At 36.9% G+C, this 72,089-nt stretch overlaps 1 protein-coding gene across 1 annotated transcript; it reads left to right on the plus strand.

Annotated features, from left to right (window-relative positions):
• Window positions 1–22,097: 22,097 nt before the first annotated feature.
• Window positions 22,098–59,944, plus strand: LOC114459753 (leucine-rich repeat and immunoglobulin-like domain-containing nogo receptor-interacting protein 3). The gene is made up of 4 exons (XM_028441914.1): window positions 22,098–22,191; window positions 55,506–56,115; window positions 56,555–57,298; window positions 59,116–59,944. The coding sequence occupies exons 2-4, from the start codon at window positions 55,561–55,563 to the stop codon at window positions 59,683–59,685; spliced, it is 1,869 nt and encodes a 622-aa protein (XP_028297715.1). The 5' UTR covers window positions 22,098–22,191; window positions 55,506–55,560; the 3' UTR covers window positions 59,686–59,944.
• The last annotated feature ends 12,145 nt before the right edge of the window (window positions 59,945–72,089 follow it).

The raw sequence follows: 72,089 nt of genomic DNA on the forward strand, positions 1-72,089 counted from the left end.
GGATGATGTGACAAAAAAAAGAACATTTAGTTGCAATGTCTGACTCAAAGATTGAACTTTTTTTTAACTTTATATGAGATATAAAACCCCCCCAAACTTTACCTCCCTGACATTGTTGGTAAAGTTTGATGCATAGAAGTGTTTTTACTCCATTCTTACTGTGATTTCTGCTGTTTTCACTGAAAGTTGGAGTAAAACAATGTTGGATGTTTATTTTGAGGTTTACACAGAAACATCTGAATTCAGCTGAAATAGAATGTGTGATGGAGCGAGGTGATTTCACTGGGAACAAACCAGAACAAAAATGGAATCAACCAATTACTGTCCACCTTCTCTGGTGAAGAAACATAAGAACACACAGGACGGGTGTAATGGCAAATCCTGTGACTCAGCACAATGGTGGTTACACAAGTCTGCGTTTACAAGTATATATATATAAAAGTTTATATCTATTTATGTCAAGGTATTTGGGAATATACTGTATATGTTAAAGTCTCTCTCTCTCTCTCTCTCTCTCTCTCTCTCTCTCTATATATATATATATATATATATATATATATATATATATATATATGAGTGTGTGTGTGAGATAGTATCACATATATGTATGAGAACCTTTTGAAGATATATATATAATATGAAAGTTTTAATATTGATATGAATATGAACGTTTAAAAATATATAAATGTTTGAATATATATGAAAGTTTTAATATATATAAGAAAATTTGAATTTCTATATAAAAGTTTGAATATATAAGAAAAGTTTGCGTATATATGTATGAGAAATGTTTGAGTAGATATAAGAATTTCAATATATATAACAAAAGTTTGAATATATATATATACTGTATATATATATATATATCCCCCATGACTCTGACACGCAACAGTGTTCCTCTGAAAGGGCTTTTTAAGGAAATGATCCAGAAAAACCTCTGGTATTTTATATATTACTATATATTTAATTTTATTTTTTTTGCCGTTATACAATGTATTGATATCGTCCAACAGGAAACTTCTCGTGTTAACCAATGCTGATCTATACATACAACTCCTCCCTAGTTTTAATGTGATCCACCAATAGATGTATTTCACAGATATTTCACATTGTCTGTGCAAAATAAGAATATTTATTCAACTTCAGTTATGGAAAAAGCTTAATATTAATTTTTATTGGTGGAAAAACTGGCACTGATGTCAATTAATATTAGATTATGTCTAAAATCGACCAATAATATTGTCCATCTCCAATTATGTCATCTTTTCAGTACACAATACAGGTACTATTTATGTATAAAGAGCATGGGTTCCTTGTTAATTTTGCAGCAATAAACTGAGTTAATAGTGGTTATTATTATGATTTTGTGACGTGCGTAACGTTTTTAAATTATCATGTCATATTTTAGTTGGAAAGCATTTCATGTTCAGATAAGATCAAAACAAACAAACCAACCAAATGGTCATATTTTGAGGCGGATGTGGCAACACAAGCCTGTAAAGCAGCTGTTGTTTCAGCTGTCATCATCATCATCATCATCGTCATCATCATCATCGTCATACTCAACTTCATCATCATCATCATCGTCGTCATCTTCATCTTCTCCTTTTCCTCAGTCACAGCTGCTCAGTCTCTCTCTCTCATTTTGTCCTTTTTAATTAGAGTGAAACATTGCTGCCATTTTATCTTTTCTTTCCCCATCATCAGGATCAGGAGTGGGTTTCTCCATCCATCCATCCATCCATCCATCCATCCATCCATCCATCCAGTGTGTGTGTGTATGTTTATGAGTGTGTGTGTGTGTGTGTGTAGCTCTCAGCCGGCCCCCGCTTGTCCACTGATTGCAGATAATTACAGAGATGTGACTGCAGCAGCTTTCACAGCTTTTTACTCCTGATACTCACAGAGCACAAAGCAGAAACAGAAGCCCCGCCCCTCACTGCCTTCACAGAATAAAAGCACACGTCCAAACCAATCACATGTGACATCACGACGTTAGAGCAAAATATATACAATATCTATAAAGATGATTCTTATTCATTCATCCTTAATGCCAGTATATACATGTATCTGTAGACCAGAGATGGGCCATAAATATGTGACTGTTTGATCTGATGGTCACATGATCAACATTCATGTCAACATTAGAATAATGACCAACCAGAGCATTAATAGTGTGTTTTTGTGTATTTTTCTTTTGTTTTGTGTGTCTTTGTTGTTATTTTGTGTATTTTCTTGTTGTTTTGTATGTTTTTCTGTACTTTTGTGTATTTTTGTTGCTGTCTTGTCTGTATGTGTTGTTGCTTTGTATATATTTGTATTTGGCAATTGAAAAATCTTTTTATAATTTTTCTTCCGCAACTCCTCCACAACTCCTTTGTCCTGGCACTCCTCCTAGGCTATTAATGCAGCACTAATGACACCTGTGTCATCTCATAGGGGCAATGCTAAAGATAAGCAGTTCACCTTTTTTGGAGTCAAGGTCGCGTCAAGTGTCAAAAAAAAAAGTTCCATATCTCTACAAATATTTATCGTACAAGTTTGATATTTACATTTATGAAAAGCTCATCTTAAATGGAGTATTTTATTTAATTGGACCGAGGCTGTATGACCTACCAGTAAAAATATTGGTAGGGGTCAAAGTTCATGATGTCACACAAATTGGACACAAATTGGGATACAGTGCTCAGACTGGTACCATTGAACAAAATTTCCTTTTAATATGTGACCTTGACCTTTGCTGAAGGTCATATTTAAGGTCAAGGTCAGTCTTCTGTTTTTCCTGCATTATTACTTTCCATTGAATTACTATCTGAGAGAGCACAGGTCACCAAAACAAATTCCTCGTGTGTATTCATACACGCTTGGTCAATGAAGTTGATTCTGATTCTGATTCTGAAAAAGAACAAACTTGTCAATAAATCCAGTTACAGGTTGTCTTTTTTGCAAATTTTTCCAATTTTCAGTTGCTAAATACGTGTTCACCTTACTCAAAAAACAGATGACAGTATACAGAATGACTCCAAAAACACACAAAACAAAAACTGAAATGCACAAAATGACTAAAAAAAAAACACAAAACAAGAAAAATACACTAAAATTACTCCAAAAGCAGAAAACCGTGACAACACTACACAAAACTTCTAAAAAACCCAAAACAAACACTAAAGTACAGAAAATCACACAAAAACACAAAAGAAAAACACAACACACAAAATGAAAACACGCAAAGCAAACACTGAAATGCACAAAATCACTCACGAAAAACACAAAAAAACCAACTAAAATACACAAAAACTCCTAAATTCTTATCTTATCACAGATCTTCCTCCAGATCGGATACTGATTGCATATTTCATGGTAATTTTTTAAATAAAATATAGAGGTGTCTATACATTGTGACCTACTGTATGGTTATTAATGGGGATAAAATTGTGTCCTAATGCTTTAAAGTGTGAATGATCATTATTCCGTGTTCAGGATCATTGATCCAGATAACTTACAATATCTGTGGGTCATTTATACATTTTTAACCTTTGAGTTGTTTCATTGTGTGATTGGGTGTGAACTTTAGACGTCTCTTTCCTTTCCTCTCCCCTCAGTGACTGAGTGTGACTCTTTCTTTTTCTGACGACCGTTCCTCTCTTCCTCTTCCTCTTCCTGCTCTCTTCTCTTCCTCTGCCCTGTGCTTACATAATATGTGAGAGCTCAGTGAACAGGAACAGTCCTTCTGTCTTCTCCGTGTGGCGTTTGAGGCCCTGGCAGCTGCACACTTGACCCTGAGGCCAAAGTCACTAATAACATTAGCATTAGCGATGGACGCAGATAAAATGTGATAACTAACACATTTGTTCACTTTGTACAGCTGTGAACGTGAAGTCTTTGGCCCATGCACACATTGTTCCTTCAACTTCAATCACTGTAGCTACCTCAGACATGGGCCACTGGAGGCCCAGGGGCCGCACACAGGGGCCCTCTACCTTGTTTTGAACTTAAAGTAAATGTACAACATGACGCCAAAAACATACAATGTCTACAAAAATACACAAAGTAACAGAAAAACGTACGAAATAAAAACCAATATACACTAAAAAAATACTGTAGATGACAAAAAAAAAACACAAAACCACATAAAAATATTCAAAATGAAGAAATCTACAAAACAACCACAAAAACTACACAAAAATTTTACCAAATGACCACAAAATGACTTAAAATAACTTCAAAATATGCAAACAAATTTTCACCAAAAAACACACTAGACAGCAAACACAGTCAATGACTATGACAAAATATACAAAATGACAACAAATAATAGATATACACAAAAGGACAACAAAAAGACTAAAAATGACAAAGATATACAAAATGACCACAAAAACAACCTAAGAAGACAGAAAAATTATAACAAATGACCACAAAAATACCTTAAAACATCAGAAAAATCAACATGACGACCGAAGAATATACAGCATCACAATATAAATACAAAATATGACGGAAATATAAAAAACATAACTAAAATATACACAACAAAAATACACAAAATGACAGAAAATTATACAAAACAACCACAAAAACAACACAAAGACAGAAAAATAATACCAAATGAACACAAAAATACATAAAACATCCCAAAAATTGCAAAACCACAACAAAAATACACAGTGACAGAAAAATAAACACAATGACACAGTTCCTTTGTTGTTTCCTTTGTTAATGCTCTGATTGATCGTTATTCCAATGCTGACATGAGTGTTGATCATGTGACCCTCAGATCAGATACAATCACATGATTGTGGCTCCGCCCACTGTGATAAAAGTGATCCATCTCTGGCCAGTTATTCATCTGCTTTGTCTGATATCAAACTTTTTTTGAGGATCTGAAATGCGGAAGAAATCCGAAAAGTTTTCGTCTTTATTCCACTTTCACGTCTTTAATCTGAAATTGTGGCAAATGAAGCAAAAGTTCAATGCAAAAATGTATTTTTCCAAAGAGGGAAACACTGCGATCACGGTTCTTAAAGACCAAGTATTCTATATGTACAGTATGTATGTGCAACACTAAATACAATCCTCGTGTTGACTCCATCTAATAATATAAATGAAAAGCAAACAGTGTTAAAGCAGCTCACTTGATATTCACACCCAGTCTGTCAAAATTTCAGTTGTTAAGCAACAGGGTTCCCATCACGACAAGAAATTGAAATGATGTGGTGTGATGGGCTGTGTGTGTTCCTTTCTCTCTCTGTGTGTGTGTGTGTGTGTGTTTGTTTGTGTGTGTGTGTTCTTTCGCTCTGTGTGTCTCTGCCACCGCTCTTTTTGGATGTAATGTCTGTGAAATGAGGCGGTGGACAGCAGAGGAAGGCAGCATGTGAACTATTACTGATCTGATCATGTGGCCCTGGTTCCCTTTGGGCCACACACACATGCACGCACGCACGCACGCACGCATTGCTCTGGGTTTGTCTCCACTCTGCTCCCAGACAAACCGTCTGCTTTATTCATGGTTGTGTGCACACGTTGTGCTAGTTGTGCTAGTTAGCTGGTTATTAGCTCCTGACCACTCGTTCCTCATTGGCTGCTTTTTCTGAATTGTTCTCATTAGAAAATCTGTGCAGAAATTAAAGATGAGCCTTATTAACAGTTAAAGAGCTGGTGTAAGTACCAAATGTGTCCAGGCTGGCAGATTAATCCGGGGTCTGGCGAGCATGCGTGAAACCGTCTCCATTCGGTCGGCCTAATTAACGGCATTTTATGTACTATTTAAAAGGTTGAAACTATTTAAAAAGAATTAGAAATGTATGTTTTGAGTGAATTCCGATTTATTTAGTTTTTTATCCTATTTTCTGTTTGGTTTTTGATTGTCATTGTTGTATAATATTTAGTTTTTTACATATTTAAATGTGTTGTATTAAAATATTTAACAAATGTTGTATGTAGGTTTACATTCAAATATCACGTCCCAGCAGCTTTGTCGTAAGGATTGCGAGTAAAGGAAGTGACGTAGTCTACGCGCATGACACGCGTGACAATGCATTGAAAAGCAAAAATATGACAAGAAATAGTGATGAAAATAGGTAAACATATGGAAAGTTTGGTGTAGTTTCAGAAGAACTGTAAGATTAATTCAGAAAATATTCTTTGTTTCCTAAAGGCATCTGGTGACCCCCTCCCGGTGTCTTGCGACCTCAAATGGCATCTCCACCCCAAGGTTGAGAACCCTTGATCTAAAGAACCACATTTGACCCTCGGGCCTTGAGTTTCAGACACGTGTGTGCTTCAAAAAGCCAATGGCAGCTTGATTAATTTGTTAAGAGGAATTTTCCATCTCTTCTGAGCTGTTTGTATGAGTGTGACTCTTTAACGCCATCACACGTCTGCATTTTGTAGAGATTATTTCAGTCATTCTTTCCTTTTTTCTTCATTCTTTTCGTTCTTTGTAGATTTTAGTCAGTGATTTGTCACAATACGCTTCTAAACACGCAGGAATAGCTGCAGCTCAGGCTGTGCTTAACAGGGACTCTGACTGATCAGATAAGTGTGTGTGTGCGTGTGTGCGTGTGTGTGTGTGTGTGTGTGTGTGTGTGTGTGTGTGTGTGTGTGTGTGTGTGTGTGGCGCTGAGATAAAACATCGATCAATAAGTGAGTGTTTGTAATGCCTGCAGAGGGAGAAATGAAATCCCATTATCACAGATTCTCTGCAGACACCACATCACCAATCCTGCCCCATTTCACTCATTTATCAACAACGTTTGTTCCTCCATGGCCCAAAAATAATCTTGCTCAGGCTAATTCTTCACACAGCTAATGCTAATGCTAATGTGAAACTGAGTAAATCAGCAGCTTGTGATTCAGCTGTGAATCACTCACTCAGTGCATGGGTGAGATTTAAAATAAATTAAAATGCTCTGATTAACAGATTTATTTTCATACCACTTCAGGCCGTGTTAAAACATCTGAATATATATATTTTTTAAATTACACTGACTTTTGCTTTTTACATTTTGTTTGAATGTTCTATCATTTCTACATATTTCTCATTAATTAGATTATTTTTCAATTTAACTGCATTACGTTTTTTAAAAAAAAATACACGTTATACCTTTTAATTCTAGAAATAATTTGATAGATAATAGAAATAATTTATAATATTGTGAATTATTTCTACTATCTTTTCCCACATTTATAAAAAAGAAAACAAAAGGATTTATATTACAAACTAATTGTGCTTGGAAATAATAATAATAATAATAATAATAATAATAATAATAATAATTATAATTATACTTATAATAATTAAAATTAAAATTATAATAATTATAATAATAATAATAGCAATATTAAGAAAAATAAATACATATAGAAAATAATATTTATATTAAGACAATGAATATTAATAATAATAAAAATGATAATAGTAATACTTTTAGAATGTATAATAATAGTAATATTAAATGTATACTAAAAGAAACATTAAAATGTATAATAATAGTAATAATAAGATAATTAATAATGATAGTAATAATATTGAAAGGATCAATAATAATGATAATGTCAATAATAATAGACATGTTTTTGCCTTTGCTTCTAAAATAAGCCTCCATGTTTATTTGTTTGTTTTATTCTGTTAAATGACACTGTATTTATATAACACACACATTTAAATATATTGAATATTATATTTATTAATGATTGTTTAAATAAAATAAATTGTAGATGTGATGCTTCAGTGTGTTCATACAAGTGAATATTAAACTGATCATAGGAGGAACAAAAAGCAGCTCTGCATCCACACATATCATCCAGCCCTCATCCATCCCTCATCCATCCCTCATCCATCCTCTCAGCCTCGTTTTCCTCTAAGAGATGGAACTCTCATCATTCTCCATCATCCCCAGTGATTGGCTTATTATGAGACGACGTGCACAGGGGGAGCACGAGCCATGCTTCACTACACACACACACACACACACACACACACACACGCACACACACACACACACACACCGCATCACATGACACAGTCCTGTTGGTCTCTGTTGGTTCTCACGCTCTGATTGGGCCCGTTGGGAACGCAATTACACACAGACTGACGTGTATTAGAGACAAGATGACGACAATCGGACACACAACAGACGACACAACAGTGCAACGTGTAACACAATATGTTAGTGTGCATTAGGTCAACACTGCACATTTAAAGAGACCAACCTTGTGTCACTAAGTCATTCTGTCATTTCTGATCCTGCAGAAGGACAGTGTTTACAGCAGATTTACCCCAAAGGAAATACGCTAAATGACTCAAAAAATACACTATCACTCTGAAAACACACAAAAGGAAAGCAAAAATATACAAAAAGACCACACAATACACAAAAAGTCAACAAAAATATACAATACCACTCCAAAAACACATAAAAGAAAAGCAAAAATAGACAAAAAGACACAAAATGTCAATAAAAATGTACAATACGACTCCAAAAGCACACAAAAGGAGAGCAAAAATATACACTTTATGACAACATGAAATAAATTTTAGTACACAAAAACAACATACACAGGTTTAAGTGTTTTTCTGCTATTGTGTTGTCTTTTTCTATAATTTGTGTACTTTTCTTCAATTTTCTGTCAGTTTTTTTGTTCTTTTGTGTATTTGTGTTGTCATTTTGAGAATTTTTCAGTAATTGTGTGTTTTTAGAGTAATTTTGTGTATTTATGTTGTCCTATTGTGTAATCGTATGTTTTATAGTAATTTTGTGTGTTTACTTTGGGGCCAGCACAACATTAGATTGTGGATTTGTGCTTTGATGAGCACAAAGATTCCCGTGCACGCTCTTATGTCTCATACAGTACATGTTGTCCACTGTTCTGACACTATAAGGTCACATGACGTCACATCAGTGAGTTTATACCGACCACTAGCATAAGTACAGAGGGTCTACTGTCAACTGTTTATGTTCCTCACTAGCTCCTCCCCCTCCTCGTGGCCACAGCAGACACATCAGTCTCCTTATTACGCCTTTGAAAACCACTGAGATCAAAGTAAATGACACTGTGTTGGATCAGCTCATCAAATATTTAGATCAGAGTAAAAAACTGACTGTTACACACACTGAGTGTGTTGGAACAGCAGTACTGACAAATACTGACTCTGAGGAAGTCTAAGGAATGATTTACATCTTAGCGTTGAGCTGACAGAGAAATGAAATGCACAATAAGGCACCAAAACATCAAAGTTTAAAATTAAATTAAAGAAATATACTCAAAAATAACAACAAAAATCAACAAAATTACAATAAAAGCACACAAAAGCAACCAAAAAACACACAAGACAACTACACACAAATACTTTATTGCAGAATTATACAAAAATACAGCAGAAATAAACAAAATGAACCCCAAAAATACACACAAATAACAAAAATACACACAAATAACAAAAATTGTTAAAAAGTTATAACAGAAATACACAAAACTAAACAAAAAATACACAAAGAACAACTAAAATAGACACAATTAACAGAAACTTAGAAATAACAATTTTAAGAATTACTCAAAAACATACAAAATTGCAGAAAAATACACAAGCACAATAAAAAAATACTGATGAAATAACATTTAGAAAATGACAACAAAAACACACAAAAATTAAAAAAAATACCTGCAAAACTTTGGATTACAGAAAAATACACACAATTTAAAGATATGAATGCATGAAATAACAGAACATTTTTGAAAACAAAAACAACACTCTACTCCAAAAATAACAGAAAAGGATTAAAAACGCAACAAATCAACACAAAGATTACCCCACAAAATGAACAAAAACACACATAGTTCCTTTAGTTTCCTGTGTTAACACTCTGATTGGTCATTATTGTGGCGTGTTTTTGTGGCCCCGCCCCCTGTAATAAAAGTTGCTCGTCCTATAGGATGTTATTTTCCACTCTGAGGTGAAACGAGGTAACCATATAAAGCTTCAACAGTTCCTGATTTTGCTTCTTCTTCATCCCCTTTGCTCCTCCATCACTACATTTTCCAATAATCACGTCTGCCAAAGCCTCTCGTTTCCTGTCACTACTTCACACTGACTAGTCAATCCTCACAGATTCATTTTACACCAAAATACTCCAGACATACACAACAAATGGACAATAAAAATGGACAAAGACTCCTAAGACACACAAAATTAAAAAAAAAAAAAACACAAATTGACAAAAAGTAACATATGAAAGAACAAAACACACACAAAATGACTGCAAAAACATAAAATAAAAGAACACACACTACAAAAATAAAGAAAACAACTACAAAAATGCACAAAATGACTACAAAACGAACAAAAGGAAAAGAATATTACACAAGACTGCAAAAACACACAAAATTACTCAAACAATGCACATAATGACAAAAAATATACCAAAGGACTCTAAAAACACAAAATAACTACAAAAACAAACAAAAGGACAGGAAGGATACACAATATTATTCCAAAAAACACACAAAATGACACCAAACATACAAAAGAACACAAAAACACAAAATGACTAAAAAAATCAAACAAAATGGCAACAGAAATACACAAGACTCCAGAGACACACAAAATACCTAAAGAACACACAAAATTACAGAGAAATTACACAAAATGACTCAAAACGTACAAAAGTACAACAAAGATCTATACAAATCAAAACGGAAACACACAAAAAGACAAGATTTCAGAAACACAAAGAATTACTCAAAAACACACAAAATAACAGGAAACATATACAAAGTTACTCCAAAACACACAGGAAATGACAGAAAACTACACGAAAAGACCCCAGACAAACAAAAAACCAAAATAAAAATGCATCAAAAAGACTAAAAAATCACACAAACGTTCTCAGATAAACACACAACATGACTCGTCAAAATTAAATTGTAGTTATCTCAAAATGGAATCACGTATATCTATAATTCATTTACACATATTAGATGTAGATCTCTGTAATTAGAACCACATACACGTGAATGGCTAAAGTGATGTGTTTTCTCCTGCAGTCAGAACAACGTTGTAGATATCTCCATCTTGTTTTATTGTCTGGGTTTAAATGGTCAGTTACAGAAATGGAAAATCTAACCATGTGTGTGTGTGTGTGTGTGTGTGTGTTATAATTGATGGCTTCACGCCGCTGACTCTGATTAGAATGCAGCCTGAGCTCCAGAACCAGAAGCAAAAACAACAACAACAACCTGCTGTAAAAACAGATAATGGTTTGACTCCCACTTGCTAGAAGGAACCTTCTTTTTCTCTTTCTTTTCTCCTTCTGTGCTGGTATTTAATCAATGCGTATGGTGAGATTGAGTCTTGAAGATGATGGAAAAGCTCCATGAGGTGTTTCTCCTCATGTGGAAAAACAGGGAACAGGTGAAGCTAGTATGAGGAGCTGTGATTCACCCACATGTCATTTTCAAACACTAACAGATGTGATGCACACAGATAAACACAGAGTGCATTGTGGGAAACAAGCAGTGATAATTGTTTTTGTTCCACATGTTGGAGGACGTCGTCTTCCTCGTTTCTCTTTAATCGACTCATTTCTTCCTCATCTCCAAGATGGGATTTTGTTTATTAGACACGTTATGATTCAGCAGCAGAAACGTTGGCTACGATGAACACGGGTACAGATACAGAATCAGAACATCAGGAAACAAGCAATAAAAAACCGTCTTTTATTTCAAATATGTTGTTTTAAAGCAGGTGTTCTCAAACTTGGGGTCACGAGACACTGGGAGAGCGTGCCAGATGTCTTTAAGAAACTACAATCTTTTTTTTTTGAACAATTTGAGCCCATTTTTGCTTATTTTTACCTTTTTTCCGCAACTGCATCAAACCTTTCATATTTTAACCTATTTTCCATTACTCTTTGCTCTTTTTAATTCATCTTTGCTACATTATCCCCATTTCTGACACTTCTCCGATAAATTTCAATGCATTGCAGTTCCACTTTACATAGACCACAACTGTGTGATTTATATCTAAAAAGGAAGGATTTAAAAGCGTGATATGTCTCCTTTAACTTCTTTTCACCACATTTCATGCTTATTTTTTTGTTGTTGCCAATTTAACCACATTCATGATTAATCATACCTATTTTTTGCCAGTTTAAACTTATTTTTACAATATTGACAATTTCAACCCGTTTTTACCAAGTTTTTGTCTATTTTTGCCCACTCTAATTTGCAACTTTTAACCCATTTCTGTGTTTTTTAAAATCCCATTTCACAGATTCATAGAACAATAAACCATCATGTTGATGCCTTTATGGATGGACCTCAAAAAGCTCTCCCCTTTATTCCCCCTTAAAGATGTCTGTGTTCAACCACCTTCAGGTACAGTGGGGGTCCCTGGTCTCTGGAACCTTTGTTTTGTGGGTTGTGACCTGAAAAGTTTAAGAACCACTAGTTTAAAGGGATCCTCCACTGTTTCGACAAATGTGGCCTAAAACCTTCTAAATGTCCTTCTAAATGTTAGTAGATCTATGTTTAACAAAACACATTATTTTGCATGCCATATTCATTTAATTTCCTTTTAAAAATGCAACTATGTTACAGTTTTAGAGCATGTGTTCCTCCATCTTGAAATCACATGACTGATGATGTCAAAAGGCCCCACTGCCTGTAAACATCCCATTTTAGATCATTTATTGCTTTTTAGATCATTTAATAGCTTTTTCTGTCAAAATAACATGTGCTGCCTTTGTTTGCTTTGAAAAACCCGGAAAAGTTAAAGATGTCGATGTAAACCTCTTGTTTACTGAAAGAGGATAAAAACAAATCTGTGACCGCAGGGGGCGACAGTTCCAACTTTATGGTTTTGTTGTAGAAAATGAAGCAGAGAAGAAGAGCTCACCTAAAGGGCCTTTACTCTGCCTTAAACAGTGTGTTGACATGCTCTGGTTGCTGAAGTTAGCGAGTAATCACAAACTGTTCATGGACTCCCACCAAAAATGACTTTTATCCTCCTCCTTCCATCCTCTTTTGGTTAAAAAGATCTGAAGTTAAAAAATAAATTCTATTCAACATTTTTATGACGTTTTGGTACCGAAGCTCAAAGAGTTTTTTTTAAAGGTGCCTCGGGGATTAATAACACATTATCTGACTTTGACAATAACGTAAACCGCATGAAAATTGGTTGAGAAATGACTAAGTTATGATTTATTTTTAATGTACATGCATCGCATTTAATGGGAACGATGCCCCGACAAAGATGGCCACCACGTAGACATGTCGCTTAGTATATACAAGTATATCCAACTGCAGCTGTGGGTACAGTACAAGCAACGCCCCCTACAAACCACGCCCACGCAAGCAATTTTCAATGCATTGAACCGGTAAAAAACGCCCACATGTGTGCAACAGTGGCCAGTGAAGCAATTTTTCAATGTATCCTCCAATTTAGCCAGGAAGTGGAGGAGGTAGTGGTTCGGGTTAGTAAAAAAGAAAGGTAAGTATTGCAAAGTTCCTCATATTTGCCAGAAAAGTGGAGGTGGTAGTGGCTGAGGTTAGTCGAAAAGTTCATGTCCAGGCATTGGCTCAGGTGGATCAATAGCGCGTATTTTCTAGGGGCGTGGTTTGTAGCAGCTGCGGCTGCAGCTAGACCCTTCTCAGTATATCTATTCTTCTATAAGGTATAGATGGCTAAAAGCACAAAGGAAATGTTCCATCATGCAACAGTACATAATGGTCAACATTTTCACTCAGGTCAGAAGTTTCAGAGTTCTAGGTTAGTGAGACATAGAAGAAGATTTAAACATTGATTTATCCTCCTATTTCTACCTGTAATATCTGCTGAAATATAAACACTGTCTCTGCTGTGTCCTCCACAAGTTTCTGCTTTGATAGAGAAAATTAATTAGTGAGTGAAAGACCTCAGAGGGTCGACTCACCGTGAGATTAAATTACCGTACTGTGTCGCTGCTGTTTCGTTGTTTCATAGCACAGACTCCCTGTGGGAGAACTCACCGCTCAAAGTCAACATTAGAACCACAAAGCAGCAGCAGCAGCAGCAGCAGCAGAAGAAGCAGCAGCAGCAGAAGAAGCAGCAGCAGCAGCAGCAGCAGCAGCAGCAGCAGCAGCAGCAGCAGCAGCAGCAGCAGCAGAAGCAGCAGCAGCAGCAGCAGCAGCAGCAGCAGCAGCACAGGCATCAGCAGCAGCAGCAGCATCAGCATCAGCATCAGCAGCAGCAGCAGCAGCAGCAGCAGCAGCAGCAGCAGCAGCAGCAGCAGCAGCAGCAGCAGCAGCAGCAGCAGCACAGGCATCAGCAGCAGCAGCAGAAGCAGCAGCAGCAGCAGCAGCAGCAGCAGCAGCATCAGCAGCAGCAGCAGCAGCAGCAGCAGCAGCAGCAGCAGCAGCAGCACAGGCATCAGCAGCAGCAGCAGAAGCAGCAGCAGCAGCAGCAGCAGCAGCACAGGCATCAGCAGCAGCAGCAGAAGCAGCAGCAGCAGCAGCAGCAGCAGCACAGGCATCAGCAGCAGCAGCAGAAGCAGCAGCAGCAGCAGCAGCAGCAGCAGCAGCATCAGCAGCAGCAGCAGCAGCAGCATCAGCATCAGCAGCAGCAGCAGCAGCATCAGCATCAGCAGCAGCAGCAGCACATGTATCAGCAGAAGCAGCAGCAGCAGCACATGTATCAGCAGAAGCAGCAGCAGCAGCAGCAGCACATGCAGAAGCAGCAGCAGCACATGCATCAGCAGCAGCAGCAGCAGCACATGCATCAGCAGAAGCAGCAGCAGCACATGCATCAGCAGCAGCAGCAGCAGCAGCAGCAGCACATGCTGTGGTTTAGGAAAGAAAAACCCACAGAGGATGAATCTCTCTGTTTTTGAGGAAGAAAGTAATCCTACAGCAGTAAAACATCGATTCATCTTTACGCAACTATTTACCTTAATCACTTGATTGATGAACTACAAACCATTGAGCTGAACTGATTAAACACAACTTTAACACACTACGAACATGGATCACATGATCAGCATTCATATTACCATTGAAATAAAGACCAATCAGAGCATTAGCACAGGAAACAAATACGAGTTACTGTGTTTTTGTTGTAGTTTTAGACATTACTTTGTGTATTTTTCTGTTATTTTGTGTATTTTTCAGTTTTCCTGTGCAACTTTTCATAATTTTTGTTGTCCTTTTGTGTATTCTTAGTCATTTTGTGCACTTTTGTACTCATTTTATGTTTTTGTTATCATTGTTGTCCTTTTGTGTATATATTTGTGTAATTTTATGTTGTCGTTACTTTGGGGGGCCGCACAAATTTTTGGACTGAGGGCTGCATGTGGCAGAAATACACTAAAGAACAACAAAAATAAACAAAAGAACAGTTAAAAGACACAAAATTACAGAAAAACGCATGAAGCAACAAAACTGACAGTAAAACATAGAAAATGTGGCTTTCAGATCAGTTGATTCCTGAGGTGATAAATGTTATTCATGTGTGAAATAAACAGAAAACTGAAGCTGTTCATGTTCCTTTACTTTACCTGATGAATGTTTATTTATGTGATGTTTCATGTCAACCTTCAAACCGTACATCTTTTACTATAATCACACACACACTCGTCAGATTTACAGTTCACACACACACACACGCACACACACACACACACACTTCCAGGATTAGGCTGTAAATGTAAGGTAGAGGATTTGATTAATGCGTCAGTTCATCACACGAGATATTTCAAAGTAAACCTGTTGAGGAAACGTAATAAACATAAAATATAGTTCATATTTTACCAATAAACAAAAAAGACACGTGCACATTTATTAACATTCGGTCCACCCGATTTCCATTTTTATTCAGATTTTGAAACTATTAAATTACCATTAAAAAGCAGTAAACTTGAGATGCACATTAAAAGATCTGTTGGGGATTTAGAAGAGGCTGCTACAAAAATACATGCTTAGAGATATATTTCATTAAATGTTTAGGAGCAAAAAAACAGTGCTATATGAATAAATACAGTTTAGTTTTATTATAAAATAATATATTGGAGTATTTTTCTTTAGGGAATGATGTACATTGATGTGAGTGTGAGACAGTGTTCTGAATGTGAGCAGTGAGGAAGTGTTTTTGTTCTCATGCCTACCGCGCACACACACACACACGCACACGCACACACACGTACAACACAAGGTTGTGAGTTAGAGAATTTTTGCCGATGGGTTCGGCTTCTGAGAGATGAAGGTATTTTGGGGGTTTGATGGACAGAAGATCAGAGCGTCCCAAACCTCCAACGCGTGTCTGGATGCTGAGCTTTAGAAGAAGATAAAGAGGATCAATGAGGTAGCGAGGGAGAAATCTGGGGCTTAAAAGCTCATTTACATCACTTTTCCCTCCATTCCACAGCTAAACTGGGCCCAGTGTGGCCTGAATACCAGTTACTCACCTGTTCTCTGTCCTCACGGTGTTCAACGTGTCCTTATTGTGCCTTTATACACAGGCTTTCTGTGGGATTACGTGACCTAAACTAGAACAATGAAAACGTGGGTCATTTTATGTAATTTCACAAATGGTTCACGCACTTTGGTCTATAAAAAATTCTGATTTTTTTTCCCCAATTGTTCTGTAATTTTTCAATATTCACACTATAAATGTTTAGTTTGATCTGGACAAATTAGGACAAATAAGGGTGTGTCCTTATTTTTCTTCCATTTTCAGCTTCCAGTATCTCAGGAACTACATCACATAGGAAAGGTAAATGTGGTATAGTAATATAGCTCCACCTACTCTCTCAGAATATATAAAAAGACCTGCTATATATCCTATCTGGTGGACATGGCAGCTCCTCAAAATTGGAAAAAGGAAAGAGTCATTGTGGCTGTATGGGCCACGAAAACCTATGCTCCTTTTGTAGACGACGACATCTATAGCCTTCTGGCGTTTCTGGATTTTGCACAACAAGTACAGTAGAATCAGCCATGTTTTATGTGAAAATGAGCCAGAAAAAGGCTTTGAAATTGGCGGGTAGATAAAGGGATGAAGCAAGCAAAAAGTGTGACTATGTTAAAGTGACTCCTCACGGTTAATTTAAGCAACTATAGTCACTGAATATTGATTGTCTCTAGCAGTTTTAAATCAGTGGTTTGGGGGCTTCAAAGAGCCGTCAAAGGAGGCTTCATGAGCCCGACCGGGCCCTCGTACCTCGTACCTGTGGTGGTGCTGTGGTAGAATTAGTCATATTAGCAGTGTTGGTAGTGTTTGACCTTGTAGTCGCGATGCTAACGGTGCTAGCGCTAGCTGCTCACCACGTGTTTACCGTCCTGTGGCTGTTACTAGTGGATCACAGTTGCCATGGTTTCCTGTGTTTTGATGGTTCTTATATAATGTTATTGGTGGCGCACGCACACACACACACACACATGCACGGTGTGGGTAAACGCTGCTAACCACCCCCACGTTCTTGTCCTTCCTTGAAAAGAGCAGCAGCCTGAAGACAAACAACAACTCCTCTCACTGCACTCTGCTCGCTCACATCTCGCTCACACTCGTGCATTATTGTCATTCCTCTCTCTCTATCATAACACACACACGTGCACGCAGCTGCATTGCAGCTCCTGTGGTTTAGTTCTGATGCTCTGCCTTCCTTCATCTTCATCTTCACTCTTCTTCAGCCTTTCTCTGCTGATGTCAGCTGTTTCCACGTGCACGGTGGACACCATCTGGGTGTGCACGGGGGTGAAGTGCGTTAATAATGCCCTCAGGGTGCTGCACAGCTGAGGAGAGCATGGAGGTCAATATTTGTGCTGAAATAGTGGGAGAACAGCAGCAGGTATCAACTGTAAAGCTGGAATCCTTCAAAATAAAATGAAGGACATTTAGAGTTTGTTATCAAAATCACAAGGGCAAGTCAAAGGAAATGCACAAAATGACAACAAAAATACCTAAAATGAGAAGTAATATGCCAAGGAACAACAAAAATACACATGATTCCAAAAGTACAAAGACCAAGAGCGTGTTAATAAAAACACACAAAATGAGAAATAATACACTAAACAACAAAAACACACACAATGACTTAAAAAATACAAAGAATGGCAACAAAAAAAATCCATTTTACTCAAAAAACACACAAGTTGACGATGAAAATATAAAATATAACACAAAAGTATACTAAACAACCATAAAAACACACAGTGACTCCAAAAATACTGATAATGGCAAAAAAAAAAATTGCTATAGAAATGCAAAAAATAATACACAAAATTGACCGTCTCTGGTCTGAGCGGTTCACACTGATTTTTGCTGTGATTTCCATGCACAGCTGCCAAGTGACCCATTAATGTGTTTTTTTTCCAGTTTGAATCGTGAATTATATTATATAAATGAACATGTAAAGCAAACAAATGAAATAAGTTACAGATATCACAAAGGCTGTTGCATGGAAGCTAAAAATGTAAATGTCATACAGACTGTTACATGGACAAAGGATTCTATCTCAGTGTGGGAATGTAAATCCATGGATGTGATGTTGGTTCTGGGCTGAAGGCCAATATAAAGAATGATGGAGGGATGAAGGAGAGGAAGGTTTCCTCCATTCTTCCCAGTCCCTCCAGCACTTTCAGTTAGAACCAGTGTGTTTTTATCTTTAATAACAGGCTGTGCTTGTTCAAATGTCCTTCATCTGTCCATCATCAACATCATCATCATCATCATCATCATCATCCTCATCATCCTCCTCCGTCTCCTGTTCCCACTTTCTGCTTTATTTCCTTAGTCACACTGTTCTCCTCCTCCTCCTCCTCCTTTTCCTCGTGCTCACCACCCTGTTCACGTCCAGGTCTGTTTTCACTGATAAGACTCTCAGCTACACACACACACACACACACACACACACACTGAGGCACAGCGCTCACGTTTTATCATCACCAGGCACAAAATGAACAGTTTTTCTGTAACATTTCAACAAAAACACAAGATTCACCTAAAATCATGTCAGCATTTCTAGAACCTCAAACTCTAATTGTGTGCGGCACCCGAATGAAACACACAAAACCATCTAAAAAACAAACAAAACAGCAACAAAATTACACAAAATAGGAAAAAAAACCCACAAAAATACTCCATGAACATACAAAAAACGACAACAAAAATACACAAAATGACTCCAGACACACAAACTGATAACAAAATTTCACAAAAAATAAAAATCGACAAAATATACTCAGTGACTCCAAATTGAAAAAGAGAATTACACCCCCTCCACACACACACACACACACACACACACACACACACACAGAAATTACACCAAAAAAAATCCAAATCGACCACAAAAGTATACAAAATGACTCCATGAACACACAAAATGATAATAAAAATACACAAAATTACTCAATGAACACACTAAACGACAACAAAAATACACAAAATGACTCCATGAACACACAACACGACAACATCATCACAAAAATAAACACAAAAATGCAGATCAACAACAAAAATATACTAAGTCAATCCAAAGTCACACAAAATGACAAAAAATACACAAAAATAATAAAAATATACAAAAATAAAAAAATACACATAAATATCTTAAAAAATACTAATCAACAATAAAAATACAAAAGCTGACTGAAAGACACAAAAGATAAAAAAAAATCACAAAATAACAAAATATACAAATCAAATACAAAATCATGCAAAATGGCAAAAACAATAGATAAAGACAAAAATACACAAAACGACTTCAGAAAATCACATAAAGAATACACAAAATTTACCAAAAAATCCAAATTGACAAAAAATACTCAGTGACTCCAAAACCAAAAAAGATAACCACAAAAAACCCACAGAAATAACACCAAAAAATCCAAATCAACCACTAAAGTATGCAAAATGACTCCAAAGACACACAAAATGACCTCAAAAATAGACACAACCCCCTTTGTTTCTGTTTATTTTCTTTATTATTTATTATTATTATTCATGTTAGCATCCATCGCTACTCCTTTAGATAAACACAACTGAAACGTCTCCATGTGTAATAACCTTCTACGGTACTGCATGATTCTCACTTTCTTCACTTTTAATGATACATTAAATGCAACTTTTCTACATTTGGAAGTGTCTGCACTCTATAGAACAGAATTATTGTATATCTCTCTGTGCAGAAAGTAAATTACATATTTTCAACACTTTCTCTGCTTTCAAACTGTGTCCATCCTTTATTTCAGCCGTCTGACACATTAAAGTCTGCCCCACACGGTTCATACACCTACAACTCAAATACCATCCTATTGGCTGGTAAATGTCAACCTGACTCCCAGTCCCCCCAGCTGTGGCTTTGAGAGGCCACATTTCAGCACTGTGTGCATTATATTTATGTATATATATATGTGTGTGTGTGTGTGTGTGTGTATGATCCACTTTTCTATTGTTGATAAAGGTTAAATCCACAAACTTTACCTCTGAGCTTCCAAAGCAGTGACAGGTGGAGACGGTTTCTTCTTTGTCACTGAATAGAATATTATAGAATATTCTATGAGTGTTTCCTGAATCCCTCGGGGGGTTTGAATCTTCTGGGACGGGGCAGGAGATTCAAAAAGATATTCAAACACTTTAAAGAAAAGTATTCCCAGAGGCTGGAAACATTCTTTATGCACATTTTTAAAGTTGGATTTCAGAGTTGTGTTGAGTGTAATTTATGCACAATAACTTATCAGGAATGTGACATGTGACACACGTTTCCTTTTCCAACTTTCCTCTTTTGCATAAAGTTTATATTTTTATATCATATAAAGACAAAATGTCGGCTTGTGTGAATGGATGGAAACCAGCTGATAGTTGTATCTGATCCGAGGGTCACATGATCAACATTCATGTCAGCATTAGAATAACGAACAATCGGAGCATTAACACAGGAAACAACAAAGAAACTGTGAGTTTTTGTTGTAGTTTTAATTTTTCTATAAACATTTTCTTTTATTTTGTGTACATTTTTAGGCTAGTTTGAGCATTGTTGTTGTACTTTGGTGAATTGCTCTACAATTTTGTGATTTTTCCTGTAATTTTGTATCTTTTATGGAGTTAGTTTGTGTATTATTGTTGTCCTTTTGAGATGTTTTTCTGTAATATTGTGAGTTCTTGAAGTCCTGTGTATTTTTCTTGTCGTTTTGTGAATTTTTAAAAACATTTTGTATGTTTCTTGGATTCGTTTTGCGTATTGTTGTTCCTTTGTGCATTTTTCTCTATTATTGTGAGTTCTTTAAGTCATTTTGTGAGTTTTTCTATAATTTTGTATGCTTTTTGGATTCATTTTGTTTATTTCTGTTGTCCCTTTGTGCATTTATCTGTACTATTGTGAGTCAGATAGAGAAACATGTCTGTCCAGCTGTAGATTTACATGTGTCAGGGTCATTGTTTGCGACATGTATCAGGGTTATTGATTATGTTTGATTTATCTAGACATCTGTGTGAGGTGGTCCAGGTCATTTGAAACACCTGCATTAAAAGATCTACGCTGATTGGTTCTTTCCATTCGGCCCAAACATCAGGGATTGGTCAGAGTTTGTATAAGATTACAGCTCCCACAGATGTAGGATTTTCTCCTATAGGATAGATTATAGTTTCTTCTGTTTCCTATATGAGTTGTCAGTTCTTCTCCTGCTTGCTGCTGATTGGTCGAGCCTTTCCTGCTCCGTACGCCTGGGCTGGCAGCACTTTGAACAGCAGTGTGACGGAGCAGCGCCGTCACTAACCGAGCACTAACCCCGCCACAAGCAGATAGACTGAGAACAGAGAGGGAGGGAGAGAGAGAGAGAGGGATGAAAAGCATGCAGAGTGAGAGAGCAGTGCTCATTCTGAAGGAGGCAGAGGAAACATCCACATCTACCTCCATGTCTACGTCCACCCTGGGGGAGATGGAGGAGGGCACCCCCACCCTCTGAGGATTCCTGTCTCATGTCAGTTCCCCTTCAGGGACCCCGGGATCTTTTTCTCTCCTTTTGGGGACGTGAACCAACAGGCGGTGAAGGGAAGGGGGTGTGAGCTGGTAGGAGGGAGGGTAGGGAGGGCATAGGGAGGGTAGGGGGGAGGAAGGAGAGAGAGATGAGGACTGGCTTTGATGCCACAGTCTGAGACGCCGGCTGAGATTTGGAAACGTTCTCACACACAGCTGGACAGATGAGGAGGCATCGTTGGTACGTTCACCGTCCTGTGTGTGTGTGTGTGTGTGTGTGTGTGTGCGCGCGTGTGTGTGTGTATATGTGGTGTGTGTGTGAGCAGGATCGTTTGTCAGCTGTAAATACTCCTGTTCTCCCTCTGAGGGACCTTGTCATGTTTCACGTCTCCTCATAAAGTCTCTACACATGATCTCCATAAATCACTCCATAGGTTATAAACACACAGTATAACAACGTGCACATAACAACGTGCACGTACCGGCTCGTGCATGGTGTCGCTGTGAGTGAGGACTTCTATAACCTCCCTTCAGGCTGCTGCTGTGAATATGACATGTGAGAGAGGCCATGTGTCGGGTCACGTTCCACCATGTGGATCTGCTTTCTTCTCTTTTTTTTTTTTTTTTTGTGTGTGTGATTTTTATATTTATTTCAAACAATTTGCAAATGCAATAATACAAGAAACAATATTACAATAAAGAAAATATTTAATTTTATTTATTTTCATTCTGTCATGGTAAGTGACTTTTTCTTTGTTAAATTCCATGTGCAGAAAGGGAGAAGAAGAAAAAAAATCTTGTTGCCCCTCATTCACGAATATTAAATAATTGGTTTGCTAAGTTTACACTAACTGAGATAATATTACAGCATTTATTTAAAAAAAAAAAAAAAAAAAATTAAATAAATAATACATTAACAAATTCAAGGACTTACATATGGAGCCTTGATTGTAAAGGTGAGTATACTAAAATAAACAGCAACATTTAGCAACAAACTACGTTTAAAAAAACGTATGTAATTTTTTTTTTATGTTGCTTTTGACCAGATTTACAGCAATATTTAAATTTATGATTTTTTTCTCATGAAATATGTCAACATTAAATCTAAATATTAAATATTAAATATTAATCTAAATGTTAAATCTAAATCTAAATGCTAAGTGATAATTCTAAATCTAAATCTTAAATACACCGGAATGAGCTTTTATGTTGGTACTTCCAGTGAATTTGCATATTAGCTAAATATTTAGTTTCACCCATGACATTTAGATTTAACCATTTAACATTTATATTTATATTTAAAATGTAACATTTAACATTTTACTTTTTACATTTACACTTACTATTTAGATTTCACATTTATATTTATATTTAACATTTATATTTAGATTTAACATTTATATTTAGATTTAACATTTTGCTATTTAGATTTAATGTTTATATTTATATTTAACATTTAACATTTTACATTTAGATTTAGATTTAACATGTACATTTACTATATAGATTTCACATGTATATTTAGATTTAGATTTAACATTTAATATTTAGATTTAAACATTTACATTTACTATTTAGATTTAACAGTTATTTTTAGATATTGCTGTAAATCTGGTCAAAAGTAGCATAAAAATTTATTTTTCATAAACATGATTTGTTGCTAAATGTTGCAAAAAGTTGTCGTTTATTTTAGCATGCACAACTTTACAATTGGCGCCCCATACTTGCATGCCTACGTTCAGCACCAAAATAATCAAATTACAAAACACTCTAAACACCTTGTTAATATTGACTTATGAGTCTCTTTTTGTACATTCTCTTTAACTAAAACACATTCAAACCTCTCTTTATATCAATATTTAAATAATTCTACATTTTTACTCCAACAACAGAAATGTACGTCCGCTTTAAGGTTGTTCTTGCAAATTTGTGTTTGAAATTCAATTTTCTTCTGTTTCTCTATTTCGAACAAATTGCAAATGCAATAATACAAGAAACAGTATTTCAATAAAGAAAAGATGTGATGCAGATGACTTCCCTCCAGAAAAAAAACGAAACAAACAAACAATAATTACATATATTACTGCAGTGGTTCCAATCTTTTTTGTCCTGTGTACCCCCTTTTGCATTTTTGTCAAATTACATGTACGCCCTCTTCTTATCATAAATACCCTCTTCATAATTTCATATACTTTATCGTTTGTGGAACAGCAGGCTCTCATAAACCCCTAAATGTGTCTCAAAAATTGGTTCCCTATAAGGCTTAATCTACAAATTCAAAACAATGAGTGGAATTTAAAGTGGAATTTATTCCATCATTTTTTTTAAAAAATACCAATGTAGCTTTTATGTGATTACTTCAATAGTTATTAAAAGTTATTATGGTTTTCTATGTCAAATTATTGCCTCCTATTGTCAGAATTGTGATAAAATGGCTTCTATAGCATTAAATAATCCTGTTTCAATAAATTACCAGAAAATATAGTATTTTATTGAGTCTAAAAATTAACTCGGAATATTTCCTGAGTAATTTTAAATTAATTGTTACATTTTTTCCGAGTACCCCCTGCAATGTGTTCCTGTACCCCTGTTTGGGAACCATTATATTACTGTGCCCACATACTTATTGTGTTGGAAAGGGAGTGGGTGGAAGTATAAACTTAAATCTAACCATTGCTGCTGTTAATGAATTACTTTTGTCTCATATTTATATGATTTTGATTATAAAACACACAAAAACATATAACACACTTTGTAAATTGTCATAAAACTTGAAGATGTTTTCCTTGTATTTTCTTTTAAATTACTTGATATTTGTACACTCTTTAAAATCCATTGCGTATTGCTCTCTTTTGACGTTCTATTGCTGGTAAATTTCTGTGCTGTAGGTTTGGCAGTACGTTCTTCTTCTCCTTTAATCCAACACTCCTCCATGTTTTCTATTCCATCTCTTTTCCATTTACAATCTGCCACCGTCTGATCCCATCTCCCATTCCTCTGAAACCAATTACCTTACCTTAATCTCCTCCTGTGGACACCACACATCACTGCTCTGCTGTTGGAGAACTGGCTGACCTACGACTTTTTATAGTTAAAGCAGCTAGAGACCATAATTTATTATCAGATAAAGACAAAATATTGGCCTCATAGGTCAACAAATTAATGTCAAGTGTTGAAATTTCTGCTTTAATGTTAGTTTTGATCTCCTCTGTAAACACTCTGGTTGGAAAAGGTTCCTGCATTGCATTGTGGGATGTGAAGCAGAGTTGAGGGTCAATTACATTTTTTTAATTAACAATTTTGTCTTAAATAATCATTGTTCAATTACAACCTTATAATGATTACAGTGAATGGCTTTACAATTAAAATAACGGGTATTATTTATACCCTGAAAGTCAATTACAATTACATTCTCAATTACTAAAGTTCTATCCCAATTACTGAGCCTGAAATAACTAACCTCATAAAGCTTAACCTTCCTCTTGTGCATGTGTCAAACTCATGGCCCGGGGGACAAATCCGGCCCTTCACGGCATCTAATTCGGCCGACAGCAGAAAGCAAAAAAGTCAGAGAAACCATGAATTAGTGTGTAAATTAAACAAATTCAGTTGTAGACATCTCCACAATAATACACAAAATCAATATTGTGTAGAGACTCCACAATATTAGCAGAGCTCACATTTTACCCCATGCTTATATCACAAAAATCCTTCATTTTTTCCCAAACTATTCCACAAAATGTCCTCAAATTACATTAAAAAATCTAGAAAATTTAAAGTAAAAATCCTGTAGCCTCATCACTGTGGAGGTAGCACTGATGACATCATCATTGTGGAGCAGTGACGTGCCGTGACCACTAGGGTTGGGTAGGCACGTTGCAAATCAAGACCACCAATGACAATGTCATATGTTTCTGCTGGCAAGTGTTAATTCAATTCAATTCAAATCAACTTTATTTGTATAAAGCAATTTACAACAGAGTCATCTTATCAAAAGATAAAATTCATAATAAGAAAGAAAAAACCCAACAAGATCCACATGAACAAGTATTTAATCTAACAAAATCAACATCGTAAAACACCATTAAAGAAACATAAACAATTACTTAATATAGCCTCCATACTCTCCCAACAAGATATATCTCATGACACGGCAGCGCACCCGTTGTTTGTGTTGGAAACACAGAAACACGGAGAAAAAGACAACAACAACAACTCGGAACGGCCTCAGTGAGGCGCATCCACAAAGTCCTTTTGTTCCATTCACTGTGAAAAGTATGAAATATTTTCTGACCTTACCTTTGCTGAAGGTGTTGGTCTCCCATCTTTTAAAAGCTGTCGTTTTTCCTCAAAAAAAAAGTTTCTCTATCGTCTCTAGAGCTGTCATTCTGCCTGTAGTGTTATCCCACTTCTAGCTAGAGAATGTAGCAGCAGTGGCCACATTGTATCAATTCACTAATGCATTCTGAAGGTGTGTATAGCATTCAGCAGTGTAGAGAGCTGCCTTTTTACGTAAATGGTTGTCATCTAGGGGAACTGACTGAACATTCGCAAACACATAAAAACATGCTATGGGGACAGAGGCAGAGCAGCCGCGTGCCTTGAGTAGGCATTGCCTACCTTGCCTACCCTGACGGCACGTCACTGCTGTGGAGGTAGGACTGATGACATCATCACTGTAGAGGTAGGACTTGTAAAACATTTATGAAATAATTTATTAACAGTATTTATTTATTTATTTTTATTTATTCAGTTTATTTCCGACATGGTTACATTCACTTTTTTTTACATTTTTTTTTTTTTTTTTTGTACATGCAGAAAAAGGAGACGAGAGAAGCAGTTTGCTTATCTAGGTCCCATCCCCTGTTTTGTACACCGAAAATTTACATCAAAGCTTGTCTCTCTGGTCAAACATTCTTAGGTTGTTCTGAACAGTCCTTTTTTGTGTAGGATTTATTCTCATCTGTAGTCAGTGTTGTCTTTTTTTTATTTTTAAGTATCATTGCAGTCCAAACAAATCCAATGTCGCACACCCTTGAACCAAGCAGCAGCCATGTTGAAAGTCTCAGGTCAGTCTGATCCTGATCCGCAGAGATATTTGAGGAACACACACACACACACATAGACAGACAGAAATGCTGTGCTTTTATAGAGAGATGACAGTGTTTATAGAGATTCTGTGACGATTACAAAGTAAAGTATCTAAACATATACTCATCTCCAACAGCTTTAGGCTAACCTGAGGAAAAAGCTCTTTAAACCTCTTGCTTTGCACTAAGATCGGGACTTCAGTGATTTTTCCGTACTGGACACATACGCCTCTAATCAGCTAATTATTCTTTGACTTCTCATTAAAGTTGTTTGGGTTTGTGATTTAATGGCTTCTCATATCTTTGTGTTCCTGAAAACCAAACAGGAAGAGAAACCTAAGCAGAAAGAGCTGGAGGAGGAATTTACTCCAAACTTAGAGCAGGAAAAAGTGCTGTTGGTGCCTGAAATACTTCCTGACGCCTTTCTTTCCTCTAAGTCCTTGTTTTTCAAGCTTTGTGCACGCCGGTACTTCCTTTTTAAACTTTTATGAACCTCACGACTTCCTGTGAGTCTCTACAGACTCTGGGTTCTCTCTGTGTGAGCTGCACTATTGTTTCTCTACACATTCTTCTTATTAGTGTTCTTTTTCTGACAATTGGATTTCTGATGCCCTTCCAAGGGATGCAATTTAATGAAATTGGGCAGGATGGTATAGTTTGGTGAAATAATGAATGTGTAGTTTTTTGATGCAATTTCAGGACTCGATAGCGCCCCCTGCATTTGTAACTTTTCACTGGTTTGACCTCGCTGGATGACATTCGATAGGGGTGTGCATTGCCATGAATGCTACGATACGATACAATTTACAATTTGCGTGTCATGATACCATATATCCCAATATCTCCCAATACTAACCAATAGGATATACATCCCGATATACAGTAGTCCCTCATTTATCGCGGGGGTTACGTTCTAAAAATAATCTGCAATAGGCGAAATCCGCGAAGTAGTCAGCTTTATTTTTTACAATTATTATACATGTTTTAAGGCGGTAAAACCCCTCACCACACACTTTATACACTTTTCTCAGACAGGAATTAACATTTCTCTCTTGTTTAAACACTCTCAAAGTTCAAACCTTCGTGGATTTTAAAACATAAACTTGTTTTCAAACATACAGCACTTCAGAGTCATACTGCTAGCGATCAGACATTGACTCCGAATGTAATCAGAGTCTTTGTTTACAATGACGTCAGGCCGTCAACACGGACACCGGTCTGTTCACCCATTCAACTATGGAGTAGAAGCTGTGTGTGACCGCCTGGAGCTGTATGACACGGCCTTTATAACCAGGACCGGACTAGGAAGGATTTGGCATGAAGGAGAATCAGCGAGGAGGTGGTAGCAGCAGGTAAAAGTTCTCTCTGTAGCACTGAGCTAGCATAGCATTAGCCGCTAATCACACCGGCTTTTTTCACTGGTGGTTTATGTTTATGAGAGGAGAAAAAGGAGCGCAGCTCCTCGCTTGGATGTTGGATGTGTCGCTGCTGGGTGAACGCAGCATTAACCAATCAGGACGCAGAACACAATGTGCATTCATACGCTGTAAAAAAATGCATCCAAAATTGCACTGTAAAAAAAATACGCGAAACACAGAGGCAGCAAAAGGTGAACCACGATATAGCGAGCGACTACTGTATTTCAATATCAATAATTACAAATACAAAATTGTAGGGATGTCCCGATACAACTTTTTCACTTCCTATACAATACCAATATTGCAGCCTTGCGTATTGGCCGATACCAATATCAATCGGATACGATATCAGCACGAATCATACATACTTTTATTACTCATTTTGTAGTGTGGAATGTTAGAAAAGACTTGATCAAGTGAACAGGGAACAATAGTCAACAATTGAAGTTCACTTCAGTTATTTTTTACTGTCAGTATGTGGTGGGAACAACTGAGGGCGGGGACAAAACCAACAAAAACTTATCGGAGCGCTTATATCAGAGATTTTAGATGCAGTCTGATAAAATCCGATATTCATTTTCTGGCTGATATCAGACCGATATCCAATATCAATATTGGATCGGGACACCCCTACAAAATGGTATGTAATACAATTTATTTCATTTTTTCTTTAAACTTTCAAGAACAACTAAATGGTAACTAACTTTAATTCAAGCACCAACATAAAAAACAAGTGATAAGTTCTTAATTTTTTATTTTAAAAAACACATACCGCTATCGAAGTGTCCAGTATGTTTTATGAAAATAAAGTGCATCAACTTCCAGCTAAATGCATTGAGCAGTTAGGTAGTTTAACATGATGGTGCGTTCAATGACACCTAGTGACAGGGAGTTTACATGCTATGCATATGTTGGCGCAATTAAACATTTTTTTTTGTTTGTTACAAAACATGATTAAAAAATTTATATTGACATTTTTTGGATTGTTATGATAAACACACCGTAAAATATTGCAATATATCACCAAATAAATTATTTCTTACACCCCGAGTAATCGGTAGGTATATGCAGTGAATCATGACGAGCAAAAAAAACAAAAAAACAAAGACGACAGAAAAAACAGAGAGAATCAGGGAGATAAAGGAAACTTTGTGATCCTGATAAATGCAGACGTCTTCGTTCAGTGAGCGACGACAAAGTAAAAGTGTAGAATCAGACTCTCACATGGACAGATTGTCTTTGTTTTGTTTATTTATTGTCCTTCTGCTGCTCATTCTCACATTTCTGCCTTTTTGCTAAAATGACGTCACAACGACTAGAATAGAGACCAAAGATAATCCCTCACCATTCCTCACAGGAGTTCATTTTCTCGCATTCTGTTACCATGGTAACACTTCAAAAATGTTAATGGTTTTGTGAGGACATGCATCGCCTTTAAACAACAAATAAGACCAAACTGAAGCTTAATAAATAAAAAAGAAATTAGAATGAGCAGCATAGCAGCAGTGCTGAGTTCTTCCTAATGTTTGTTTAACATGGGGTTGGATAATGAAGGTCTTTCCACTACAACTCAATGGTTCCTGTTCTAATACCTATATGTCCTTCATTGGCTTTTTAAACACTGACATCAAAACGTTGTTCTGGGGTTTCCATGGATACAGTTGATGGGAACAGAGTGCAAAGATAAAGGAAAAATGCTGAAAATCATCAATCAAGCCTGTATTACAATAAAACTAGGTGAACTCGAAAGCTAGGATTGTTCTGCTTTATTAAGCAACACACATTTGATATTTCAGTGGGTCAAATATTTACTGAAAACAATAAGTTAAAAAGTGTCTTGCCCAAACACATTTTTCCCAAATGTGCCCGTAATGAAAATTTTGCCCATATATATGAGAAAATGTACAACGACATTTGGAGATATTCCATGCAATGCAAGAAAAACTATAAATATAAATGAACAAACATGTGTGAGACCTAAAGATGTATATAAAATATAAATAAGTGGTAACAACAACAACAACAACAACAACAGGCATATTTTAATCTATTTTAATCACTTTTTCTTGCCATTATTTTGCTCCTTTTAATGGATTTTTGCTACATTACTCCCATTTCTGACACTTCTCCATTACATTTCAATGACTTTTCTGCACATTTTTCCACTTTCAAGACATTTTCACCACTTATTAAACCCTTTACACCAGTTTTCCACATAATGTCACATATGTTCACCCATTATTGTCACTTGTAACCTTTTTTCACAATATTTCATGCTTCTTTTTGCCAATTTAACCACAGTCGTGATTTGTCATGCACATTATTAAATTGCCAGTTTAAACTAATTGTTCCTACTTTTTAAAAAACATTACCCCAAACCCCCCTTCTGCCACTTTTAAAACGATGTTGACATTTTGAACCCTTTATACCACTTTAATTTGCAACTTTTAACCAATTTCTGTGGGTTTTTAAAAAAAATTTAAAAAAAATTCATTTCACCACCTTTGCCACCATTTCTGGTCACTTTTAACCCATTTTGGGTCACTGACGATGATGCTGTAGAAATGGACTCTGAGACGGATTGGGACGACACACGTTAGGATATGAAGGAGCTTTGAAGGTCAAACACAGCTTTCTTCAGCTCCTACGTCTGAACAGGAAATGATTTGAAGCTTTAGTTTCATTTCAAACCAAACACTGCGTCACACAATGATCTGCTCTACTCATCAAATCCACTGTGTGACTAGCTTTCCTTCATATTTATCCTGTTCATCACGGAAGATGTTTCTACTCTCAGTGTGTTTCATCTGAGTGATGTAAAAGGTAATTTAGTCGATTTGACATCGATTGATTGACGACTGAAGCTGTGAAAATAAAGTTAACACAGGATTCATGGTTCCTGCAGTGGAATAAACTGGGAGGATTGGATATGGAAAGTGTGTGTGTGTGTGTGTGTGTGTGTGTGTGTGTGTGTGTGTGTGTGTGTGTGTGTGTGTGTGTGTGTGTGTGTGTGTGTGTGTGTGTGTGTGTGTGTGTGTGTGTGTGTCGACCTTGAGAAATGCTTTAAGAGTCTTAAGCACGTCCTGTGTGGAGGAGGAATTGCTTCTGTTAGATTGCTGCTTTGTGATTGGTCTGATTGTAGAGACGAGAGCACAATACTGACTGTGCGTGTGCGTGCAGTGTGCACTTACTGCAGAGGTCGTAAAGCCTTTAAGGTTTCACTCTCTCTATAACGAAGAAGCTTTTCTGTGCCTGAGGTGTCAAACCATCAGTAGAAACTACAAACTCTCCTCCAGGACTCCATTAGATCCTCTCACTCCTTTAATTCTCATTGCTACACTTCTTTTTTCCGCTCATCCTCACCTCTTAAAAATAGATTACTGTGTTTTCCTGGCGTCGGCCTTTTGATTCCATTTGGATTCCTTTGATTTACTTTTAATGCTGCATTTCTCAGGCGTGACCCTGGAGCTACTTTCTGATGTTTTTTGTCTGATAGTCTTCGTCTCCGTCCACTTTCCTGCTGCAGCTTGATGGGAAAGTTTGGATGTTTCCGGAATGAATTAACATACACTCACATCCCACGAGTCATACCCAATGTTTTTTTAAATGAAATAAAATCCAGGGAGGACTCAATCATCCCTCTTTATTCATATTACACATTATGTTAGCACTCAGTGATGGAAATAATGAACAGTATTTTGTTTTTTAAGCTCATTATACATTTACCAAAATACATTTAAATTGGAAAAACATTGCTTCTAGTGTCAAATAATGTTAGGCCATTAATTTAGATTAATCAAGATTAATTAATTACAAAGTCTTTAATTATTTAGATGAATTTCTTTATTCGAGTCCCAAATGTAAATGTGTGACTCACCCACCCAGCAATATATGGTTAAAAAGACGTTTTTGACACACGTCTAAACAACATCAGTATTTGGTCAAAAAGCGAGAGGCCAAAAGTCGTCTTTTTCTGATCGTAGTACTGTGCACTCAATATGAGTTAATGAATTAAATGTGTTATAACTTACCTTCCCAAAATGTAATACCTAATAGTGGGAACCTTTGTAGTCAACTTGTACCAGGATCAGATTTGTATTTTTGGTTCATATTTGTGGGCTGTTATGTTTGAAGTTGGTACAATACCTTTTTTTCTTATTTTTCTAGTAAGTAAGTAAGTAAGTAATGTTTATTTGTATAGAACCTTTCACAGACAGAGAAGTCACAAAGTGCTTCACAGAATTACAATAAAAATACAAAGTACATTTACAGTCACAAAACACGATGGTCACAAAACAACTCTTAATCCACTGGAATTAAAACGCTTTCTGAAACAAATAGGTTTTCAGTTTGCTCTTAAAAACATCAACAGAATCAAGAGAGTGCAAAGAAGGAAGCTCCTAGTTGTTTAGACAAGAAAATAAACTGTTACAGTAGAATAAACGAGAAGACACAAAGGCGTGGATAATCATTTCAAGATCATCTCTGGACACAATTGTTCTAAGTTTAGAGATTTTCTAAATAAAAGGGTTAAAAATGTTGAGCTACTTACCCCCAAATGCAAAGTTGGGCCACACTTGGACCAAATGTGCTAAATAAATCTGGACCAAGTTGGACATTCCAATTTCAACAACTATATTGTGAAAACATTTGGACCTAGTTGGACGACTTAATAGCAACTAAATTTCTACGACTATAATTGAACTAAAATTGGACCAAGTTTGACGATCCAATGACAGCTACAGTGCATTTCAACAACTATTTTTGGGCTAAATCGAGGCTAAGACCAGATTTAGCCCAAAATATAACGTCCAGAAAACGTTGGGTGTTTGGTGGGGATATTGTCCAAAAACATGCATGTGAGGTATTTTATGTCATTTTGTAGCCCGATTTTAAATAAATAGATTTATTTTATTTTTATTTTTAAAGGGTTTGATTGGGGTTTCCATTTCAGAGTATGAATTTCACGTTTGGAGTCCCCAGACTGTGAATATGTGCCTGTGTTTCCAAATTATTCATCTTTATCAAGGTTGATTGCTAAAATATATCTTATGCACAAGCTGAATTTGCTGATGGTATTTATCATATTACAATATTTAATATCTGTAGTGGTTTCAATGAAGGTCAATGAGCTGTTTTTGACCGTTTCTGTTTGAACAGTTAATTAAGTAATTCTACTTATAGTTCACTGGTGTTTAATCATCTCAGAGTTTTTTTGGGTTTTTTTTTTTCCTGGAGAACATTCATTAAAAGAGACTGAAAAAATGAACACGAGACGACAGTGCGAAGAATTCAAAACGGCAGAAACTCAAAAACTTTTAACGACCTCTCCTTCTCGTCAGTTGTCATCATGACGAGGTGTGTAGAACATCTGTGAGGTTTCTGGGAACATTTCTGTCTCTGCTTGACTTTAAAACCCATGTGTATTTATGACTTTATTAAAAGTTAAAGTTTATGGGTCGGCTCGCCCGCATTTCTCATATCCATGTTTTTAATTTATTATGCGTGTGTGCACGTGTGCGTGTGCACGTGTGTGTGTCTGACACTCGTCACACACTACAGCACATCTGTCAATGAGCAGCAGTGAGATCCACACACACTCTGTCATAAATGCTGTATTTCTATTGATTCCATACATCAATTTCCAGCCCAGTCAGAAGGAATCCTCAGTGTGTGAGGCCATTAAAATCAATACTATGTTTTTTGTTCGTTTTTTTAAAAAAATATGATGATAATAATACACAAAAAACTTTATTATTCCTCTTCTTGAACGTGTGATTTGCAAATTTTCTGTTATTTTAATAAAGTTTAGAAGAAATAGTCGCAATTTTTACCTTTTTCAAAGAAGGTAAAGGTAAAACAAATTTACCCTCTTTGTTGAAATATTGACTTAATATATTTTAATATAGTTAATATGTTGTTTAAAAAAAAGAGAAAATTTGTCTATATTTTGTCACTTGAAAAAATTTAGTAGACAAAAACGATGACAAACGTTTTGTCGACAAAATTAACACAGCCTGAAAAATAGAAAAATAATTTTTTTTAAAAATTAAAATTAAAAAAAATTAAAATTAAATTAAAAAATTGTTTAAATTACTTTTGAAGAAATAGTGGCATTTTTTGCCTTTTTCAATAAATGTTCAAATTTGTACTTGTCCTGGACAAGCCCCCAATTATAAAAGGCTTAAGGGGTGATTCAGGTGTTTTAGGCAAGGCAAGGCAAATTTATTTGTATAGCGCATTTCATACTCAAGGCAACTCAATGTGCTTTACATGATGAAACATTCAATTGTATAAAATCAATAAGAACAGGTGAGTTCTGATTGGATTTCGTCCCATATGATGAAATTATAGTTTGGTTTTTATTAGTCTACAAAAGTATCTATATATTTTATTATAGTTGATGTGTTTTTTCATAAATTAGTCATGGTCTAGTTATTGTCACAAAAACTATGACTAACATTTTTAGTCGACAAAATTAACACTGGCGCGAGAACGTCCTTGCTGAATATTGAGCCTGAAAAATAGAAAAATATCTGAGACGTTATTTTAAAAAGAAAAATAAGTATAAAATTGAAAAATGTGTTTTTCTTTACACACAAAGAACTTTATAATTACTGTTCTAAAATATCTGATTTGCAATGTTTTCTGTTATTTTAATGAATTTTTGAAAAAATAGTCACAATTTTTACCTTTTTAAATAAAAGTAAATTTTGTTTAACCTAATCAAGATGTTTTGGACAAGCCCCCAATAATATTCTGGCCCCCTCAGGTGTTATAGGTGAAGGAGGAAGGACAGGCTGAGAGGCCAGGAGGCACTGAGTGTAACACACACACATACCCGTTTTTATCTCACCGTGAGGACCAATGACAGAATGGTGTCTTATGGGATCCACCCTTTCTGAAGGTCATACAGATCTGATTTTAACTTCTAAAATCATGAAAAATTTAAGGGAACACACAAATCACTTGAAACATCTAACACTCACTGAAAAAGTTCAAACCTGAATTCGGTCCCCACGGTGTGAGTGATATTTCAGGAGGTGGACCCCACCAGGGTAGAAAAACCAACACACACACACACGCACACGCACACGCACAGGCACACACACACACACACACACACACACACACACACACACACACACACACACACACACACACACACACACACACACACACACACACACAGATGTTACTTCTGGCTCACTGCTACATTAACAGCCTTCCAGGACACAGTTCCACATCAGTGTTCACTGCTTACACACATGAACACATGTAGACGTTTACACTCATGCAGGATAGTGTGTGTGTGTGTGTGTCACCGTCCCTGCAGGAGGACATGTGTTCCTCTAATGTGTTACTGTTACATGTTGGTCTGTGTTCACTGAGGCTCAGGATGAGAAAACATTATAGGCTTTGATTCTTCACTGAGTCTTTGTCACTAATCTATGAGCTTTTGCACCAGATTCAGACTTTTTCACCGGGGCGTTTTGTTGCATTTGGAAACAAACAAAAGGAAACACACAAATCATCTACTCAGGGGGCCACACATTATAGAATTATGACCAATGTCAATATTAATACAGGAAGGAAGAAAGGTTTTGTAATTTGTAGCGTTATTTTGTGTATTTCTGCTGTTGATTCGTTTATTTCGTCATTTTAGAAGATAAAATGATAAAAAGCACTTTAAACGCAACATGTTGGAATCTTGTTTTTTTTAATATTTTTATGATATTTTTCCTCTATGATCTTAGTCCTGTAATTGTTCTAATCTTGGTTCTCCTTTTGTGCATTTTTGGGGTGTCATTTTTAATGTGTATACTTTGGGGGCTTCACAAAATTAGGCCGAGGGCCACCAGTTACCCATGACTGCTTTAAACAAACAAAAACAACTCGTTATCAAACAAATCTGAGATTATTCTAATATGTTTATATTCTGTGGGGAATCAGAGTCCTTGAGGGCGACTGTTCTACATCGTTTAGCATCTTCTGCAGATACTGAATCATTTTCAGAGTCAGAATCAAAAAATGACTTTACTAATAATTATCAATCATTTTCAGGCCTTTTGCACACTTTCAGGATGAGTTTTTCCTGATCGAGGAAAACATGGAAAAACAGAATTCACGTTTTGACACTGAAAAAGCAATTCAACCCTTTTTTGGAAAAATAAATTCTCTCTTTATTTAAAATCAGGCCACAATAAAACACTAAAAAGCCTCACTTGCATGTTTTGGGACAATATCACACATTTACATGCTGTTTTTTTTAACCAGAAAACAGGTGATTGAATGCCTAGAAAGTAGGGATGTAACGATTAATCGTAATACAGTTAAAAATTGATTCATAGGTATCACGATTCACATCGATTCTGTGAAAATTTAATTGCAGTACTTTTTTTAAACAGCAGAGGGCGCTATCCAGAAGTGTTGGCGGTGGGCGCAATCTGCTACTACTTTCTTTGTGGCCGCCTTCTACTCTTAAACATGTTCATAAATGATTCCTTACCCCTTTAACACCAAAATAATATCTGTAATATTACGTGAATATCTGTAAAAGTCACGTTTTTCTATTAGTTCTGTCTGCTAGCGTAGCATTTCTTCTTCACTGCTAGATTAGCTGCATGCCAACCGACCACTGGGTTACCAGCGCCCTCTGCTGGTCCAAACAAATATCTGACCTAAATACAGTGAAATGACTGTTTTTTTTTAAAGTCCAATTGTTAAGGCACAAAATACATTTTCAGTTGCACTTTTAAAAAGAAAAAGAACTATTATGTAGTTTTGCATTGTTTACTATAGAACCAGAATTTAAATTAATAGGCTTCTTCTTCATTTGTATTATTTCTTTATTTATTTCATTCAAGATTTATTTTTAGTTAAATTGCATTGTTTTGAATAGTTTATCAAGATATTCTTTTGACAATGAAAAATAAAAGGAAAATAGTACAGTATTTTCTAGTTTTTTTCCCCAAAAAATAAAGGAATATTTTTCAGTCATCATCTGTCTACAGTCCCATTTTGTAAAATAAATCATAAGAGAATTGTACCGTGAAACCAGTATCGTGAATCAAATCGTATCGGGAGTTGAGTGAATTGTTACATCCCTACTAGAAAGTGTTAAAAAACATTAGGTGTTACTGGTTAATTGGTGATCATGTTATCCTGTGACTGAAAACTCATGCAGCGTTCTATATGAAGTGTGTTTTTTAATGTGTTGGTTCAGATTACTATGACTGTAATACAATGTGAAAAGACTCTGGTACAAAGACAGGCTTAGCTGATGGTGTATTAGCTGAACTGGTGATCAGTTTATCTGGTTACGCATCACAGCAGAAGCTTCTACGATCACACGCTGTGCAGGATTTAGTGCAAAACATGAGGATGATTCTCCAGTTGGAGTTAATTAAAGGTTTCACTATTAATGTTTTGTGATCATATCACACATTTCTATGGGATAAATCGGATGGTAAAGGCAATAGATGTATTGGATCTGTTTGTCATTGACTCTCTTTGCTTCCTGTGGACTTTACTCTATCAGCTGATCTGAAGTTACAGTGGTGTGTATTTATCATTTTTCTTCTTTCAGGGCTTGTTTCTCCTCGCTCTCCTTTAACGTTTCGTCACTGACGACTTGTTGGTATCCCTCCACTCGTATCCGTCCGCCCTCCCTCCAACTTCTGTCTATTTTAAACATCCACTCATGAATTGATGATGTGAATCAAAATAGAGCAACGAGTCTTTGTCCCCGTTCCTTTCATGTCATTGGTTCAGAATGAATAATTCATCGTCTGAGGATGAAATTAGTGAGAAAGGGACGTGTAGTGACGCAGCAGCAGGTTGTTCTCCTTCCCTCTGAGGTAGATCTATCTCCTCTTTCCTTTAAAGGAAGTTCACACCAAGCTGTGGGAGAAGATTATCTGAGTTAAAGATTCATTTGATGGTTGTTGATTGTGGCGATTGTTCACCGTTTGGAAACAGAAAACACTTAGAATCACTTTGACATCAGCAACTGTGATTGTTGAATGTAAACATGCAAAATGACTCCAAATACACACAAAATGACAGAAAAATACACAAAATTACAAACATTAAAGTGAAAATTTACAAAAAAAAAACTGCAAAAATACATGAACAAAAATACACAAAATTACACAAAACAAAAGAAAAATACGCAGAAAATAAATAAATAAAAACAGAAAAATATTATTATTATTATGTATTTATTTTTTATTTTAATTTATTCATTTTTTTAAATGAAACATACAAAATTGAAAAATATTTAAAAAATTTAAAATATAGAAAAATATTTAAAAATAAAAAATTGAAAATATTTAAGAAATTTAAAAAGTTGAAAAATCTATTTTTTTGCTCACAAGGAACTTCATTATTATGGTTCTGAAGTGTATTATATCAATTGTTCTGTTATTTTATTGAGTTTAGAAGAACATTTTTTAACTTTTTTATTATTTTTGTTGTTCCTCCTCCTCCACGTTGTGATGTTCTGTTTCTCCTCATCCTCTCACTACTTCCTGTTCCTGTGTGATCTCTGCTGTGATGTGTGATGATCACCTGATGTCGTGTGAAGCCTCGTGTTTTCAGACGCTCTGGGATTGTCTCTGAACATCTCCATCCTTGTCACTCTTCCTCCCTCCTCATCTTCCTCATCCTCGTCTTCCTCATCCTCTTCCTCCTCTTCCTCGTCCCCGTTGCTGTGGTGTTTTAACCTCTTTTCCTCCAGCTCCCATTGGTCGTTGGAACTGAATCGGAGACGCAGCCAGCCAATCAGCTTCAGTGCTAACCGGGTCATTGTTATTTGCGCTCATCCATTCATATTGTCATGGATTCCTGTGTCTCTCATTCACACACACACACACACACACACACACTAGCTGGTGTAGATGTGACTTTTTTCCTCTACACTGATGCTTGAAAACATTACACATAAGGCTTCAGAAGATGATGATGATGATGGCTGTACAGGCCCCTCCCCCTCCCTCTCTAATTCACTTCCTTAGATGCTCTTATTGTGGATGAATAGCTTTGACCTTCATCTGTTGGAGGAGACAGAGGGAATCTGTGTGTCCATCATCATCATCATCGTCATCATCATCTTCTCCTCCTCAGCTCCATCACTCACTCATTCATCATATTCATCCTCTTATTGGACCACAGAAGCTTTATGAGCTCTGCTTTTCCGCCTGGAGTCGTCCAACTAGTCTATGTGATGCTGAGCCGAGGATCCACAGGAAGTCGTTTTGTTTAGTGTTGAAATGGTTCCAGTTCTCAACACGACCTAATTACAGCCTTCATTTGGTTACAGGAAATAAATCTCACACAAAGAACTTCAAAAGATGAATTAATAGCTCATCGTTTGGCACAAATCTCTCTGGCTTGGTTTGTTTGTTTGTTTACTCCAGTTTTCTGTGATAAATTCATGTTCTATCTTTGAACCCTGAATATGTGAAAATGTGAGTGAGGCTGCAGGTGAATTAACATCATAAACACATCCTTATGTCCCATGTTTACTGGGATAAAACCTCATATTTTATCTTTATCATTTTTGTTTATTTAAAATCAGGCTCCAACCATGCAGAGTTCTAATAGTTTGTATTATACCATTAGTGTTCGTTCTTATTTCGTTTTGATTTTAGATTTTTTTAATTCAGTTAGTTTGAGTTTAGTTTAGTTTAATTTTTAGAGCAGATTAGCTACTTTCTTTTTTTTAATGCTTAGTTTTAGTTGAGTTTGAGTTTTCGTTTTTGTTCAGTGTAGTTTAATTTTAGTGTAGATTTAGTTTAGCTTTAGTTTAAGTTTAGTTTAGGTTTAGTTTAAGTTCAGATTAGTTCAGTTTTATTTTAGGTTTAATTTAGGTTTAGTGTAGTATTAGTTTAGTATTAGTTTAGCTTCAGTTACATTTTAGTTTAGTTTTAGTTCTTTTTTTATTTGACTTTGTATTTTTAAATTAAATTAGTTTTTATTACAGTAGATTTGCTAGTTTTTTTTTTTTATTTTTTGAAAAGGTTTAGTTTTTAGAGCATATTTACTATCTTTAGTTTATATATATATATATATACAGTTTAGTTTTAGTTCTTATTTAGTTTTTTTTTTTTAATGAATAATTTTGTTAGCTTCATTTAGTTTAGTTTAGTTTAGTTTAATTTTGTTTAGTCTGTGGCCCCCGGGGCCGCCACTTTCCTTATCTGATCTATGCTATGCTAACAGCTACTTAACAGTCATTATTCCTCTCTATTCACATTTATCTCAATTCTTGCTTTTATTATGTGTGAGAGTTTTTTAGGCGACTTGAACATTTAGTTGTAATTCCTGACTTTGCTCCAAAGAAAGTGAGATTATCTGATGGATTAGAAGCAGAAGAAAGAAACAACCTTTAATCGGGTGGATGAAACCTGCTGGTGTGTGTGTGTGTGTGTGTGAGTGTGTGTGCGTGCGTGTGTGTGTGTGTGTGTGTGTGTGTGATGATGATGATGATAATGAGTCATTTGAATCCACAGCAGTAATAATAAGGCCACTCATCCCCAAAGGGCAACACTAATTCTACTAATTCTAGACTGTTCTCTCACACTCTCACTGCGTGTCACTCAGAGTGGGAGAGTTTACGCCTGTGTGTCAGACTTCCTGCCCTTTGGTGCATTTTATTCATCCAACCTGCTCACAGCAGTAAGTGTCACAGATGTGTTATACGGGTTGTGATAAGATGTGTTAAACTCAAGGCCCGGGGGCCAAATCTGGCCCTTTAGACCATCCAGATCGGCCCGCAGGAGAAAGTTTAAAAAAGACAAAAAAAAAATCCACACTCAGTCCGTAAGGACATGGGTTGAGAACCGGAGGGTCGCCGGTTCAAGCTCCGGTGTGGACCAAAAAAAAACTGAAGTTGTTCTGGTAGCTGGAGAGGTGCCAGGGCACTTCTTCAGCACTGCTGAGGTGCCCTTGAGCAAAGCACCGAACCCAAACACTGCTCCATTAATTGTAAAGTGACTTTGAGTACCCAGAAAAGCGCTATATAAAAGTGATGTATAATAATAAACCAAATAATGCAGTGGTGTATATCTCAGCTCTTTTAAATACACTAATTCAATGAAATATTGTTGGAGGATCATAATTTTCCCCACATTTTTATCATTTTAAATCTAAAATTGTTCAAAGGACTCGATTTTCCTGAAGTTGTTTGTCATAATTTCTCGAAATTAAATACAAATTTGTCACAAAAAAAGAGAAAATCCTGCAGGGACTGATATCTGTCAGTTATTGCTTAGACATTACATACTTTGTGTGATTTATAAGTGCCAACTTGGGGAAATTATTGTTGAAAATGTACATTTTCCCGCCTAAAAAACTACTTAATAATCGGCCCCTGAAGAAAAAAGTTTGACACCTATGAAACAAACACAAAGTAAAATATTACATAATGGTTAAATTGATTATTTAACGTTGTTAGTCGTTAGTAAAATAGGAAGATTTCCTGTGAAACGTAATGAAGTTGGAAACAATGCAACTGTATGTTGAAACTTAAAGTGTAAACGTGAAAGTTTTATTATTTAAAAAGTGCGTTTTGAACTGGTGGAGATGATCCAACCTGCTCACACTCACTCATCCAACCTGCTCACACTCACTCATCCAACCTGCTCGCACTCACTCATCCAACCTTCTCACTCTCACTCATCCAACCTGCTCACACTCACTTATCCAACCTGCTCACACTCACTCATCCAACCTGCTCACACTCACTCATCCAACCTGCTCACACTCACTCATCCAACCTGCTCACACTCACTCATCCAACCTTCTCACACTCACTCATCCAACCTCCTCACACTCACTCATCCAACCTGCTCAATTTCACTCATCCAACCTGCACACACTCATCCAACCTGCACACTTTCACTCATCCAACCTGCTCACACTCTCTCATCCAACCTGCTCACACTCATCCAACCTGCTCACATTCACTCATCCAACCTGCTCACACTCTCTCATCCAACCTGCTCAGACTCATCCAACCTGCACACACTCATCCAACCTGCTCACACTCACTCATCCAACCTGCTCACACTCATCCAACCTGCTCACACTCGCTCATCCAACCTGCTCACACTCGCTCATCCAACCTGCTCACACTCATCCAACCTGCTCACACTCTCATTTCTCAGCCTCATTGACCTTTTTTTCACAGACTGTAGACTTTGGATAAGCTGTGATGTTTGAGCTTAAGTCAGGTTTGCATAATTAGATGTTAATGCATCCTCTTGGTGCACTAATGAGATGCTGCGTTGCTGAGGCATCGTGGGAAATCCCATCAGCTTTAATATGAGTTTGAACGTCTTTGAAAGTGGGTTAAATTTGAATGTGTTGGACTCCCTGAGACGATGATGTGAAGGTAAATATGAGGAGGCTGTGGCTTTGAAAGGGAAAAATATGAACGTGAACTCATTATTGCATTAATGGGGATGTGACCGAATACCTTTACAGAAGCTTCACTTTGCAATGGAGTGGACACAGAGAAAATATTACTTAGTGTGTATTTTTGTAGTCGTTTTGTATATATTTTTGGTGTTACATTAATTTTATAGTCATTTTTGTAATTTTTTTTTGCCATTTTGTGTTTTTTTTGTTGTTCTTTTGTGCATTTTGCTGACTTTCTGTGTTTTTGTTTGTTTGTAGTATTTGGTGTCATTTTGTGTATTTTTTTTGTTGAAACTGACAACAAAAATATACAAAATCACTCCAGAAACACACAAAACGACAACCAAAACATGACATCTAATAGAATTTAGTCATTTTGAATATTTTTGTATTTTTGTATTTTTATGTTTTTGTTTTCATTTCTTGTATTTACTGTTATTTTGTGTATTTTTCTTGTCCAGTGTACGAAACTGACAACACAAATACACAAAATGACTTCAAAACCATACAAAAATTAGACAAACATGCAAAACGCAACAAAAATGCACAAAAATTAGACCAAAAACTACAGGATAAAAACAGAAATACACAAAATAACATAAACACACAAAATTCACTCCAAAAACACACAAGACGTCAAATAATACATACAAAATGACTCCAAAAATAAATAAAACAACATCGAGCAGAATGAAGTGGTTGTGCACATAGAGTGACAGTAGCGTCTGGACAAGCCCTCTCCTCTGATTGGTTGAGCTCTACGATGCCCAGCGTGTCTTGCTTCATGTTCCACTGCATTCATCTGATTGACCTTCGCCTCATCCGTTCATAGAATACTGATCTGTTTGATATATGTCTATGCTACTAACGTGTTTGATCACTTCTCAGCATGAGAAATGTCATGTGTGAGCGTCTGCTGTATTACACACAGTTCATGAATGTTGATCATGTGACCCTCAGATCAGACACTTTGTGGCCCCGCCCCCTGTGATAAGCGTTATCCATGTGTCTGATCTATGTGTGAGAGTCTGCAGCTCTTTTCCAGCTCAGAGGCCCAGCTTTAGTGATAATGGTGTGGCTGTAAACTAATCTGCTCCTCTTTTAGCCTGGCATGCTAACAATGCTAATAATGAGGTTTATGACGATGCCGTGACCCTCTGACATGCAGAGAGTCATGTGACCTGCGTGTCATAATGTGATGTAATGTGAAAGATGTGGTCCAATGAGAATGAAGCTGTGGATACGATGAGTCCACATGTTGTTGGACACAGAAACAGATTGAACGAGACGGGCTTTCAGCACGTTCTAATATCTGTGTGTGCGTGTGCACGTGCGTGTGTCAGACGGAGAGAGAAGCAGGTCACAGCCCTGCAGGGTGTGTGTGAATCTTCAGAAACAGCAGAACTAATTAAAACGTCCCCGTGTGACACTAAGCTGTGTGTTCACTAAAGCTCACACAGGAAGTGATGTAGGAGATCTGTCTAACCCTGACCTCTGACCTTCCTCCATAATTACACAGCAAAACACTGAGCGTACATCCAACGTGTTTCATCCTCTCATCAGGAACGTGAAGCATTCATGCATTTTGTTGTCATTTTGTATATTTTTTCTTGCATTTTGTATGTTTTTGTTGTCATTTTGTATGTTTTATTTGACGTCTTGTGTTTTTCTGACGTCATTTTTGTGTATTTCTGTTTTTATCCTGTACATTTTGTGATTTTTGTCATGTTGAGTTATTGGTCTAATTTTTGTTGTTGCTATTTTGCATATTTTTCTCACATTATGTATGTTTTTGGGGGGTTAGGATACGTTTTTGTATGGTTTTGGAGTCATTTTGTATATTTGTGTTGTCAGTTTCATACACTGGACAAGAAAAATACACAAAATGACCATAAATACAAGAATCCAGAGTAAATGATTCTCTGTCAAAAGACGCAATTCGAGGACAAACTTTTTCTGATTTGATTTAAAAAGCTTAGAACAGGTCCTGAGGCCACATGTGTGATGCTCAGTCTGCAAACTATGAAAAAGAAATAAGAAATATGAAAAAGAAATGAGAAAAAGAAATAAGAAGAAAAGAAACAAGAAATTAGAAAAAATAAATATGAATAAGAAATGGGAAAAAGAAAGACAGAAAGAATAAGAAAAAGGGAAAATTAAACACGAATTAAGATGAAGAAATAAGGAATAAGAATAAAAAGTATGAATAAGAAAATAAAATAAGAATAATAAATCACAATAAAAATGACGTAAAAACACTTTTAGCATAGCATCCGTCTACAGGACTCCACATCCCACAATGCAATGTACCAAACTTTACTTTTATCTGATCAAAATAAACAGTCGTCTCCAGCAGCTTTAATTTAACACTAAAATGTATTTATTTTAAAGCTTGTAGAGCAGAATACGTTTGAAGTAATTCTGATGAAAAAAGACAGAATTATTGACAATGAGATCTTTTCCCAACAATCTGTTTTTTTCTCTTTGTGCGATTTATTCTCTCGTGAGTTAAAATAATCAACAGATGGAACACGTTTGTAGAATTTCAGAGGATAAAAAACATCATTTAAACTATTGATGATGAGCTCCTGGTTTATTCTTTGGTTTTAGTCTTTCGTTGTGAATTTATCACAACTGTCAATAGTGGACCAGCTTCAGCTGTCACATTACAGTGTGTGTGTGTGTGTGTTCATCTATTTTGGTTGCTCAGGGGATTTGACACAAAGGCTGCTGTGAAACATGAGACGTTTAAACTATTTATCGACTAATGTGTGTGTCCATAAATACTTAGAGCCAATTTTAATTTTTACAATTTCAGTTATCGCTGTAACAAGAGATCATCATCATCATCATCATCATCTCAATGGACGGGTGGACGCTTTAGACCTTACAGGGACAGACACACACACACACACAGACTGACTGTATGTGTGTGAGAGACACTCTTTAAATCACACACCTCATCAAAACACACAAAACTGCATCAAAACCACACAAAAATGCAACAGAATACACAGGATGACAAAATTATCTACAAAACACACAAAAATGCAACTAAATAAACAGGATGAGTCAAAAAATGCAAAAAACATCAACAAAAACACACAAATAGACTGCAGAAACACAGGAAATGACAACAAAACAAAAATGGCAGGAAAATATACCCAAAAAAAACCAAAATCAAACCCTTTATTGTTTCCTGTGGTAACGCTCAGATTTGACGTGAATGTTGATCATGTGATAGGATGTCACTCTTCCTAAAAGTTCCCTTCAAAATGAAAGCACACAATTCTTTAATTTAACTTATTTTATGTTGAGAGTTTAAAAGTTGACAATAAACTCACATGAATATTTAAGTGAATATTTTCATCACATCGACCTGATGTAAATTCACTTTGACTTTCCTGCTCCAGCGAAAACTAAATCAGCTGCAAAAACATTTTGAAATTTATCCAACAACAGTTTAAATATTGTTTAGAGCTGGATGTACATGCTCAGCGCCCTGCTGGGAGACACACACACACACACACACACACGCACACATGAAATGACCTTTCAGTCTGTTCCACTTCACTTAGTGTAGCCTAACGGCTCCTGTCTGAATCACATGCACATCACCCACAATCCTTTGCACAGTTATTCTGTGCACATGCAGACAGTTATACAGTAGGTGATGTTACTAGACGTCACAATAAAAAAAATACATAAATATAAATGATAAAAGGGTGTTGAAATGTCCTGAAGCGAAAGGATCCTGATATGGTTTCATCACAATATTTGATATTTATTACCATTCTACAGATTGTTGTGATTTTAATTTCTTTATCCAAAAACAAAAGTCTAACCATGCACTTGTAGGAAAAAAAAAATCAATGTGAGATGTTTTAACTTTCTTTCCTAATAAAATAATGTCTATTCGTCTGTTCTAACAATAAAATAAAGAAACAAAAATCAATATCAGGCTTTAAAAATAATATTGACATTAATATAATATCCAAACTTTTACCTTTTGAAGGAAGAGATACTACATTTTGATGATCTATTCAGTGTTTTTCAAATGGGGGTACGTGTACCCCTAAGCAGGCAAATGGCGGCCCGGGGGCAACATGCGGGCCCTCGGTTTAATTTTGTGCGGCTGCAAAAATACACTAAATTATTCAAATAACATACAAAATATTATTATTAATATTAAATGACAACAAAAATACACAAATTTACTCCAAAATTCAGAAGACAGCTGACATAGATTACAGAGGAATAAACAAAACTAAAACAAAAATGACTCCAGGAACACAGAAAATGACTCATAAGATACAATACAATAAACAAAACACAGAATGACAAAAAATATATATATATACAAAGCGAGGCAGGAGATGATTGGAAATAATAAAAACTATGAAAATAAATCTATTCAGGAGGCACTAAGATCTCTTATTTAGAGTTATATTATTTAAAATGTGTGTTAACACTCTTTCATTCCATTATTGTGCTCTGTAGTTGTTTTTTCACAGTATTCTGAGCAAAATATAATGTTATGTAATTATATAGTTATTATAAAGTGACCAATTGTGATAACAATTGATGGTTTTTTAAGAATCTGTTATTTAATATTGTGAATGACATTGATTTTTTGAACACAATAAAAGCACAAATGTGTGACGTGTGAACACTGCAGGGTTGTGCGTTGATGCTGCTTCACGTCAAAGGTTTGAAGGTCAGAAAAACGTCCTCTGTCGACTTCAGTCAGTCACTGGTTCACTGACTCACACACCTCACACAACAAAGAGGAAACACACACTGTCAGTGACTGACGACTTTAACCACAAACATGGGTCACATGATCAACATTCACATCAGCATTAGAATAATGACCAATCAGAATTATTATTTTTTCTGTTATTGTGTGCGCTTTTGTTGTTGTTCAGTGCGTTGCTGGGGAGTCATTTTGTATATTTGTATATTTTTTCTTTTTATTATTATTATTATTATTATTATTATGTTTTTTTTTTGTTTATTTTGATGTCATTATATATTTTTGTGTGTTACAATCTATTATGTGTTTTTTTATTGTTGTTTTGTGTGTACCTTTTGCATTTTGTGTAACATGTTTTTCATTTATGTATTTTTCACTCAAGTGTAACTGATGTTGTTAGAGTCATTTTTCTGTCATTGTGTGTTTTTCATAGTTGTTGTAAATGTGTTTGTGGTTTTGTGTGTTTTTGTTTTCTTAACGTGTGCTTGTGAAGGTTTTTTTTGTAGTTTTGTGGTCATTTTGTATATTTTTCTTTCATTATGCAACTTTTTTTGTTGTTTATGTGTATTTGTGTTTTGATTTTGTGTGTTTTTCCTGTCATTTTGTAGGTTAGGGTTAGGGTTAATGGGGCTAATTTTGTGGGTGAGGGCCACATGTGGCCCCTGGTCAGTCAGTTGTTGTCATAAATGTTTTCTCAGAGTGAGCGCTGCATTGTGTTGTTTGTCTTTTTTATTCTATCGTAATCATTATTGGTATTTTATTCTGCTCTGAGTGCAGTTTCACAGCGTGTGTTCCCGTCTTTCTTTTTCCTCTCTGGGCTTTTCCTGCAGTTCTTCTTCCTAATTATACTTTAAAGCCACTTTTCTTTTGTTATCAAGGGTTCAAACCAGGCCATGGTTCTTGTTATTTTTTTTGCCTCTCAGACGTTAAAGCAGGAAACGGTTCAAACCCTCACAGGGTTTTCACTTTCACAATAATTGAATTGGATTTCTCAGACTTTGTTGAAGTTTGGCGTCCCCTCGGAGCGCTCCCTGTGGAACCGACAGGATGTTGTTGATTTTGTTTTCTTGTTATTCTCTTCATCTCCTCATTTTATTTGGGTTGTAGTTAATTTTGTTACTTTCTTTGTCAGTTATTTTATTCTTTATATGTTTATTGAAGTCTCCCTGTCTTATATGTGTGTGTGAGAGCAACTAAACTCCTTTCTGTGTTCACTCGGGTGTGCCTCATCTCCTGATTATCCTTCCTCACTATCGAAGCAGTGTTTGGAAGTGTGTGGTTGTGTCTGGAGGACTCTGGTTGGTTGGCTTTTTAGATTTTTAGTTAGCGCTTTGTAATCTATTTTGTACTTTGTTTTTATGGTTTATTTTGATTTTGAAATTAAATTTAAAATGGACTTAAGAGCATTAGAAATGTTGTTTTTCAGTGGAAACAAAGTTAATTTGCACAGTGTGAAAATTTATGAAAAAAAAGTTCATACCAAGGAATACAAGACAGAGGCAAACACAAGGAAACAATTAAACAAACACACACTGAGATCACGTCAGATTTGATGTGCAGACATTAGCTACACTTGCTAATGCTAACTTTATCCCATCTGTTTTACAGTGAAAAATATGGTGGAAATGTGTGATTTTGACCCAAAACATGTCGATGAGTGTTTAGTCCGTATTTCTGTTTCAAAAGGCAAAGTCTGACATTTCGCCTCATGTTACTTCAGGATTTGTGCAATAATTTATATTACTGTCTCTCTGAACACACGTTTATGAAGTTTTTGTGTATTTTTGTGGTGATTTTTATCTTTATTCTCTCAATGGGCCTCATTTATCAACCGTTCGTACGTTTAGATCTGTGCTTATGACGGGCGTTCGACCATATTAATGCAAACAGGACCTCATTCATGCTTTTAAATGTAAATAGTTCCTCAAACTTTTCAAATCGTTTATTTATTTCAATGTGATGTATATTGCCTAAAGTGTGCGAACTGAGGCTGATATAAACGTCATATTACCATGTGTCACCAGGATCTCTGTTTTGAAGTTGTCCACAGTCGCAGCGCACACAGGGGGGCAGACGTCACCTGCTCAGTAGCTGATCCTCTTCCACAGAGCGTTTAAATGAGCTCCTTTAAGTCCAGTTTTCACGCGTTCAAAAAGCACATCTTTGTTTTGTTCCACCTCAGATGTGAAGATGATGATTTTAATCTTGGATAAGTTTATTTTGTTTTTTGACCTCAGTGGGCGGTAAATGAGGGCCATTGTGTGTAAATGTGAGATATTTTCCTTTTATTCAGTGTCAGATTGTACTTTTGCTGGACTGTGTTTAAAATAAGATCAAATAAAAATAATTAAAGTTAATAATAATATTAACAATATTTTCATTTCAGGGAATAAATTCCCTATTTTCAGACCAATTTAAATGATCGCGGAAAATTAGAGGCCCTAAAAAGACAAGACTCGTGAAAATTTTCCAATTGTACCGTGTTTGCTCGACATGTTAGTGCCTTCATTTGTTCGCTGTCCTTTCCCTGACCCCGGGACGTGTTAGGAAGCCACCCAGACGCGTCCTTTCAGAGGCTTAAAAAGTGAAGATGTCACGAGGCACAATATTTAAACTCACATTGTCTTAGAAAACGCAGCGACTGTCAGCTTTCCTTTGCCAACAATCAAATCTAAAAGCTCTGCTGACAGCTGCTCTTACACACAAGCTAATTTGTCATTTTTTGAGTGTGTGTGTGTGTGCGTGTGTGCGTGTGTGTGTGTGTGTGAGATGCTGGATAAAGAAAGTATTCAGAGGAAGATCCACGCTCTGTTGGTCAAGTAGAAAAGCTTCAGTCTACATCCATGACCCATATGTGACAATGCAACACAGACACACACACACACCAAAAATAACCACAACTCTATTTATGTATCCCTTGTGGTGACTTAAAGCTGCTGGAGATGATCATTTTTTTTAATCAGATAAAGACATTGTGAGACCTTATATATGCTATATTCACACTGCAGGTTTTAAAGGGATCCTCCACTGTTTTTACAAGTTTGGTCTAAAATCTTTTAAATTTATTTATTAGTAGATTTATGTCTAACAATTTATGCACCATATTAATTTAATAGGTTTTTTAAAAAATGGGACTACTTTACAGTTCTAGAGCCTGTGTTCCACCATCTTGAAATCACGTGAATGATGATGTCACACGGCCCCACTGCCTGTAAACATCCCATTGTTTTCTATTAGAGTGAAGCATTCAGCCTGATTTTTAGATCATTTAGCAGGAAAACTAGTAAAAGTTAAAGACGCCGATTAAAACCTCTTTTGTTTACAGAAAAGGATAAAAACAGTTGTGACTTGAAAGAAAATCTCTGACCGCTGGGGGCGACTCTGAGGTTTGGTAGAATGCGAATAAGATCCAAATAATAACCAATCTGAGCATTAACTGTTTCTTTGTTGTTTTTTGTATATTTTTGTAGTTCTTTGTATATTTTTTGGCCATTGTGTGTTTTTGTTGTCATCTTAAGTGTTTTTGTATTATTTCTATGTTATTTTTGGAGTCATTTTGTATACATTTTTGTGTGTTTTGTTTGTTTTATAGTCAATTTGTGTATTTCTTATCTGTTGTTCATTTGGATATTTTTCATAATGATATTGCGTTTTTGTTGTCGTTTTGTATTTTTTTTCTGTTATTTGTTGTGTTTTTGAGATGATATGTGGGTCTTCTTGTGATTTTTGTGTATTTTTTGCACATATTTGTGTGTTTCGATCTCTTTCCATTGCATTGCATTGTGGGATGTGGAGTCCTGTAGATGGATGAATAGAAGTGTTTTTACTGAAAGTTGCAGCAGATCAAGGGAGAATGTTGAATGTTTGTTTTGAGCAGCTTCCTGTGCTGACTCTGTATCACACTCACCTGTCTCAAACATCTGGAGCCTTAAACATCTGGCCCTGATGCTGGCTGGATGTTTGGATGCTGATGTTCTTCACATCTGTTCACTGGGTCATAGATCTACAGGAGGCTATTTTTATGTCTTTACAGACACACACACACACACACACACACACACACACACACACACACACACACACACACACACACACACACACACACACACAGACACACACACACACACACACACACACACACTTTTTTCCGTTTTGGAACTCGCCCCCATCTGCTGCCTCCACGTCTGACAGATGATCGTGTCCTGTGTGTGTGTGTGTGTGTGTGTGTGTGTGTGTGTGTGTGTGTGTGTGTGTGTGTGTGTGTGTGTGTGTGTGGGTGGGTGTGCGTGTGCGTGTGCGTGTGCGTGTGCGTGTGCGTGTGCGTGTGCGTGTGTGTGTGTGTGTGTGTTTGAGGAACCTTGTCTTCCTTCACTCTGTCATCTCTGTGATTCATGCGTTGACTCGGTCACTGACCCGTAGAATCATCTTCTACAGGGAGTTTAGATGCTAAGTCCATCCATCACTGTGACAGAGAGCCACACACACACACACACACACACACACACAAGGGGGCTCAGATTTTTTCATAAAAATCTAAAATAAACCATTTCATATGAAATAAAATAAAATTTAATTTACTTCATGTTTTAACTCAAAGGTTCACCGACGCCATTGATGAACAACTTTTGTCACAGGGGGCGGAGCCACAAACATGTGATTTTATTTGATCTGAGGGTCACATGATGAACATTCATGCCAGAAGTAGAATAATGACCAATCAGAGCATCAACACAGGAAACAACCAAGTCATTTTGAGTCATTTTGTGAATGTTGGCTGTTTAATATTTTTCTCTCATTTCATGTGTTTTTGTTCACATTTTTCATATTTTTCTATCATTTTGTATATAATTTTGAAGTCATTCTTGAGTATTTTTATTGTCATTTTATACAGTATATTTTTGTCTTTTATGTGTTTTTATGTATTTTAATTGATGTCTTGTGTGCTATTGGGGTAATTTTGTGTATTTTTTGTAGTTGTTTTAAATATTTTTTCTGTATTATTTATTATGGGCCTCCTGATTTGATATTGATATTGGATAATGATCCGATATAAAGCACACAAAAAAAGAGTATCTAATTGTATCGACTTGCATCTAAAATCTCTGATATAATATATTTTGTTTTTATTTATGTTTATGTGATTGTTTATTTTTCAGTGTCTTCTAATTTTATTTCATTTCTTTTTTTTCAATAATAGAGCATCTTGTGTTTATTGTTAAAATTGGTTATTAATAAACGGGTGAGTTTTTCCTCAAAAATTGTAGGATTCATGCTGAAATCAAGTCTCAATATCAGTATCGTATGGGGACACTTCTAATATTGTGTATTATAGTCGTTTTGTGTTATTGTATAGATTTTGTGTGTGTTTTTTGTCATTTTGCGTTTTCTTTTCCTGTGTATTTACTTTGGGGGCAGAAAAAAGTTGACACTGCTTTTTAGGATGACATTAAAATCAATGAAAGTATGTTATTGTGTTAATAAATACACGAGTTGTGAGCACTTCCTGGCTTTTATTCTTGTTGTTTTGTATGTATTAGAGTCCATTTGTGTATTTATGTTGTCATTTTGGATATTTTTCCTCTTATTTTCAGTGTTTTTGGAGCCAATTTATTGTTTTTGTGTTTTAGGAGTCATTTCTAAGGATTTGTGTTGGCATTTTGTATTTTTGTTTTTATTTTTTCCTGTTATTTCTTTGTGTTTTGTTGTTTATTGTGTGTTGTTGGAGTCAATATGTGGGTTTACTTGTGATTATGGAGTCATTTTTGTATATTTTTTATACATGTCTTCGTGTGTGTTTTTCAAGAACACAACATATTTTTCTGTCGATTCGTGTGTTATTTTGGTGAGCGCACAAAAATAGACAATGGGCCGCCAGTTGTCCATGCATGTGTGGTCTAATTTATTATTTACTTTTGTTCCAAAATGACATTTTATTTCAGATTAAAGTAGTGAAAATGCCATTGACGGCAGCTTGTTGAGATCCTCCATATATATGTCATTTGCATCAACATGTGACACAATTTCATTATTTATAGCAAGAAACACCAGAACTAACAAGTGTTTTGTTAAATAAACTCCAAATGGTGAAATGGTGTGTTTTATTCTTTGTTCTCTTCACAGTACAACAACAGTAATTAGATTTTGAGTGTGTTTCTTCCTACACAGGAAGTGATGAGGATATCACTCTCTTTCCTCATCAAACCTGTGAATATCCTCATACAACCTGGCTGAAAATGCAATTAAATTACAGGTCAAACATATCGTGATCTTTGTTGAAAGCTATGCGTGGAAGAGCACACAAGTGCACGAGCAATTGTCAGAACACCAGTGATTCATCCCATTTTCACATAAAAAGATCCAAAGTTATAATTAGTTAAATCAGAGTTAACTGAGGAAAACACAAAATGACAGAGGAATGTACTAAATGAAGACAAAAACACACAAAATGGCCACATTTACACGTAAAAGGCCTTCAGTAACACAAAACTATAATAAAAATACACAAAATAATAACAAGAATACACAAAATGACTCCAAAAACCAAAGAAGTTACTTCAATAAAAAAACTCGTAAAAAAAAAATACACATGACTAAAAAACATACAAAATTGCAACAAATGTGACTCCGATAACATAATAATGAAATGTACAAGAATATAAAACAACAACCAATACATTAAAACTCTTTGCTTTCTGTGTTAATGCTCAGATTGTTTATTATTCTAAATGTTGACATGACACGCACACACACACGCACACACACACTGTCTAAACAGAGCAGACAGTTAAAATGATTTCTCTGCTCCCAGCGTTTTCCTGCTTCTCTGAAGCTTTTAGTGAATCAGTGAAAATAGAAATGAAGTGAAACATGCGTGAGCTGCTGCTCTAATGCTGCTGTCTCACTCACTCTGATAATATTGTCTCTTAATATGCTCTAAATCTCTCCTTTTTACTGTGATATTTAAACTACGAGAAGCATGGATCATTTACAGCTTTGAGCTTGTAATTCAACTAATCTTTTTACCTCTTTTTTAACATCTCTCAACCTTCATCTGTTCATCATGACACACCATACACACAATAACAGTTACATTTCAGTCTTTTTGACAGGTATATGACGAGTATTCCTCATGTATAACACACAAGGCGACCACAAAAATACACAAAATTACTCCACACAGAAAAAAAAATACACAATGACAACAAAAACACAGAAAATGACTCCAAATATACACAGGAAAGGACAAAAAGTGAAAAGATGACAATAGAAATGTGCAAAAGTAACAAAAAATATAGAAAAAGACAACAATCACACACAAAACAGCAACAAAAACATACAAAATTACAGAAAAACCCATGAAAATTACTGCAAAATATTTATTATTATTATTATTATTATTATTATTATTATTATTATTATTATTATTATTATTATTATTGTTATTATTATTATTATTATTATTATTATTATTTTCATTACTATAAAAAAATTTACTAAACAACATGAAAAACACACAAAACAACAATAATGCACAAAATTACTCCACTCCAGACGACCTCAAGACAAAAATACACAAGACAACCACAATATTACACCAAAAACACACAGGGTGACAACAAAAAACTTAAAACATAACTACAAAAATATGCAAAAGTAACAAATAAATGTAGAAAACGACAACAATCACACACAAAACAGCAACAAAAACATACAAAATTACAGAAAAACCCATGAAACTCTTTGTTGTTTCCTCTGATGCTCTGATGATGAATGTTGATCATGTGACCCTCAGATCTGTTCGCTGTGAGTCAATGTTGTTGTTGTGATACGTTAGCGCCCTAGCTAACTCTTCTTCTCTGTCTTCCAGGGTTCTGGTGCGCTGACCCTGCCCGGAGCAGGTGGGGCGTCAGGAGACCAGGGCCATGACCTGCTGCTCCGGCCCTGGTGGACGTGGCTTAGTGCCGTGGCCGGCAGTGTGGCGAAGGCTCCTGGCCGCGTTGCTGATCGGCCTGATCACCCTATCGCTGCCTGGGAGCAGCCAGGCCTGCCCGCCGCGCTGCGAGTGCTCCGCCCAGCTCCGGTCGGTGTCCTGCCAGCGACGGAGGCTCACCAACATCCCAGAGGGCATCCCCACGGAGACCCGCCTCCTGGACCTGAGCAAGAACCGCCTCCGCTGGGTGCAGTCCGGGGACCTGGCGCCCTACCCGCGGCTGGAGGAAGTGGACCTGAATGAGAACCTGATTGCTACGTTGGAGCCCAACGCCTTCTCTACGCTGCATCATCTCAAAGTGCTGAAGCTCAGAGGAAACCAGCTGAAACTGGTTCCACTGGGTGCCTTCGCCAAGCTGGGGAACCTCACCAGTCTGGACCTGAGCGGGAACAAGATGGTGATCCTACTGGACTACACCTTCCAGGACCTGAGGAGTCTGAAACATCTGGAAGTTGGAGACAACGACCTGGTTTACATAGCCCACAAGGTAAAAGAATCTGGTCTCTACTTTTATATGGAGAAATGTGAAAAATATGTTCTATCTCCATGATATAGATCTATGAACAATATTGTTTGATTTCAATTAAACGGCAAGACTTTTCTAAGTGACTTTTAATTTAAATGTAGTTAAACAAACGGAATTCAACTTAGATTGGTAACTAACAGAAAAAATCGCTCTGGAATTCTCCTGTTTGATCCGCTCTAGACTTGGTTTGTGCATTAAGAGCAAACGACTCCTAGAGCATTTTAAATGGTCTAGAGTTCATTGGTGGGAATGCAACCGAAGTCATTCAAAAGTCTCCAGTCGTTCCAAAATGCTCCATCGTGGCTGATGCTGCTAATGTGCAAATGTTGGGTTTTTCATCATTTATGGCGAGGGTGTTGAGATGTATCATAAGGTTCCTCCCTGTCATCTCCATCCTCAGGCTTTTTCAGGGCTGCTTGGTCTGGAGGATCTCACGATCCAACGCTGCAACTTGACTTCAATCTCGGGCCAGACGCTGTCCTACCTCCGCAGCCTGGCCACGCTTCGTCTCCACCACCTCGGCATCACTGCCCTGGAGGACCAGAACTTCCGCAAGCTCTCTAACTTGCGTGTTCTGGACATTGACCACTGGCCGTTCCTGGAGTACATTTCCCCTCTGAGTTTTCAAGGCCTGGACCTCCACCGGCTTTCCATCACCAACACAAACATCACCTCAGTCCCCTCGGCGTCCTTCAAGAACCAGGTGCACCTCACGCACCTGAACCTGTCCTACAATCCCATCACCACTCTAGAGCCGTGGGCCTTTAAGGACCTGCTGAGGTTGAAGGAGCTCATCATGGTCCGAACGGGGTTGACCACGGTGGAGCCTCATGCCTTCGGAGGCCTGCGACAGATCCGGGTGCTCAACTTCTCATCCAACGTCCTGCAGACTCTGGAGGAAGGTTCCTTCCACTCTGTGAACAGCCTGGAGACCCTCAGAGTGGACGGGAACCCACTGATGTGCGACTGCCGTCTGTTGTGGATCCTGCAGAGACGCAAGACCCTCAACTTTGACGGCAGAGTGCCAGTGTGTGCGGGGCCGGTGGAGGTGCAGGGCGTCAGCCTGAGCGCCTTCACCGACTCTGCCCTCTTTGACCACTTCACGTGTCAGAAACCCAAGATACGCAACCGCAAGCTGCAGCAGGTAATGCAACACATTAGTTCACAACAGTAACCCTGACAAAAAATATTAAGGAACATGCAAAAATGTTCTCTTGAACTTCAAATTAACTTTTTTATTTTTGCCTTCAAAAGTCCATACAACACAACTTTAATAGAAGAAAATAGGCAGAAAAAAAAACAAAAAACTATTGATCTAACTTTACCTATTTTTGGTGGGACGAGATCTCAGAATCAGAATCAGAATCAGAAAGGTTTTATTTGTCAAGTACAGTTTTTAAACAGCACAGGAATTTGACTTGGTAGTTGGGCGGAACAAAAAACAAAACACAAAACCAGCAACAATGATAATAATGATGATAAATAAAGGATAAGGGATAAATCAAGGATAGACAAAGAATAAAGAATAAATATATATATATAATTATATACCCTCATGACTAGGGCTGTAGTCATGAGGCTAGTGGCAGAGGGAAAAAACTGTTTATGTGTCTGGAGGTTCAGGTCCTGATGGACTCAAACCTCCTTCCAGGGGGGAGAGATTGAAACAGTTTGTGTCCGGGGTGGGGCGGTCAGCTACAATCTCTCCTGCATGCCTCAGAGCCCTGGAGGTGTACAGGTCCTGGAGGGAGGGCAGATTTCCGCCGATGTTCTTCCTTGCAGAGTGGATGATACGCTGCAGTCTAACCTTGTCCTTGGCCTTAGCTGCAGCGTACCAGATGGTGATAGAGGAGCACAGGATGGACTGGATGATGGAGCCGTAGATATTAAAACATCTCGACATGTATCGTCGGTGGGTTTGTGGTATCTCTCGGAGGTCGGCTGTGTTGATTTTCCTTCAGATTCCGAAATGCCAACTCACTCTACCCTCAATTGTTGTTGTTGTTCTTCTTCTTCTAGTAGACTCGATGCAGCAGAGGCATGTTGCTGCCTCCACAAGTTAACAAAGGAGCCACCATAGACCATAAACGGTCTATGGTGGATGTTTTTGAAGGATGTCATATATTGGCTCTGCTTCTAGTTTCAGTTTCAGTTTCAGTGTCACTTAAAGTTTATACACTTTTGAAAGAAAAAGTCTAATTCATTTTATTTTATTATTGTTTTTTATGTTTAGTTCAATAAATTATATTCAAAAAATAAAATACATATATATAATCTATGAATTTGATAATAAAAATAGATAAAAATAAATAAATAAAAAATTTGGCTTTTATTTAAGGTTTTATTTATTCAGAACTTTTTTCAGGAAATGAACTTTGATCTCCTGAGAACTTGACAGTTCTTCTCCAGAGACGATCAGGCCAAGGGGGTGTGGCCAACCTGACAGAACTGTCAACTTGGCCATGTCCAGAAAGAACTTATCAGGACATATCAAAGTGATCAGCAGACACCTCTGAGGAAGACTGACAGTGGACAGTGGAAATGTGTCAAGACCTGGAGATTTCCTAAAAAAAGTTGTCTGAATATAAGAAAACCTTAACATATTATGAATGAAGACAAAATGAACTTGCTGGAATAAAATATTTTTTTTGTTTTTTTGTCCTCATCAAAATAAAATATTGAATCTATCTCGTAACTTATCTTATTGTGTACTCGATGTTTGGTGCCACCCCTATTACGGCATAGAATTGAAAGTGTAAAGGGAAAAGGAACAATGTTAATTCTTGGATAAGAAAAAAAAAGTTAGTGTTTGCAGATCTTTGCTTTCCTTAATTACAATTTCTCAATTGTAAAGCTCCTTCCTTCCATTAATATTAATAAATAATTTTCCATCAACTTTACTTTCCTCCCACCCTTCATGTATGAGCCTGTGTTCTCCCCACTGATCTGATTATCTTGTAGGTGGTCGCTCGTGAAGGCCAGCCTGTGAATTTCCTGTGCCGAGCGGAGGGTGAGCCGGCACCCGCCATTATCTGGATCTCCCCTCAGCGCCGACGAATCACGGCCAAGAGTTCCGGCCGCGTCACCGTCCTCCCGAGCGGCACCCTGGAAATCCGCTATGCCCAACTCACCGACAGTGGCACGTACATCTGCATTGCCAGCAACGCCGGCGGCAACGACACCTACTTTGCCACGCTGACGGTGCGCAGCCAACCGCTGGACGCCGCCTCCGCCTTCTTCCTCAACCGCTCCCTGTACGGCGGCGAGTTCTTCAATGACACAAACATGAACAACACGCGCGTTTTCCTCAAGTTCACCTTGGACCTGACCACCATCCTGGTGTCCACAGCCATGGGTTGCATCACCTTCCTGGGCGTGGTGCTCTTCTGCTTCCTGCTGCTGTTTGTGTGGAGTCGCGGTCGTGGCCAGCGCAGGAACAACTTCACGGTGGAGTACTCCTTCCGCAAGTCCGAGCCCGTCACCGGGAGCTCATCGGGAGGGACCAGGAAGTTCAACATGAAAATGATATGAAACAACGCAGCCAGGGGTCCTTCGGGGGAGGCATGAGCACGTCCCACAAACGTGTTTGACGCACGCAAACGCACACTGCCACAGACTCACAAAGAAGCAAAAGGTTCGCAATTCTGAGTGAACTGTTGAATTAGAAACGTTCAATTTACATAAAGTAGAAGACGCTGATGCTGTGCGATATAATGATATATATCGTAGCGCGATAAAAAACATCTACCGTACAATATGACCCTCCATTGTTTATATCGCAAATTTAATGTGTGGTCTTATTTTGGTGCGACAAAGATGCAGAAAATAGATACTGTGGTATATGCGGAGGTGAAACACTGCTTTTTTGGACCAGATTGAGTCCCCCGGAGCATCTGGAATCACAATTCGTCAGGTTACAAACTGTGTCACTATAACCAATATGACTCTTCCAAGCAAAATAGCTACTATAGTAGCCACAGCTGTTCTGGGGCAGACTGACGCAAGCGAGGCTGCCATAGTGGGCCAATGGCCCATCCAACCACCACCAACACTCACTCACACACTACATTCATACTAGGCAATGTAGGTGAAGTGTCTTGCCCAAGAACACAATGACAGACACCTGGGGTGGCTGTCACCCCATTGTGGCACCTGGAATTCTCAGTGGTCTCCCATCCAGCTACTAACCAGGCCCAGACCTGCTTAGCTTCCGAGATCTAAAGGGATATTTTATATTTTCCATTCAATTCATGTTAATTTAAGGAAGAAATACTGTAGCGTCAAGTCAAAAAGAGTAGAGGCTGATGATTTTGTGACTTTTGATCTTGTTTTCCCTTGGTTACATGAGCCAGCTAAACCAACGTAAAAGCTGGATGAAAATAAATAACAAGACACAAAACAAATTGTTAGCTTAGTTTTTTCCATACAACCACAATTAGCATCTATACATGGACAAAAGTAACTAAAACACATTTTTACAGTCTTATACATGTAATTAACTTTTGCTGTAGCTAAAACCTTTAATTACTCTCAGTTCCGTTTGTTATATGCATACAAGTTCTTTCAAAATAAACTTGACAATCACATTCAAAATAAAAGCATATAACTTAACATGGTGTCATTTACAAATACTATATCGGGATTTATAACATTATCAGGATATAAATCTACCTATGTCGTGATATTAAATTTTCTCCATATTGCAATATTACATTTTCTGCATATCGCGCATTTACATTTTTCTTTGTATCGCACAGCACTAGAAGAACCTTTTAACAAAGAATGAACACTCCCTTCTTTGTGAGATTGTGATGCCAGGTCATCTGCCGTGTGAGTTTGGGACGAACGCGCCTGGCCGTCGGTTGTCGTGGCGACCCCGCGCTCGATTCAGAAGTGCGTTGAACGCAGGACGCCATTGTAACCGTAGCAACCAACGCAAGAGAGGGCAAGCGACAGGGCATGTGCTCACTGTTGCCCCCTCTGCTGCGTCGGCACTCACGTGACCTCACCAGCGCCGCCCAGGGGGGAGTGGCCTGGGGAGGCGGGGCCATCCTCAGGGGCAGACGGAGGAAAACGCATCACGTAGTAAACAAAAAGCTCAGGAAGTGTCGAGCAATACCGTGTGTAGAGCCGCGAGGCGAACAAAGCCATAGTTTGTGTTTGTGTTTTATAAATAGCCTGGCAGATATGTCAAAAAGATGTTCACTTCTGGAAGAAAGCATAACGATTTGTATATGGGAGTTTGGTGAGTAGCTGAATCCATTTTTAATGGGATCCACGCTGGCAAACCATTGGTTCCCACTCAAAATCAAGAAATCCAAAATGGCCACCATCCGTATTATAATTTGTGTATTGTACGTTTTCAGGGTCAGGGTTTCAAGGTCGCATTGAGTCGCATTGATAAAGGTAAATGGGTCAGGTAAGAGCCAAAATCATATTTACCTGTTTGTTGTTTCCGTGCACAGTTCGGCATTCACTTTGATTGACAGTATCAAAAACAGGAGGTCAAAGCCTATTGGCTGGGCGATCACAGCGCTCGTTTTCATGTGCATAGGGGTCTATAGAACGAAAGCGGGACTTATATACATTGACGTATGTGAATGACCACCAGGCAGTAGAGCATAGTAAAAGACTAGTTAGGTATTTTTTCTCATTTCAAAAGAATGATATATAAACTCCGGATATCAGCTTTAAAATACTGTAAATTGTACTCAGAACAAAATCCAAGATGGCCGCCATCCGTATTGTGAAGTTCAATCTTATCATAACTTGGGTGTCGAACTCGTTTTAGTTCAGGGACCAAATACGGACCAGTTTGATCTCAAGTGAAAAAGTAAAATTAAATATATAGACCGTCTCGAGATTTGCGCCAACCACAATGTGTGCAACATATACAATAATGCAAAAATGATTAATAACATAATTGATAATGTTGACTACTAAAATTTGCATCAACGCATGATAAAATCAGGCTGGCCACTCTCTGCTTAATTTTTGGTGCAGTGTTGATTCACCATTTACAATGTGAAGTAGAATTGCGCAACAGAAGAACCAACCTAAAGTCTCAAAAGATTGGAACCATTTCATTGAAAACTTAAACTACACACCTGAGCTAAAACTAACATCTGTGACATGAAACTAACAGTAATATGTTAGAATTAAAGCAGCAGAAAAATACTTCATAAAAAAAAAAATTTTTTGAATGAATTTGGGAAAATTGTCATGAAAAACCCCTGCCAACTCAGCGCCTGCTGAAAGCCTATAATTCACCACTGTGGTCATGCTTTTATGTCAAATACAACAAAAAAGTTATGAAAAAATATCCAAATTCACTATGCGGACGGCGGTCATCTTGGATTTCTTGATTTTGAGTGGGAACCATTGGTTTGCCAGCGTGGATCCCATTGAAAATGGATTCAGATACTCGAAAAAACTCCCATATACAAATATTCATGCTTTCTTCCAGAAGTGAACATCTTAGCATAATATTGCTACATATCTGCTGGGCTCACAGCGTGTAGAGTGTGCATGATTCACTCACTGCCATTTTTACACGCTGCGGTTCTAACAAAGGAACGTCACACACACACACACACACACACACACACATGCTCCTTCTGCCTCTGATGCGGTCGGCGTGTGAATGTCTCTGCCCCCCCTAACCCAGTGCATCCCCCCTCCTCACCCACACACACCCCCTACACCCCCACTGGGTCCTCCTTGAGGGAGGGGTCCCTGGCTGGAGTCCAAGGATTTCAATGTAAATGAAGTAGTGTTAACCCTACCCACGCCACGTGCGTCGTATAGTGGAGAGTCGTACTGTGCTTAGAAAACAATGAGGAAAACCAAGTGTTTCGTTTTTTCCTTCCCTTCTTTCCTTCCTTCCTTCTCTTTCATTTTATTTTTATTCTTGCTCCTTGTGACCTTTTTTCACGTCTCTAAAGACCCAAAACCTTGTCATGGAACCATCCTGCCCTCTGGAAACTACATCAATCCCAAACTGGACTCACACTTAAGATTATTAATGCACAAATAAAACATTATGTCCATAACTTCACCACAAGAGGTACCAGAGAGAGCGAGAGAGAGAGAGAGAGAGAGAGAGAGAGAGAGAGAGAGAGAAATGACCAGGAAAGATTTCGCATCTTGGATGCATCTATCGACTTTGTATGGAATCTGGATGTACGGCCTTTTCGTGACGCATCCGGTGTGAACGCAGCATTAGTACTCTGTCTCAAACTCTGCTTAGAAGAGGCTTTAGTGCTCAGATGTATTAAATACAGTCGCGTCTGTACAGCTGCGTTGTTTTGACAAGAAAAGTGTGTAATGTACCAAATTTCGGTGCATTCCTAGATTTATTTGCACTAATGCTTATCTACATCACATGTGTCAAACTCAAGGTCCCAGGGGCAAAACGTGTTCCTATAGAGCATTGAATGTGGCATGCCTGGAGTAAGTAAAAACAAAGAAACAACACTGATATATGTCGCAAAATACCAAATAATTCAGCTCAGTCAGGATCACTTTAGTCAAATAGCTTTATTTAGCATGCATTTAGGTTTGGCGGTATGACTCTGTTCTTGGACCTCTTTGCCCTTTGCAGCAGCTGCATGGAAAGCTTGAAGCAAAAGCAGCTCCCATTTGCTTTTCCATGAGATAGATGGAGAGGCATAAACAGAGAGAGTGGTCACCATGACCCCCTGGAGACCCAGAAGAGGAGGAGCTGGGGTGGGGTTGGGTCGCGTGGCATTTGCAGACGAAGCGTGTGGAAGTAGTGCCGTGGGTTAAATGCAGCGCTGAGACCAACTCTAACCAATGAGAAGCATAGAACATGATCAGCCGGATGATTAACTGATTAGGGGATGGATGCTGTCAGTTAACAGCTACTGACAGATGAAGGGGCTGGACTAGCTTGACTTCTGTGCCTGCCTGAACTAAAGCAATGCTCAATTTAGACTTTCATTCATTCCATTAATTCCCTGAGTCAATAAATATATATTTAATTTTCTTGCCATATTTGCTTTAAGTAATATTTGCTGTTTTTAAACTGAGATACTTCTCAGCTCGGACAAATATTCCCAAATTCTAATTAATACTAAACAATGAGATTCAAACCAAGTGTGTGAAGGTGAGTTCATAGACTTTTAGATTCAGTTCATTAAAATATTTCAATCTAAATCCAAGATTTTGATGAATCAATGTTCCAAATTCATGGTCAGCTGTGATTGGACTATGAAATCATCCAATGACAATATTTTTTTCAGTCTGAGAGCAAGATGGTTCCTAGCCCCGCCCCCTCCTTCTCCTCCTGTGTTCCCATTGGTCCGTAGCTCTCAGTGGACACTAGGACGTCCAATGAGTGGACAAACGTAGATGTGTTCCATTTCTCCTCTTTCTGTCCACAGTGTTAGGCTGGAGTGTGTGGTTGTGTGGTTGTGTGGTAGTAGACACGTTGTTGTATGTGTGGTTGTCGTCTCTGGACCAGTGATGGGAGACAAAAGATGAGAAAGGGGCGACCCAGGTCCCAGGTTCCCTCTCACAAACCAACTGAACATCAACAAACCATGGACTTTACTGTGTGTAAAATATCTGGATGTGTGCGTGTGTGTCACACTTTCACAAAATGTACAAAAGAAGAAACAGTCAACTGTACATTATTATTAATTTAAATCTGATTTAATTTTTATATTGTATTTGATCCTGAGGGTGTGTGTGTGTGCGCGTGAGAAAGGTCACAGGTTTATTCTAGAATTACACAAGTAAAACAATGCACAAAAATACTCCAAAAACACACAAATTAAAAAAAAGAATACAAACAATGACAAAAATAGACCACAAAAATACACAAAAAGGATTTGACAACAGAAAAAATACAAAATGATTTAAAAAAAACACAAGACAACTACAGAAATACACAATAACACAAAAATACACAAAATGACTGCAAAAGCACTCAAAATGAAAACCAAAATACACCAAATGAATTCAAAAACACACAAAACAGCAACACAAAAATACATAATTTCAAAAATACACAATAACACAAAATGTACAAACAAGACGAGACAAAAACAGACTGCCAAAAAATAAAGAAAACGACATAAAAATCTACATACGACAACAAAAACACACAAAATTACCACAGAGACAGACAAGACTACTTGAAAAATACAGAAAGTGACGGAAAAATATACAAAAAAGAACAAAAACTCACAAACTGAATCAAGCACAAAAAGGCAACAATAATCCACAAAACGGGTTCAAAAACAAATAAAACATGTATGATTAATCCAAAAATTGCACAAAACAAAAACAAGAATATGCAAAATGAATAAAAAATCACAGAAAATGACAATAAACACACAAAACTACTTTAGAGACAGATAAAACTACAAAAATACAAAATAATTACAGAAATGTATACAAAATGAGAAGAAAAACAAACTTTTTGCTCTTTCCTGTGTTAATGCTCTGATTGTTATTCTAATGTTAACATGAATGTTGATCATGTGACCCTCACATCAGATACAGTCTGAAATAAAAGCTTCCATCTCTGAGCTTTAATCATCATTACTGTTATCATTTGTTACATGTTATTATTTACACTCCACGAATCAAAGCTTTTAAAATGATATATTGATTATTAACCTTAAACTGCACAGAGCTCACAGGGAACAGCTGCTCAGCTGCTGTATTTGGTCAGTCAGCCTCACTTCATAAAATAAGTAATGAGTAATACCGAGTAGATCAGAGTGGAGCTGGCTTTGTGATTGTTTCAGTAAATGTTAGACTGTGATAATAAAAACCAAACCTATAAAACTGGACTGTAATATTTCACATTCATGTCCATTGCTGTGACCTCAGGGCTTTGATGTTCACACACACAAATGAAAGTGAAAGCGAGCAGGATTCTTTTACTGGGAAGTTCTAACATCTCTGCTGGTTTGTCCTTGGCTGCAGTCGCTGCATCAAAGTCTAGACACTTCATTTACCTCCACAGAAATAGAAAGAGATGGAAAAACAAATATATGTTGTAAAGCCTCCAACCTTTAAAAATGTGAAAGCACAAAGTTGGGACGTTTGCCTGTCAATTTGGTTTATGTTTGTGTCACTGATGGAGGGACAACAAACTATTAATATTATTATTATTGTTATTATTATTAGTAGTAGTGGTAGTAGTAGTAGAGCTGTATTTCATCATGTTCATTCCTCTCAGAGGAAATGAATCAGGGTGAAAATCATTTTAACCTTGTCACGTGCATTAAATGATAAACAGCTCTGTTTCTGTTGTCTGAGTACATACTGCCACCTGGTGGTCACTATGGGTACCACTGATACCTTTGATAGTTAGCTTTTTATTGTATTGTATACAATCTCAATAAATTAAAAATACACAAATATCTACTTAAGAGAGGTTAAAGGCATGCATAAAAAATGTCAAGTATCACAGTGCAATTAGGTGTGAACATTCATGTCAGAGTATTCTGAGCATTAAAACAGGAAACATCAAAGAGTTTGGTGGTTTTGGGGCTAAATTATCCATATTCATGTAAGCATTTTAAAGAAAGGATGGATTTAAACATTTCTATACAAAATATCAAGGGATTTCGTCAAATTTTGTCAGTTTTTTTTTGTCAATTTGTGTATTTTTCTTCATTGTTCTGATGAGAGTGCAATATACAATAACCAAAGTACACAGAAATTACTTGTAAAACATTTACAAAAACAATACAAAAAACACACAAAAGGATAACTGAAATACAAAAAAAAAATGAAAAATATACAAAATCACTCCAAAAATAAAATAGACACACTAAAATAACAGAAAAAAACTATTCAGATATCAACAAAAACACACAAAGGCCAATAAATATATAAGAAAACCACAAAAATGACTTCAGCCATTCAAAACATTTGCTTCAAAAACACAAAAATTACTCAAAAAATATACAATTACAAGAAACAATGCATAAACCAATAACAAAAACACAAACAAATGACAGGACAAAATACAATTGAGAGACAAACATACAAAACCACAAAAATATACAAACAACAACAAAAATGACTCCAAAAACAGAAAACCATGACAAATATACACAAATTGACATCTAAAACACACAAAAATAACAGAAAAACACACAGAACAACAACAGAAAAACTCACAAGGAGTAAAAACTTTCAAAATAACTAAAAAATTGTATGAAAATAGCAGAAAAATATACAAAAAGTGAACAGAAACCCTTTATAGTTTCCCTATCAATGCTGTGATTGGTTAATGTCACAGAGACTGTTGTTGCCTTCCCACTTTGTGGCTGAAGTTTTCACACACATACACACACATACACACACACACACACACACTTTGTGGATCTAATTGTACAGAGTAGATCTGTTAGCCATATGAGACGTGGTCAGATGTTTAGACCTCTATAGACCTCCGTGCCATGTCTGACAGAGGAAAATGACTGTTTCACTGTAAATAGTGTAGCTATAGATTTTACTGATGCTTCTGTTCTAATCCACGTTTGTTTCTCAAGGAAGAAACAGATGCAGGGTTATTGTTTTTTTTTTGTTTTTTTAAGTGTACATTTTCTATACAGTTTGTCTGTAAATCATAAAAGCATGATGTGACTCCATCATCTAAAGCCTGAGTTTCTCCTTCACTTTCACCAAATATACAACACCACTCATTCACACTCTTTCTTGATTTATAATTTGTGTATTTATTTGTTCATCACACAGGGAGTTGAAGCCATAGTCAGTTGCTCGCAGTAGCAGCGCTGGGAATGAGGTGGATTATGTGCTTTTAAAGTCAGCTTCAACTTATTATATTAATACAACAATTAAGAGCTAAACATTTGAACTTATTTATTTTATTTGAATGACTCCAAAAACACACATAACAACAAAAAATATACAAATGAATACACATAACAGTAAAAATACATAAAATGAGTCCAAAAACGCACAAAACAACAATAAAAAAAAACTATATAAATTTGACAAAAAATAAATAAAATATACACATGACAGCAAAAATACAAATATTGAGTCCAAAAACACAACACACATACAAAAATAATAGCAAATAAAATGAGAGGGAAATATACAAAATGACTCCAAAGACACAGAAAACAACAAAAATACACATAACAGCAAACCGGGGCAGATGCCACCCCACAACAAAGCCTTGCCCCCCTGCTGCCACCCTAATTTGTACACACGGGCACAGAACGGTCCGCCGACCGGTAATGACCCGCTGACGCTTCCTGACTGCGGAGCCAACGTTCTAAAACACCAACGAAGAAGACGCGGAAGCATCGCGGGAGTTCACTAGAAGTACTTGTTTACATTGGCGCGCGAGAGAAAAGAGGTAAAAACAGCTGCCAACACTTACGCATTTGCCGTGAGCAGTGAGCACACATTTGTACCAGAAACAAAGTCGTTCCAAAACGGAGTAACAGCCCCGGACTCTCTCTCCCCTGCCTCCCTCCCTCCGTGACTGACGTTCCACTGCCTTCAGACATCGGTGAGTGTGTGTGTGCTCATGTTTTGCTGTTTGAGTGTGTTTTGTTTTGCTGCAGCTTGTGTGTTTACGGATTGTGTAGGTTTAAGTGTGTGTGTGGCAATGTGCACTGACGTGTGTGTCCAGTGTGTGCAGAATGTGCACCCGTTTGGGAGCATATGTATATGTAGCATCATAATTTATGTACCCTTCGTTCTTTGGTTATTCCGTTTTAAAACTAAATCAAAATAACAAATACACAAAATCATCATATGCCCCTTAAAATAAGTTTTTATACTTAGTTATATAACAGTGTGGCATCATTAACATGTCAATGTTAAAATAATAATAGTAATAACAATGTGCCAGTGACAATTTTTCCCCATCTGCTTACAGTTTGTTTACAGTGAAAACAACTGATTTAAAGACATATTTTTGTAAAACTAAAAACATATTGTACCGTAGTAATAAAATTAAAACTACTGGACACTTTTTTTTTTTATCACTCACACAATTCCGAGTCTCACTCTTTATTAAATGTTACAGAATGGTTCTTCAATGTGATGGATGTGACAATTATCCTGTTTATTTTCATGGACAGAAGCTGTTTTTCTGTGTGGATGTTAGTCTCCACTCCAGTAAATAGTAACAGTGTTTAGCTATTGGCTAGTCCAGGGGTCTGCAACCTGCGGCTCTGGAGCCTCATGTGGCTCTTTGACTCTTTTTGCGATGGCTCCCTATAGTTTTCAAAAATATATTAAGATAAGGAAGTATTTCTTACAGTGGGCATTGATGACATTAACTTCAAATATAATTATGATAAAACCATTTGTTAACCTATTGTGCAATAACTCTGCCACCTCTACAGACCATCAACTTTCCTGCATCTGTGGCTAACCTTAAGTTTTAAATCCCTTGTAATAAAACTAAACTAACAAAAAGGCCATTTAGGAAGAAAATAGAGATTTTATGTGTGTGAAAAATTATATTTACAGGAGCTGCCAACATGTCGGCTTTATATGCATGCTTGATATGTTGCAATGAATTAGCAATTAGCGTGTGTTGACCGACATGATCATGTGTTATCTAATTCAGGTTATTTTTTGTAGCCCTTCAAATACATTATCTCGAAAAAATGTAGAATTTTATGTAGAATAGAATTTTACACACACTATTGTTTTAATTGAGAAGGTATTTTTTCGGCTCCGGAAGGGTTTTAATCCGGGTAAGAATAGACAAAATGGTTCCTTGAAGAGTAAAGGTTACAGACTGCTGGACTATAGGAGGTCACATGTCTATTCACTTCTGTGCGTCTATAAATCAATGTCTATCAAAGAAAAAATGGTGAAGATACTTTGTGAATCTCACAGAAATGAAGTGGATGTGATCATTGTGCTTGTTAAGCAGCACTGATACTGTATGTGGCGACAGAGCTTCATATTTCTGGTTTCATTTCATAACAGTTTGTATTTTATCATCATCATTATAGTCAAATGTTAGCATTAGCATTATGAGACAATTTCAAATCAGCCTTTAATATTTTTGTATTTTATTTTTATTTTGAAAATACGACTGAAAAATACTTGTTGTGTTGCTATTTCTTCACACATAAGGAAATACAAATTTGAACACATATTTACTTTGTCTTGATGTTCATTTATTTATCAAAGTAATGAAAAGGAACCAAAAAAAAATAAGAAATGTTAAATGTTTAGGAGCAAAAGACGCATAAAGTAAATATATTTTCTCACCACTAGAGGGCGGGACACACACAGGAAGGAGAGGTGTCTTTATTTCTGTGCGTGTGTGATCAACATGTTCGATTAAGTGTCCACTTAAAGCGTCAGATCTGGCACACACCTGGGGGGGAGGGGCCTCCATTGAAGGTCAGCGTCCAGAGGTCAAAGGTGAAACACACACACACTCGCACACACACATTTCTCTACCCTCTTCCATCACTCTCTCCCTCCCTCTTTATTTGAAATTGATTGTCCCCACCATCACGAAGACACTTGGTACTGATTGATTGACCGATCGATTGATTGATCGATCGGGAAGAGGAGAGGGAGAGAACATCCATGCGGGGGGGGGGGCAGAGCAATGAGGAAGAAGCAAAGGACGCCATTTTGTCTGCAGTGAGTGTTGAAATGTGAGGAAGAATGAAACGCACATGTACACACACATATACAATATAACAGTGGTTCTCAACCTGTTCAGGCCGCAACCCCCAAAATAAAGGTTCCAAAGCCTGGGGACCCCCATCTACAATATCAGCAAAAAGATGGTCCATTGTTCTATGAATCTGTGATGACCACATTTATTTATTCATCTGAATAATATCCACTGTTATCCAGGTACGTTTACTATCATTTGGGCCATAGTATACAGTCACCTTCCTTGTTTTAATCAGAAATAAAATGGGTTCAAAGTGACCAAGAATGGTCGAAAAGGTGGTGAAATAGGATTTTAAAAACCACAGAAACTGGTTAAAAAGCTGCATATTGTGGATAATAGAATTTAAAAATGTAGGGAAAATTAGTTTAAACTGGCAAAATATGAGCATTAAAAGTCATGAATTTGGTCAAATTGGCAAAACATAAAGGAGTTAAAAGTAACAATAATGCATGGGTCAACATGTGACATTAATTTGGGAAAGTGTTTATAAGTGGAAAAAATGTGCAGAAAAATCATTGAATTTTGATGAAGTGTCAGAAATGGGAGTAATGTTGCAAAAATGCATTAAAAGGAGCAAAAATATGGCAAGAAAAGTGATCATTTTTAATTGTTTCCTAGAGGCAGGTCAGTTAAAACCTCAGGGTTTCATTACTTTAATCTGTCTTCACGTTCAGTTACATGACTACAAATCCCACAATGCAATGCACCAAACTTTACCCAAGTTCCAGTCACGTGACCATTTGTTTGCCAATGGAGACAAAAGCAATGATTTCAACTTTCAACATTTGTCTGTGAGTAAATTCTCTATAAATCCCCTTGATGTATTGATGTCTGAGGCCTAAACTGTGTCTTTATCTGTGTTTTAATTAAAAATGTTGGTCATCGTCCCCAGCAGCTTTAATATTTACTACAATCAGTTCTTTTTTTCCATCATAACATCTCATTTAAAACAAATAACAGCAATAAATGAACAATGTATAACATTATAACTTACACTGCACACAAAAGAAGAAGAATGATTTGTTGGTGACTTGTTTTTCACTACATGAGCCTTTGTGTTTTGAATGCGAGGTCAGTGGACATGAATTGTTGACACAAGGCTGTGAATTGTCTTACTTTAGGAAGTAAAAGGTGGAACATGTTTGTGTTGTGAAGCATCGTTGAAGAGACTAACACGCGTGCACGTACACTCACTTATAAAAATAATATGCTCTCTGCTTGGAGTGTGTGTGCACGTGTGTGTGTGTGTGTC

This window comes from Gouania willdenowi, unplaced genomic scaffold (assembly GCF_900634775.1).
Source record: "Gouania willdenowi unplaced genomic scaffold, fGouWil2.1 scaffold_340_arrow_ctg1, whole genome shotgun sequence".
Classification (NCBI taxonomy): Eukaryota; Metazoa; Chordata; class Actinopteri; order Blenniiformes; family Gobiesocidae; genus Gouania; species Gouania willdenowi.

Coding starts and splice junctions, on each gene's coding strand:
- LOC114459753 (XM_028441914.1), top strand. CDS start 55,561: ATGACCTGCTGCTCCGGCCCTGGTGGACGTGGCTTAGTGCCGTGGCCG. Junction 56,116..56,554: donor TGGTTTACATAGCCCACAAG/GTAAAAGAATCT, acceptor CTCCATCCTCAG/GCTTTTTCAGGGCTGCTTGG. Junction 57,299..59,115: donor GCAACCGCAAGCTGCAGCAG/GTAATGCAACAC, acceptor ATTATCTTGTAG/GTGGTCGCTCGTGAAGGCCA.